A 72,089-nucleotide genomic window follows, 5' to 3' on the forward strand; every position below is an offset into this window, starting at 1 on the left:
CTGAAAGTAACATTACTTTATGATGTCAAATGCAGTTGAGACTTGTAAGGTCCACCCACTGGTCCAACGACGGCAGCCAATGGTGCGGTAGAAGGATTCTTGCACGCTGCTGTCTTTCCTTTTGTGCATTGCAACAACATTAGAATGAATACATTTTCTTATATGTTTGACCTCTTTAATTCATCTGACTCCAAAAATGAAAAAGGTTTTGAAAGATGTTTGTTATTAAATTTAGATGAATGTTTGATCATTCTATTCAACTCTTTACTTTATATTTACTCGTTCATTAGGAATCTATGTCGCTCAGGGTGTATCACGCCGGCCGGTGTTCGCGTACCCCACGATCACAAACTCTCCAGTCTGATCTTTAATCAGAGGTTATGACTAACTATTTAGTAGACAGCTTCATGCTTGTCATGTTTTAAATAGTGGTTCTATTTAGCCCCCTACAGTCACCTATGTAACAACTTAGTTAAAGCTCAAACAAAATCAGAGGTTACGGCTAGCACTACGAAGTATGCTAATACTTCAATCGTGTTTTATCTAGCCCCCTATAGTTAGTCTAACTATATAACAACTTGAATAAAGCTGAGACTATAACCAGAGGTTATGGCCAGTACTATGAAATAAGCCCGAACCATGCTAATACTCCAATAGTATTTTCTCTAGCCCCCCATATTTCATGCAACTGCATAACAACTTAATTAAAGTCAAGCAGTTAGTCAGAAATCTACAATCTCATCTGATGTGCCATGCTCCATCTAATCAGAGATTTAGTACATTCTTGGTACATTCTTGTAAACATTGATTGAGTTAAATGATTCTTGGCAATTTCTGTAGTGTTCTAGGTTCAAAGGGAAAAGAGGGTGATTAAGGGGGAGCAATGGTGGAGGAAGTGGATATGGGGAATCCACTATCAGGTGTGATATTTCTGTCTCTCTCTGCGGGGTGTGTTCTTTGCATGAGGAAGTTAGGTTTGTGAGACCGAGTTCTGGTGTTGATTCTCGTAGGAGTTCTTTGTGTTCCCAGACTGTGGCCCTCCTTCGGTTCAGACAAATGGCATCAGCCTTACAGACTATAACACATTCAATGCATTCATAAAACAAGCATGTGCCTATTATAAAAGGGCACAGTTACAAGATACTTCAAATACTTTAAGGGTGCCACCGAACCACAAACATTTTTAAAAGGTCTGTCAAAATGCCTTCCCTTACATTTTTAATAAAAAAAAAAAGAAAAGAAATTGACATTACACTAAGACATGAGTTTTTCAAACAGATTAACTCTATATTTTTTTGGATGATATTTTGGATGATATTTTGCTGAGCTTGTTATTGTGCTAGATGGACAGATGATTCCCAAAGATTTTGATATTCTTCATATTCTGGGCGACAGTTAGTTTGTAAGAGTAACAGAAATTTACCTTTCCAATATGTTTAAATTGATTTTTACCTTTATGAGACTTCATAAGATTAAATGTATGCATCATGTATGGGGCTGACACCAGTCAAATGAAATCAGTATCCACAAAATTTGTGTTTGCAATGCCGAGGTGGCACAGAATCTGCATCTTCAGTGGCATTTAAAAGCATTCAGACTGTTTAAAGGGGTCATATGATGCGATTTCATATTTTTCTGGAGTGTTACAAGCTGTAAGCGCATATATAAAATCTGTAAAGTTGCAAACGCAAAGAGGCATTCATTATAAAAGTTTAGACTCAGCCATGCCTTCTTAAAATGGCTTAAAATATTCAAATATTCATTTATTTAAATGAGGTTTAATAAGAAATAATTGTTTTTAATTATTGTCACGATTTCTAAACAAGCTAATGATTAGCTGTTATACACAAGGTTCAACGTTACGTTAAATATCTCAAGTAGAGTTGTCAAAAGGTACCAGGTTTGGTACTTTCGGTACTGAGATTTTCAAAACGTCCATTTCCTGCTCACATTTGAGCGCTGTTGAGCCGATTTTTAAACATCGCTGATTGGCCATAGTGTTCACACGCTCAACAGACATGACTGTGATTAAGCTATTGAGCTCAATCAGTTTTATGATATGAGCTATTCAGTTCTATGTATCATTTATACACTCATGTACACTCATCATTTCTTAAGTGTTTATATATACAGATATCGTAATATCCTTTTTTTTTCTTTCAGGCTGGATAAGGGCTAGTAACCTGGGTTACACCCTCCCCCCTTTGGAATATGTGCACGTCCCATTGCATCTACACATGAAGTACAGGAGCAACAACTGACTCTTCTAAAGAAGAACTAAATGCTTCGTTTAGACCCTGCAACAAGGACTGAATCACTAAGGTTAGTGGATTCCCTAACTGGGGATATTCAAACTTTTAAGGGGGGCGTCTCTCTCTCTGTGAACGTCTAGGGGCAACACTGTCTTCAATTTCAGTGCCCCTGTCTTAATTTAGGGTGTTTTCAGTGCGACTCATTTCATTTGTGATTATGTTTTCGTCTTCAATCTGTGACTCAGAATTGATTGGAGCCGTTTCAGCCATTTGAGTAGGGAATTCATTCAAGGGCTCATGGGATGGTTTTGGTTCTGATCTTTGCTTCACAAAGACATCCGGTGCAGTACAATCTGATTCAGACCCATCCAAATTTTCTTCCACAGGTTTCCATTCAGGTAAGCATTCTTTTACAGGTTCTTCTGGATTACTCTCCACAGGTTCCTGAGTCGGCAAGTTCTCTCCATCAGGATCAAGAACAGGTAAGTCAACTTCGCCTTCTCGAGGTAAGTGGCCCGTAATAATTTGAGTTTCAGAGCCCAAAGTCCTTCCAGGTACATAACAGGGAATTTGCTCATCTGCAGACTCTGAGCATTCAAGCTCTGGTTCTAGGCCTCCTGACTACTTTCTGCTTTTGTGGGTTTTCAGATTTGCGTGGTTGCAAAAACCCACAGGGCAGCAACAAATCACGGTGCAATGTGCGGAGAGGACCCCCTTTTCCCTCTGGTTGTACAGTATATACTGGCAGATCCTGAACTTTTCTGACAACCACGTGAACATCTTGTTCCCATTTGTCAGACAGCTTTTGTTTTCCTCTCAATCGCACATTCCTTACAAGAACGCGGTCACCCTCTTCCAAAGTTGAAGCAACCAACTAGCCCTTTTGGCAAGCGGATCGATGGTGGTACTCTATGGCTGCTTACACCAGATGTCAGTTTGTAACATTCAGGGCGACAGTCTGAACGTTTGGTCTCCATATGCCCTGCTACAGAGACCCTTTTTTGAGTTTAAAGGCTGGGCAGGCTTTCCGTACAAAGAGTCCCATTGACTTTGTAGCTCTCTTAATTTAAGTCGTTTCTCCTCAACTTTGGAAGGATTTGCAGGACTTGCAAAATTCACAGTTGATAGCCAGATGACCATCCTCTCCACAGCGGAAACAGTACCCGGGTTGTGGTCTGTTAGATCTTAGTTGGCCCTTCCTGGGACTTCTGTCTGTCTCTGTCTCATGCGGTCTTTGCGTGGGATAAGTCAGATGCATCTTCTGAGTGGCACTTTGAGTTTGGAGCTCTGCAATCTGACGTTGTAGCCTGCCAATTTCTGACTCATCTGCATTGCTTTTCTTCAGTCCCTGGATGACTAATGCTTTCACTGCAGCTACTTGGGTGCATAATTCTTCCATCATCTTCTTTAATGTGGTCAACTCATCCTTTTCAGAATGACTCTTTGGATTCTTCTGATCATGAGACTGCCTTAAAGCAGTAACTTGGACTTGGATTTCTGCGACCTGTTTCTTTAAGAGAGTAGTTTCGGACTTGTCATCAAAGTTGGGCACCTCACATGAACAGGCTGACAATTGGTTAGCTACTGCCCGTGACGGGTGAGCATTGGAGAACTTAGCCATCCCAAGGTGCTTCCTCATCCGTTCTTCTTTAGAGGCATGTTTGTCTTCCTGGGTTCGAATAAGCACTGCTAATTCGGCAAAAGTGGGGGGGTTGAATTTCCCTTTTTTCAAGCTGAAGGTCAGCAATAAGACAACTGTCCCAACAGTTGAGAAATGTTTCAAAAGATACCGGTGACATCCTGCTACACCACCTCGTCTGATTGCCGCACTCAGAATAACTTGTAAGGCCTACCACTCTCTACCACTCTCTTTAGCAATGGCTTTCAATTACTCAAGGTACCCCTCAGTGACAGAAGAGTCTGAGTGTAGACAGTAGCTTAGGCACGCACTTGGAAGGTAACAGCTGGGTCAGAGAGACTCCCTAAAGTTAAGGGTAACAAAGGGCACAAACTTTGTATTACTGAGTTATGATTATATTCTATAATGGTACTTCTATGAAATTCTGAATCTGGGTCATCAATTACCAGATTAGAGCTAATTGAACCATATCTCTGCAAATACATCTCCAGCACATTGTCTACTTCAGTCAGCGTGAGGCTTTCGACTATGAGCGCATTTGCTACGTTCACATTTTCCCGCTTTACGATGTCCATTGTAACAGCTAAACGGTAAAGTTTCACAAAATTGTGCCTCGTCCTACTAATTTCCCTTCTCTGTCTCTTTAACAGGTAACCTCGCTGCAAGAACTGGCTCCTGGCTGGCTCACCAATTGTAACAGGTACCACACTGCTACGTGAGCACGAACCCTCTTTACATGGACCAGATCAGAAGATCACATTCACTTGTAAACCAGTGTTGCAACGAGACAAGGGAAATAACCACCAACACCAGGTTGTAGTTACCAAAAGGTAAAAGGTTCTTCTTATCTGTATTTGATTGTATGCACCAAAACAAATAAAGTTACAACATAAACAGTTCACAAGAGGCTGTTATTTTTCTTAAAGGAAATATTGAAATAAAATCAGCTTCAACGTAACTGACTCTTGTATTTTTTCTGAAAATGGTTGGTTAAGCTCAGCTATAAGCTTTTGATTTACATTGTTTCTTTCCTTTTACTGTAGAATTAATATACTCAATTACACTCTGTATCAAGAAATAAAACTTGAATCAATCCCTTGAATTGTTTCTTTCCACAACCCTTTCAATGAAACTCAAATATACAACAAAATAAGCAACTGCAACGATAAAACTGAATACAGGTAAATTAATAAAAAAACAATACAATTTCAAGACCCTTCAATGTAAATGTCCGTGAGGTAAATGAACTTGAGGACGTGAAGTCTAACTCAGTTCAAGGTTCACTTATGAAATGCGACTCCAGACAGGAAAAGGGAAATCGATCCTGTCTTCCACCACAATGTCCAGGGAAAGTGTAAAAAACACAAAATGGTCCTACCACTTTGATGCTTTACAACAATTGACCAAGTTCGGGAAAGTGGTCTGGCTCACCAGTTTCTGCCAACATTGTGCTCCTTGCAGATGACAGAAACAACACACGTATTAAGAAGTCCAGGAACCCCCTCATCCAACTCTAAAGATGAATTCAGGTACAGGAACTTAAATAAAGCGGAAAAGAAAAGGAAAAAACCCAACCTTGCAAAACAAGGCAAAAGCACAATTAATCACAATTATTTCCTGTTTAACAAGTTTAACCTTCAATTGAACATTTTCAACCTGGTAAAACACAGTAATATACACAGTTTCAATACTCACATCTTTGTGTTTTCACATTTTCTTAACATAACGTTAATATTGAAGAATAACACCTTCAATTAATGTAAGTGAACTCAATCAGCTCATAGCCAATAACACATAGGACTGCATAGTTAGCATAAAGCCCCATGTAAGTTACCTTACAAATGTTACACTTATCACCCAAATAGCTTAAATGCTTTTAAAGCAATAAATCTTCAATGTAACCAATGAATAAACTCTTATTTCACCTCTTTACTGACTTTTTTCAACATTTTTTACAAAACATATAATCACAGCATCATTTGAATACACTCAACTCTCAAAAAAGTAAATAATATTAACTCCATAAAGCATATGAAATAAATCATGAACTCACTCACCAAGAAATGAGCGATATTAGTTAGAATTAATCCCTCATGCACCACATAAAGGCAGTTTTACATGGATTTCGTCAGATGAATTTGCCCAGCTCCTCGATTACTTTATGGGAATAATACAACTCAATAAACATTTTTCTCTTTTAAAACAGCAAATTTAAATTCAAGTATTGCGTTTAATCTGGTTCTTACTCTTCTCTCTCTATTCGTTTCCACAGCAGAATCATGAAAAGAGATGAAACGCTGCTCTATCCGCCATTGCTTCTCTTACGAGGTGAATCCATGCAGTGGTTTTTAATTAATCTGTAAAAATAACATTCCCTTTTTCAAATCAAGCCGTTCTCAGATGCCTGTTGTTGTGGTGTTACACCGACCGAGGCCGCTCCCACAATAGTTGATTGACATGGGTGTTTTACCTCAGATCAGCTCCAACAGTCTGCCCTCTCTTTGTTACGATGCCAGAGCAGGGATGTAAGTTAGACAAGAATATCTCCGATTGAGGGAGGTATTGTGTTGCTGGATGTAATAATGAACGTAGTGGTCATGTAACACCAAGCCAGCAGAGGGAGCCCTTACCCATGAACTGACTGTTGCTGCTCCCTCTGCTGCCTCATTGGTTACTTCCTGTTTGGTGGCTATAAAAGGAGGCCTAAACCAAACAGAGAGCGCAAAGTATTGTTTTGCTCTAGCGGACTCTACCAAGCGTTTCTCTAATTTCATTGCCTTGTTTTTTTGTCACGGTTTTGTTTCATGGTCATAGTTTTGTCTTTGTTTTCTGCCATAGTTTTGCCTCGTTCATTGCCATAGTTTTGTCTAGTTTTATTTCCTTGTTTATTTGTTACTTTTTGGACTGCTTTCTCTGGTTTTTGGACTTTGCCTGTTTTTGTGGATTACGCTATTGTTTTGCCCTGGATGTAACTGTTTGTTTGGATATCGACCCTGCCTGTCTTGACTACGATCTGTTTATTAAAGCTCGCAAGTGGATCTTACACGCTTCCCACGAGTCCGCGTTACAGGTCGTCATTTACTCCCAACATCTAAGCCACTGAAGATGCAGTAGATTATGTTTGTTTGTGAAGGGAATGCACCTCCCGATCTACATATATCTATGTTCGCGCTAATCATTCATGATCCAGCTTCACTTACAGCAGAAGTGAGAATAAGGTTTTTTAATGAATCTTTGCGATCGCCTTTCCTAACAATGTGCTAGTTAGCAAGTTTAGCGGCTAAATGCGCCTAAAGTAAACAGACTCATCTCTCCACAGAGAGAAGAGAGGGGCGGAGTGAGCAGAGCTCATTTGCATTTAAAGCAGCCTCGACCAGAATGAGATGATTTTTGCAGAGCTTATTTTGGCAAGGTAAAAAGGGTGTTGTTTTACATAACTATTGAGAATTTTTAACCAAAGTATATTATAGACTTTTCATTAAGACCATAAAGAATCATATCAGCTTGTGGAAAATGGGTATCCGATGACCCCTTTAAATATACTCTTTAGAAATTTGGCATTCAAACCAACTGCAGCCAATCAGCAAACAAAAAGCTTTCATATTAATTTTTCTAAACAAAACAAAACAAAAAAACGTATCATACTTTATCGTGTCTAAATGCTTGCTATTGTTTTGACGGGAAGTTTGGCAGATGCGCTACAGAAAGTCAAGCGAACACTGAAGTAAAAAGTTGTTGCTAAGGAAATTACTGTCTAGTCTAGAAGCGGGAGTATTGGTGTAAACTAGCAGCGAACGGTGCGACACGTAATCCCTTTATAATCGGTCGTTCAGTAACTGAGCACAAGCGCTACAGTAAACGGATGCCGCATTCTATTTCTGTGGGATTCCACGCATTCCATGAGCTTGCGCTACCGACAAGTTGACAAATAAATACAGAAAGTGCGCTTTGGTGCATCCAGTGTAGAGACAGCGTTAGGATGTGGCAGACCATTTTCTTTTGCAAGTTTCAGCTCATACATCTTTGGTGTAATCTTGTCTTAACCAAACACCCCCCCAAGAACAGCTCAGCGCCCCCCTTTCAAAAATATTGCTTCCAGCGCCCCCCGATTCTCTCCGACCACCCCTGTTGAGATAGACTAGTTTAGAGGTTTAGTGCAAATCCATGAATAAATGTTCCGAAGTGAAGTAAACTGGATTTCCCCTGCTCAGAGAGTAGGGATCAATGAACACTGTGTAGGGACCATGTCCATCGGAACAGAGTTCGTGCATGGAGCTCAATTCTGACAAGCTGGTTATTAGAATCAGGTGCGTTAACTAAGAGAGACATGCAAAATATGCAGAGCGGTGGGGCGTGAGGACTGGAATTGAGAACCGCTGCCTTAACCCAACGGAGCAACGGTATTCAGTGGGGGGAGCGAGAAGCGTTAGCATGTGTCTAGGCATGCACCTGTACCTATATGGTCACTATTTTACCTGAGAACGGACCATCACGCCCTTGTGACAATGCTCACGACATCGGGAACAGGCCACAAACCACAAACCACTGAGATTGCTGGTACAATCGTCTTCTGCAGTATAATGACAGTCTGCAATTTACCCCAGGCTAACGGTGGCATGGAGCGGTTTCATCAGTCCCTTAAAAATGGTCTGAGAGCACACCTGGCCCAAGCGTGTCCTTTTAAGTCAGGGCATTCGCCTCACCCTGCTGCACCACGAGTGCTTCCCCTGCTTATCTCATGCTGGGTAGGGAGCTCAATTTGCCACTTGATTAGCTTTTCCCATCTGTGCCCCTGAATCCTCCTCGAGGACCTGGTCCTGTCCTCTGAGAATTTCCCGCCAACTTGGCCCGGCATCTAACCTTTTGAACGATGGTAACGTCAGCACTCTAGCCATCTTCGTAAAGTGCCAGCACCATCTCAAGCTGCTGCACAAAGCAGCAGCACCACTGCCTTAGACCACTCCTTTTGTGGAGCAGGATGGTCAAACACCTCAGGCTGTCAGTACAGGCTCAACACATTCCCTCCTCTCTACAACCTGTTCACGCACGCTTACAGCTGGATCATCTTCACATTGGGGTGGGGGGGTGAAGTGTTGAGATCGGAAGTAAAACAATTAAGCACAGAGTTGCCAAAAATCACTCCCTGTTTCCTGGTCTTTTGTATACCACAGACACATGATGCATTCCTTTTTACATACAGTGTGTAACCCGTTGTTTGAAACACCCTTAATGGTGACCAAGTGCAATTTTATGGGCACAGTAATCAACCTTAGGTTCGGAGGGAGGATTCTTTTTTTTAAAGAATGACAGCAACACAACAATAATGAATGTAAGAATAGAAAAATACTGTACTGGTACCATAAACAAAATGAACTGTAATGTTACCACATATGTACAAAAACAATCAGGCCTGCAAATAGAAAATGAAAAGTCCCAAAACAGAAAAAAAAATTCTCCTCGTCTGTCTTTTGTTGAGTCATGTCCAAGAAAAATTAGGAAAGGAAAAAACAATTCTCTACCCGGGTAGTTTAAATGATGATCCGATCAAGTATCCAAATGTGTGTGGTATGTAGTGTATTTTCCTTATCTGCATCCAAGAAAACGATGCCCTCCAGGAAGTGCTGAATTCAGCCAGGAAGAATGCAGTGCAATATTGAAGATTGCGGATGGCTCGCCGTTCAATTTCCGTTATCGACTCGGGAACTATACATCAAGAAGGGGACTACAAAAAAAAAAAAAACAACCTGCACAATGCAGGGGATATGTTACTCACTGTCATTCACATTATCTAGATTAACGACAAACTTTTCACATGAAATTATATGACATTCAATAAAATTAATTACTTCCTTTCAACTTTGTCTGTCACCCTCTTTTCACAAAGAAAAATACTAAGTTGTCACACTAATACATTAAACATACTGTTATCATACACCACAAATGAAAAATAGAACAAATAAAGTCGCACTTTCCTAGATAAAATCAAATCAAATCAAATTACCTTTATTTATACACCGCCTTTAACAATACAGAATTGTGACAAGGCGGCTGTACAGTATTAAATAGGACAACAATGCAAAGGGCAACAGTAAACACTCAATTTTCAGGTAAATGTAGTTAATCAAATACAATAAAATAAAATACAATATTGTGTGAAGATAAAGTGAAGATAAAGTGTCCCCAACTAAGCAAGCCAGAGGCGACAGCGGCAAGGAACCAAAACTCCATCGGTGACAAATGGAGAAAAAAACCTTGGGAGAAACCAGGCTCAGTCAGGGGGCCAGTTCTCCTCTGGCCAGACACAGAGGACTCACCAGGTCCCGTGGTTCTGTGCCGACAGCCGTCTAGGTGACGAGGTCTTCACTGGGGATCTGTCTCTGGGACTCATCTAGTCGATATGGTCTCCGCTGACATTCAGGGCTTTAGAGGTTGTCTCTAGGTGCTGATCCACCGTCTGGGCTGAGTACGGACTGGATCTGGAGGACTGCAGTGACCATCTGATCTGGATACGGACTGGATCTGGTGGTTAAGGTGACCTCGGAACAAGAAAGAAACAGATTAATATTAGCGTAGATGCCATTCTTCTGACGATGCACTGAGTACATCGGGTGTTATGGGAAGTGTTCCCGGTTCCGGTTGACCTGATTAGTGCAGCCTAACAATCCTTTAACGGATTTGAATTATAGAAATGTGTTAATGTGTTATGTGTAAGCAAGGTTAAAGAGATGGGTCTTTAATCTAGATTTAAACTGACAGAGTGTGTCTGCGTCCCGAACAGTGTTGGGTAGATTGTTCCAAAGTTTGGGTGCTAAATAAAAAAAAAGATCTGCTGCCCGCAGTTGATTTTGATATTCTAGGTATTATCAAATTGCCAGAGTTTTCAGAACGCAGCGAACGTGAGGGACTATAATGCGATAAGAGCTTGCTCAGGTACTGAGGAGCTAAACCATTCAGGGCTTTATAAGTAATTAGCAAGATTTTAAAATCTATACAAATGTTTAATGGGGAGCCAGTGCAGTGTTGACAGAACCGGGCTAATATGATCATACTTTTTGGTTCTAGTAAGAACTCTAGCTGCTGCATTTTGGACCAGCTGGAGTTTGTTTATTAAGCGAGCAGAACAACCACCCAATAAAGCATTACAATAATCTAATCTTGAGGTCATGAACGCATGAATTAATGTTTCAGCATTTGACATTGAGAGCATAGGTCGTAATTTAGATATATTTTTCAGATGGAAAAATGCAGTTTTGCAAATACTAGAGATGTGGTTTTCAAAGGAAAGATTGCCATCAAATAGCACACCTAGGTTCCTAACTGATGACGAAGAATTGACAGAACAGTCATCAAGTATTAGACAGTGTTTTAGGTTATTACACGCTGAGGTTTTAGGTCCAATAATTAACATCTCTGTTTTTTCAGAATTTAGCAGTAAGAAATTACTTGTCATCCAATTTTTTTAACTCAACTATACAGTCCGTTAGTTTTTCAAATTGGTATGTTTCGCCGGGCCGCGAAGAAATATAGAGCTGAGTATCATCAGCGTAACAGTGAAAGCTAACACCATATTTCCTGATGATATCACCCAAGGGTAACATGTAAAGCGTAAAAAGTAATGGCCCTAGCACTGAGCCTTGCTGTACTCCATACTGCACTTGTGACCGATATGATATCTCTTCATTTACTGCCACGAATTGATAGCAGTCAGATAAGTACGATTTGAACCATGCCCCTAATGCCAACATAATTTTCCAGTCTGTTCAAGAGAATATTGTGGTCAACAGTATCGAACGCAGCACTAAGATCCAGTAGCACTAACAGAGAGATACAACCACGATCAGATGACAAGAGTAGATCATTTGTAACTCTAATAAGAGCAGTCTCAGTACTATGGTACAATCTAAAACCTGACTGGAAATCCTCACAGATATCATTTTTCTGTAGGAAGGAAGATAATTGTGAGGATACAACCTTTTCTAATATCTTTGACAGAAAAGGGAGATTCGAGATAGGTCTGTAATTAATTAATTAATTGGGGTCAAGTTGTGGTTTTTTAATGAGAGGCTTAATAGCAGCCAGTTTGAAGGTTTTGGGGACATATCCTAATGACAGTGATGAATTAATAATATTTAGCAGAGGATCTATGAGATCTGGAAGCAAGTCTTTTAGTAGCCTAGATGGAATAGGGTCTAGCATACAAGTTGTTGGTTTAGATGTTTTAACAAGTTTATACAATTCATCCTGACCTATAGTAGAGAATGAGTGGAATTGTTCCCCAGGAGATCTATAGTGCACTATCTGATGCGATACTGTAATTGACGGCTGCATGGTGACAATTTTGTCTCTAATAGTATCGATCTTGGAAGTAAAGTAGTTCATAAAGTCATTACTGCTATGCTGATGGGCATAGTCAGTGTCTGTTGGTTCTTTATTTTTTGTTAACTTAGCCACTGTATTGAATAAATACCTAGGGTTATGTTTGTTATCTTCTAAAAGAGTCGAAAAGTAATCAGATCTTGCCGATTTTAACGCTTTTCTATACGATAGGGTACATTCACGCCAGGCAGTACGAAAAACCTCTAATTTTGTTTTCCTCCAGCTGCGCTCCATTTTCCAGACTGCTCTCTTTAGGGCGCGAGTGTGCTCGTTATACCACGGGGTCGGACTGTTTTCCTTAATCTTCCTTAGGCGCAGAGGAGCGACCGTATCTAGAGTCCTGGAAAGGAGAGTCTATAGTTTCTGTTACATCATCAAGTTTTACTGAGCTATTGGACATGCTGAGGAATTCAGATAAGTCAGGAAGATTACTTAGAAAGCAATCTTTTGTAGTAGAAGTGATGGTTCTACCATACTTGTAATAAGGAGTTGAATTTACAGTTTTAGTTATCTGGAGTATACACAAGACTAGATAATGATCAGAGATATCATCACTTTGCTGCAGAATCTCAACGGCATTGACATCAATTCCATGTGACAGTATTAAGTCTAGAGTATGATTTCGACAATGAGTGGGACCTGACACATGTTGTCTAACTCCAATAGAATTTAAAATGTCTGTAAATGCTGCTCCCAGTGCATCGTTTTCATTATCAACATGGATGTTAAAGTCACCTACTATTAAGATGATAGCTTCCGATTTTTTTCAGAACAGAAAACCACCAGATTGGGAAAAAAATGCCCCATTAGCATGACTACAGCACATGTGGCTAACATATGAGGCAGCAATTTTAACAATCAGCTGCTCCGATTGTTTTGTTTTTCTTTCCCACAGCAAAATAATACTTATATCTTAATTTCAGTGCACATCCTTCAATATTCGTTCATCATCCATTACAATTAGTTATATTTCTTAACATTGAACATGTAAGAACAATTACAAAACAAATTTCAAATAAAAAACTCAAAACAAAACTCACCGGAGTTCCATGAAAGAAATCATGAAATAGTGCATCATCCTTTGAATTTTATCAGAATCTTTTTTCACTTGTTTAACTTTTCTTTCTAAAAAAAAAAAAAAAAGTTATCGTGCTGAGTCAGCAGATCTTCTCTCCGTTCTGTTCTTAGCAAGAATCCCTACTTCTCCCTCTGATTATCTCATATCATTTACCAGGGAGGAATTTGCTAGCCACTACAACCATTTTCTGTTCTCTATCTTTGAATGTCTGTGAGCCTAAAATTTTATAGGGGTTACAAGTAGACACAACAAATACAAAGAAAGGAAATATCAAAACGACTAAAAAAATTAACAAAATCAAAATTTGAGCTGGGGACCTCTTGTTGAGTTGACACGGAATTACTTGTGTGCAAAAGCAAACAGAAGTCATCAGTAAACATCAGTAGATCCAAGTGCACACACGTAAACGTGAAAATGTTACAAATAATCACAAATCATTAAATATGGCCTACACATAGAAACAAAACCCCTAAAAATGTATATAAAATATAAGCAAATCCAAGTAATGACTATGTATATATTCATCTTAGAAAACAATTCTTTGTAGATGTATTTGTTCGATTAATATCTTCACATTTTCAAATTGCTCAACAGTTTTCCATTTGAAAAATTGGTTAAACAATTTCTTCTTGAAATTGTGTGCCTTTTAATCATTTAGGGTCATGAATGTGAATGCAAAGTTCCAAAGATGCTAAGCTTCACATAGATGGAAGCCTATTATGGAACAGCTGTATAAAAATTGTTAAAAACAATTTAACAACCAACTAACAGGAGGGTTAATGCAGCAGTTATGCTCACAGAAAACAACTAATGTGTGCTCTAGAATAAACATAATATTATGATTATCGATTATAGTTTTTATTTTTGGTGTGACTGTGACTGGAATTGTGTTTTTAATAGTAATAATTACATCTAACTCAATTCTTACTAGTAAAGTTGCAATTAGGAGACGTTAAAAGTGAAATTATTCATCATGCCATACAGAGGACCTCATATGACACTCAGCAGGACATTCGTTGCCATTTTTGTCAACAAATGTAATTGAACCCTTTCTTGCATATTTCATTATATTTGCTTAATGTTTAACCATTACAGGAGCTGTATATAGAAACTTCAGAAAATCCTTGACCTGAGATTTTTTAGAAGAGTTTGTTTCCCGACCCCACATGTACATACATACGTATAAATAAACAGAAACACACCTTACACATTATTAAATTAAATAATTTTAATTGTGTCTTAATTTACTTAATCTGCAAAAGTTCATAGGGATGTGTTATATAGTAAAGGCAATGAAAAAAATTACTGTTACACAATGGTGTCCTTGATAAGAAATGAGAATGTTTCCTGGTCACTCAACAACTTAACACAGCATGAGATTAAACATTAATACAGGATGAAAGGTGCAAAGTAAATGAATACTGCATTTAGGGGAACTTGCAAATTTTAAAAGATGAATAAAGAGATAAAGAATCAACATAAATGAAGTGTTTGCTCATGAACACAAGTGTTTTATTAACTTCGGTTAGATTTAATGGCATCACACACACACACACAAAAACTGGAATCTAGAAATTGGCCCTGTCAATGCGATCCTGGTGCACATCCAGCAAGCTCTTTTTCTTGAGCATCAGCATGTACTCTGCAAACTCACGAACTGCTCCGTTTCCGGCAGGTCTCTGACACGTGTATTTTGCCGCAATGAGATCCGCCACAGGTGAGTCACATGGAATGCCGTTCAGCCCCACCTGAGAGAGGATCTCTCTGTCCTCAGGCTCAGAACCTGCGAGGGAAAATATCACAATATGCTCACTAGAAATTCAGATTATTTTACATGTTCGCAAATAGCTACAGGTTTATTCACAACGAGCGCTATCAAATTTAGCATGTTATTTAATCGCAGATTGTAACGTTTTTACAACCACATCAAACAGCTGTTGAATTGTGTTCATAGCGCATTCTCTTCAGTTGTGCACACTGTAGCCTGTATCATTTCATATTAAAATGCGAATGAAATGACAAACATGCATGTCAGATCTGCATCAAGGTCAGCAGCGGTAGCTCTTAAAGCAACAGCAGCCAATTTAACTAATAACCCAGCTCCTGTGTTGTCTGTTAATCAAAAAACAAAAGTAAAAAGAGGAAATCAGTAACTTTTGTAGCTTTACTGAATTTCTGTATATTTCTTATTTGCTGAAGGGCACAGGCAAATAATGGGTTTATGTGAAGACTGTTTTAAGTTCACTTAAATTAGAAGTTGTTATTTTTAAAGGTGAATAAATGTTCAAATTGATAGCACTCAATTATACTGTAATGATGATGGTCATATGACTATACAGTCATGGCCAAAAATATCAGCACCCTTGCGATTCAGACAGAAAATGCAGCACTTCTGTCAGAAATTGTTCCAATTGCAAATGTTTTGGTAATCACAGGCTTATTGTTTTTTAATTGCACTGCAACAACACAAAAAAACAGAGAAGAAAAGTCAAACTTGATAAAATTTCACACAGAACTCAGAAATGGACTGGACAAAATTATTGGCACCTTGTCAAAATTGCATGTGATGCTCCTGTAATTTGTATTTAGACACACTTGTGGCAAGTAACAGGTGTGGGCAATATAGTAATATGGTTTGCAACCAGTTAAAATGGAGAAAACTTGACTCAACCTTTGTTTAGTGTGTCACACTGAGCATGAAGAAGTATAAAGAGTTGTCTGTGGATTTGAGAGAAAAAATTGTGGAAAAACATGGACAATCTCACAGCTACAAGTCCATCTCCAGAGATCTTAATGTTCCTTTGTCCACTGTGTGCAATATCACCAAGAGGTTTACAGCCCATGGCACCTCCCTGGATGTGGACAGAAGAGCAAAATGAATGAAAAATTACAACAAAGGATTGTTCGAATGGTGGATAAAGAACCCCAATTAACTTCCAAACAAATTCAAGCTGATCTGCAGACACAGGGTACAACTCGCACTATGTCACCATCTGAATAAAAAGGAACGCTATGGTAGGACACCACTGCTGACACAAAGGCATAAAAAACAAGGCTGGAGTTTGCCAAAACTTTTGTGACAAAACCACAAACCTTCTGGGAGAACATACTGTGGACAGATGAGACAAGTAGAGCTTTTTGGTAAAGGACATCATGGCACTGTTTACAGAAAAAAAAATGAGGCTTTTAAAGAAAAGAACACAGTCCCTACAGTCAAACATGGTGGAGGTTCAAAGATGTTTTGGGCTTGCTTTGCTGCTTCTGGCACTGGATGCCTTGACTGTGTGAACGGTATCATAAAATCTGATGATTACCAAAGAATTTTGGGTTGCAACATAGTGGCCAGTGTCAGAAGGGTTGCATTTTCTGACAGAATTGCAAGGGTGCTGATATTTTTGGCCATGACTGTATGAAATGATAGGTCTTTCAGGCAAAAAGTGTAGTTTTTAAAATATATTTAAACTTCTTATTCTAAATAAAATGTACAAAAGGTTCATTTTTTCCAAGTCTTCATTTGTTTTTTTTTTTTTAAATAACACAATAATATTGTATCATGGACTTCATATCAAGATATTATTGTATCGTGAGATTTTGATATCATTACATCCCTAATGGCTATAGTCAATGGATAAATATAAAGGAAAAAAGAACAATTTCCTAGAAACATCAATGATACTGGTATTAGTGACACTCACCTTCAGTCATGAAAAAATATTTAAGAAATATTAAAAAAAATACTGTCTTTATGTTGTTTCTACATTAATTTGGAGATTTAATGTGAAATTATTGCAATATAAAAGTATATTTAACAACTTTAATGTTAGCGATTAATCAAGATTAATTAGTTCACTTTTTTTAAAATCGATTGATGGCACTTATTTTAGTAATTAATTGGTTAAAGCACACTTGTAATATCAAGCAGAGTAAAATGGATTATTTATTTATTTAATTTTACTTTTATGTATGTTAAGAGATTTTTTTGACAATTCAGGAGGTCAGATATAGAATAAATTATTTAATAATTATTATTCTAAATTATGTCAGGTGTACAGTAGAACTAAAATGGTTAATTCAGTACTTGCAATTTGTGAGTGAGAAATGTTTCTACACTACTTTCTTTTCAGTAAATTAATATTTTGATTAAATTTTTTTGTGGTGCCTATTCTTACTTGCACATTCACCTAAAAGCTCTTTTACACAACTATCTGAATTTTTAACATTTCTAAAAATTTCCCATAAAAAAAAAAAAAAAAAAAAAAAAAAAAAAATGGAACAAGCATTCTTTTTTGGATATATATTTATATTATTCATTATTTATTTGACTATTCTTTTGTTTTATTATTATTTTGAATTAATGCCTAATCCTGGGGGGGATAAATAATTGTATATGCAATAAGTGGTATACGAGTAAAAAGGGTACAAGGGCTTTTGAAGAAATGTGAAACCAAAAACGTGCTGAAATGCAGTAGACATATCAAACATAAACTGAGTATAGCTGGATTTTTTTGTGACATTCTCACCCATGAAGGCCAGTTCATCCCACTGCAGCTTCTTCTCCTTTATCAGCTGCTCCACCTCGAGCCCAATCAGCTGCTTTCCAAACCAGAGTCCACAGCCGACGCGCTCTGCGACCTTCTCCAGCAGACCCCTGGACAGTGGCTCATTCATGCTGGACATGATGATCACCTAAACACACACAAGAACAACAGTTAGCAAACATCAAATCCAAATTAAACAGACAATATATTGCTCCAGTCACAATAGGGAAGAAAAGACTTGCAACTTGTTGCATGTCAACATTTTTTTTTTTTTTTTTTTTACAGTGTATTTGTACCAGCCTACACGACTGTACCTCTATATCTTCTTTCTGCAGCATCTGTATGCCTGCTACATCTCGAGCATTGATGGATACCAGGTCCTCTCCTGAAACCGACGTGTATATGCGTCCGTTCGTCAAACAGCCAGACACTTTACACAGAAACAACTTGACCGGTGCATTCTCCTCTTGGCCAAAGTAGCCATACCTGCAGAAAATTGCAGCGTTTATATTTTCATTGATGGCTTTTGTCTGGCCACAGAGCTTGTTTAAACAGCTCACCTCAGGACTCTTTGTTCAGCGACGGGCCAGTCGATGTCAACATCGATGTCGACACTGTACTCGGGCAGCATTTCATAGTAGGCCACCTTGCCCAACTAAAATACATGGAAACCAGATCAAAATTTCTGAAGAGCTTTCATACACAGCTCATACTTAAAAAACGTTTTGATTTAGCTCAGGTAATTTTTCTCCAATAAAAGCTGATGGAACAATGTTACAAATAAAGCTTCTTTACTGGCATTGACAGTTCCAGGCAGGAACTTTAACATCATTGGAATCTTTCCATTCCATAAAAGGTTCTTTACGGTGGAAAAAAATTCTTTAGATTTTTTTAAAAATGGTTCTTTTAGAAACTTTTCACTGAAAGGTTCTTTGGGGACAAAAAAAAAAATTCTCCTGCACAATCACTGCGAATTTATGCACATTTTGACATTTGATTTTTGTTCTTTGTCCTAATTTTTAACATCAGTGATTTTTCAATACTTTTCTAAGATGGTGTCAAAATCATATCAAAATACTTCAGTTTCCAGGTCAGTACAGTTAGGATATGTAGAAAAATTCCCATCTCATTTTCTCCTCCAATGTCAAAATTCACTGCAGAAGTACCGACCCAGTGTTTGCACAGTGAAAATTACAAAAAAATAAAAAATAAAAAAAAGGTAAAACAGCGATGTAGGACGATTTTGAAGTTGGAGGAGAAAATGAGATGGGAGTTTTTCAGCCTACTCTAACTGTATTGACCCGGATTACACAGAGTATGCTTGCGCATCACAAAGCTAGACAGAACGAGCATTTAAGGTTTAAAAGTATATACTTTTCTTTTTTTTTAAGAAAATGACAGATCGTTTTGCTAGATAAGACCCTTATTCCTAGGCTGGGATCGTTTAGAGCCCTTTGAAGCTGCACTGAAACTGCATTTTGGATGTTCAAACTCACAGGCACCTTTGAAGTCCACTATATGGAGATCATTTCTGAAATGTTTTTCTCAAAAAACTGTACATTTTTGTTCTGGAAGTAACTTCTCTTAATGCAACCCCATGTAAAGCATGCTGGGAACAACATATCGTAACTATGGGTCCATAACTATGGATCTATGAGAGCGAACGATGACCGTCACCACGGTCTTATCCTGAATGATGCCATTCTTCCGCCTATCCTCGAGACCTAATAACAACACTGTCAGGTGACTGACCTTAGGGGTTGGCTGTTATATAACATCCGGATGGACCCGCCACTTCCTCCTGCCTGGAACGCCTCAGCTCGTCCCGAGTGACAAGACATGGTGACGGTCATTGTTCGGTCTCACAGATCCATAGTTATGGACATAACTTACGATCTATTTCGACCTCACTCAGACCGTCACCACGGTCTTATCCTGGATGACTGATACTAACAGGGTCACGAGGGACCAGTATCACTCCCTTTCCCTGATAACTCAACAGCAGATAAAACAGCAGACCCCAAAGAATTTGGACTTGTTACATTAATCCTTTAAAATCTTGTGAACTTGCATGGAGTGCTCCATGAGGCCGCGGCACATATGTCTGAAAGTGCTACCCCTTTAAGTGCCGCCCAAGAGGTGGCCATACTCCTGGTAGAGTGGGCAACTAGATCACAAGGAATAGGAAGATTTTGACTAGAATATGCATGTGAAATTGTATCCACTATCCAGTGAGATAGACGTTGCTTAGACACAGGTTTGCCTGCACACTTCTTGTCAAAACATACAAACAATTGTGAATGCGACTGTCGCAATGGACTGGTACACTCAATGTATGTATGCAATGCTCTAACAGGACATAAAGAAGAGCTATCCAACCCAGTACCTGAACAAGGAGGGTCTGGGCGAAAAGCATCAAGTTCAATTACCTGATTTATTGTACCAGGCTTAAGGACCTTGGGTAGGAACGACGGATTTGGCCAAAGATAGACCCCTGGCTTTTCCACCTTCCATCTCAAGCAGTCTTCACTGATTGATAGGGAGTGCAATTCGCTAACTCTCTTGGCTGAGCATACTGCCAGAAGGAAGACGGTCTTCCATGTCAGGAACTTTAGATCAACTTGATCTAATGGTTCAAAGGGTGCTTTGAATAAAGACCGCAAAACAATAGTAAGGTCCCAAGTGGGTGACCTCCTAACCTTCCCTGGGCATAAAAGGTGTGCACCCTTAAGGAACTGAGACACCAAACAGTGTTTTCCAACACTAACACCATCCACTAACGAATGAAAGTGTGAGATGGATGCAATATAGACCTTTATAATATTAGCCGATTTCCCCGAATCCAACAGCATCTGAAGGAGCCGGAGAACAAGACTAATGTCACAATTGGTAGCATCTAGCTGATGATCCTGACACCATGCAAAGAATATTCGCCACTTACTCGAATAGTTGCTCCAAGTAGATGGCATCTTAGAACTATTTATTGTCCTGAGCACAGCTTCATCTAAGTCTTCAGGGAGGGACTGAGCAGGGGCCATACCCATAATTGTAGGATTTCTGGCCTCGGGTGCCAAATTTGCCCCTCTGCCTGAGACAGGAGATTGACCCTCCTCGGTACCGGCCAAGGGTGACCCTGTACCAAACGTACAAGTGTCGGGAACCAGTGTTTCTTTGGCCATCTTGGGGCCACAAGCAAAACTTTGTGACAACCCAGTACTACCCTCCTGAGCACCAAGGGTATCAGAGGTAGAGGAGGAAAAGCATATAACAACTCTCCCGGCCATTATTGAGATGCATCTATCCCCAGGGGATCTCCCTGATTGCTCAGGGAGTACCACTGATTGCAATGAGTTGTTTCTGCTGTTGCAAACAGATCTATCTTTGCCATACCGAACTGTCCCCATATAAGTCTTACCACTTTGGGATGGAGACGGCACTCTCCTGGAAGAGGTCCAGTTCGAGACATCAGGTCTTCTGCTTTGTTCGCTACCCCTGGTATGTACACTGCTTTGAGAGACAGGAGTTTCTGAGATGACCAGAGAAGTAGCCTCTGTAGTGGACAGCACATTCCAGGGCCCAGTTTATAGCAGGAGCCCTCCCTGACCACAATACTGGACATAGGTTTGCTACATTTTGATTGGATCTTGGTGAACTAACATAAACAGACTGTCCAGCGGCATCAGATAAAGATGCCAGGACAACAGCCAGACACCTCTTAGAGCACAAGAAGACCACCTTTGGTGCAAAGCCCGGGAAGGACAGAACTTCCTACTGGTCAAAATGCAGTTTGTGCCCTTCACCCACCTTGAGACTGTTCCTAAGGGTTTGGCCTGTGACCGACCATAAAAATTCATTAGGACCTCCAGATGTAGCAGTAGTGGGTGAAACTAAGAGAGATCATGGAGATCCATCCAAATCCATTCATAACTGTTTTTTTAACCTTAAAACTGATGCACACTACAACACACACATCTTATACTTATTCAGAGAAATAAGTATTCCTTGTGACAGCAACGTGTAGTGCAACATCTTACACAAACTTAGCTGTTAATGGACAAATGAATGCATGCATGACAGTTCAATCTTTTCCTATCATGTTTGGACTTAATGTGTTCGTAACATTGCCAAATGCATTCTGGTTATGGTTTGAGAAGTGAGAAATGCACCAGTAAAACTTTAGTGACACTTTTCTAGCTTTGTGTTTGGACTATGAAAATAAATTCCACAGGAGGAAAGAAGGGTGGGCAACCACGTGTCCCCCCCCAGCCAGTCACAGCATGGAAATGGAGAAGCGCCAAATTGCAATCTCCTCCTCTTTGGAAAGGGATAAAGGTACCCTTCCAAAAGACATTCCTTGTTCTGAGTCTGCTACCTGTGAAGGAAAAGACACCAACAGAACAAACCAACGTTCTGAGTCTGAGTCCTGGAAGGGAAGAGACAGAAACAGATCACCTGCGTTCTGAGTCTGCCACCCGTCAGGGTGAGACCATAGCAGAAACACCTCCATTCTGAGTCTCCGTCCTGCAAAGGTGAGACAACAACAGATACCAAGTCCAAGTCTCCAGCTTTTGAGGCAGCAACAGATACGACCATGTTCTGAGCCTCTAGCCTGCGAGGAAAGAGATAATCTACGTTCAGAGTCTTCATCCAGCGAGACAACAATTGATGCAGCATCCTGAGTCTCCATCCTAGAGAGACAAAGCGGATTGACCAAGTTCTGAGTCTCTAGCCCAGAGAGGCAGAAGGCACACAGACTTTTGCAACAAGTTTAAGCTCCGGCGAGCAAACCTTCACTTCAGGTACTTTTGCTTGCATGTTCCAAGCTAAGGACCTTCAGCACCTACTCCAGGGCCACATCTGCGTGTTCCAGATCTTAGGACCCTTGGTGCTCCAGGAGATCAGCATCCTACAGCGCTTCATCTTCAAGGCTGTTGAAACGGATTCCTGCTCCTTTCCCCACTGTACTGCCACCAGCGCAACCAGTGGAAGAAGTCACCGCCACCGGACTGCTCACTCAACCGCAGCGAATGTAAATATCACTTCCATACCTCTTCCAGAGACCTTGGCATTGTTGTATATTATCAGTATATGATTTTCTAAGTTACATTAGGTATTATATAGCTGATTGCATTTGATAACAAATTACATGCATTTGTTTGATGCATAGTAAGGTTATTCACCTTATTTGTTTCAGAGTAGCAACAGTTATCTTTCCAGATAACGTAGCTCTGATATAGCAACTCCCAACATAATCACTTGCTTTTTATGCATCTTATGCACTTTATTCCTTTTTCATTCATGGTATTCATTTAGTAGCTGTTGATTACTCTTGTCTATCTTTTGTTAATAAAATTTATTTTATTACAACTTGTGTCTTCCTTGTGTTGATAATACAGAAGAGGTTCTACAAGTTAGAGATCCCACCAATCTTTCTTATGTGCTGTACTCATAACCACACATTAATTGACACGTGGTCCAAGAATCATAACGTCAGCTGTGACATGAGTACCCATCACTACCGTATTTCACCTCCCTAGGTTGGCGAAAGCTAAAATTCACTGCCTTAATTGGCGTCCCTAGGTTGGCGAAAGCGAAATTTATTACACCTCCTTGTCACCTGGAGACAACGTGCTGATCTGGTGCCACCCTGGTGGTTGTGATACACTGCAGACATATTGTCTGTCCTTATCAAGACATGTTTGTTTTGCAGTGATGGGAGAAAAGTCCTCAGGGAGAGGTGGACTGCCCTGAGCTCCAGCACATTGATATGTTCTAAGGTCCAGGGAGGCTCCCAGAGACCTCTGACAGATCTGCCTTCCCACACTGCTCCTCATCCTGTCAGAGAGGCATCCGTTGTTATCATCGACCCCCTCGCTGGAATGTTTCCTAAAGGAATCCTTTGTGATAGTAACTTCTTGTTCTTCATAGGGCATAACATCCGGATACACCTCTGTGTAACCCTCATCCTCACATGTCGGTCTAATCTTGGATGCAGTTTGAAGCGGTTTACCCACTGTTGTAGTGGACGGGCTCGAAGGAGGCCAAGGGGGATCACATTCGCTGCCGCTGCAATCATACTCAGCAACTGCGGGAACTGAATTAGCTTCATCCTCTTGTTTAGATGAAATGACTGAGCCAGACTGGACAGCTTTGTCACCTTCTGGGGAGATAAAGAGGCCACCATTAGTTGGGAATTCAGTGAAATCCCCACAAACACTGTGTGTTGCCGAGGACTTAGATTGCTCTTGTTCCTGTTTACTTTGAGACAGAGAGCCTGAACATGCCAAATTACCATTTCCGTGTCCTTTATAACTTGACTGCGAGTAGGTGCGCAGATTAACCAGTCATCCAGGTATGCTAAAATTTTTATTCCCACACACTGGAGAGAATGAAGGGCTGCTGACACCACCCTGGCGAAGACCCTTGGAGACAATGAAAGGCCAAATGGTAGGACCTTGAACTGGAAAACCCGATCTTGAAAGGCAAAGCGCAGAAACGGGTGATGATCTCGACAGATGGGTACGTGGAAATATGCGTCCTTCAAGTCTATGGAAGTGAACCATTCTCCTGGTTCTTGCGTTGTTGTCAGCATCTTGAAAGGCAACACCTTTATGAATCGGTTCAGTTGTCGTAAGTCCAGGATGGGCCGAAGTCCACCATCCTTTTTCGGGACCAGGAAATATTTTGAATAAAATCCAGTGGGCTGTTTGCTGGTGCTTACCTGAACAATCGCCTCTTTCTGCAATAGGGTTGCAATCTCGTTGGCTAAAATTTGTGCCTGGACTGGGTCTTTGACTAAGGTCATATGAACCCCTGAAAAAGTAGGGGGGCGCCGCCCAAACTGTATCCTGTACCCTTTCCTTACGATAGGGAATCTGATGTGCATTTCTCCCAACTGTCCAGGCGTAGTTGGGAGCATGTCCCAGCGGCTCCAAGACCTCATGCAGGGCCTCCCCGGGGTTTAGAACCCCTGGGAGTATGTTTCTTCAGGGGTCCCCCCTTAGCTGAAGGTTGGTCAGTTTGGGGAGCTTGGTAATACTGTCTGGCACCCTTATCGTGGGACTGATAACCCCTAGTTCACCTTCTGTCATACCCCCAAGGTTCTGAACGAGGAAAGTGTGAGGGCTGAAAAGGCTGAGTACCTTTATGGCCGTATCTAGTTGGTCCAACATGACCAAATGTTTGTTGGACAGATTCTCTTCTGCATCTTGCTTGGTCAGCAGTGTCTAACAGGGACTGAGAGTCAGGATGAAAAACTTTACCAGGAACCGGCATATTAGTCAATTCTTTCCTAATAGTTTCAGGCAAAGATGTCTGGGTTAACCAAATCTGCCTCTGGGCTAAGATTGCTGAACACATAGATGCACCAACATCTCTGGTGAGCTGTGAATGTGTGATCAGTGCTGCATCCACCAGATTCATAGCATCATGATCTTCTGAACTGATCACCTTTCTTAAGGCAGCCAATACTATTGCTAGAGCATTTCCTGATCTGGCTGCTCGAGTAGCTGCATTGTATGCTTGGCACATTAGACAATCTGTCTTCTGACATTCTCTACCAGGGCACCTAGGGTTATCTGTGACCCGATCAGGTCCGGGGGTAGGCCCCCTCTTGCGCTTACAAGGATGTTCTTCTTCTGAGGGCCCTGAGGCTACCTCTTTCCTACTACCAGTCAGATGTCTAGCTCTCTGCACCCTTTCCTTTAATGTTAACCCTTCTGCTGCCACACAGGGTTTCTCAATATCATCGAGTAAATGTTGCATACCCAAGCAGGATGGGCATTCTCTATGTCCATCTCGTGGGTGCATATCAGCCTGACAAAATCAACATTTTGAGCGACTCATGTCAGCAAACTAAGATGAACTGCAATGAGACACAGTACATCAATCAGTTCTTGAGAGCTTCACAATTATTCCGCATACATAGAAAATACACAAAATGTGACGAATCACTGTGCATTAACCATCTTTCAAAGTCTGCGAACAGCGCTTTCTAATTACAATGTATTATTACCAACTGAGGTTGAAGTAACAAATTATTCAACAAAAACTTCCTGGTTTTTATTGAAAGGAAACAAATAACAAAACCGCTCACATATAGTTTGTGACGAATCACAACTCATTAATTATCTTTCAAATAAATTTTGCAAACAGAACTTTTTGAAAATCAAGAATTATGTAAATAGACAATATTTGAATATCCCCCACTCTACGTGCCTACACGCAGTCAGCAGGATGGAAATTTCACGTCCGCTGTGAACAGCAGACCCGAACACAAACACCTGCAAACAGATTGTAATAAAGCAAAGGGATACTCACCAACGCACTAGCGTCGTGTCCAAAATACAGAGGAGAAATGCAACGCAATCCTCAGGGACATAAAGCGCATGCACGAAAACGTGACTGATTGGAACTGCAATTCCTCCTGGGTTTTTTTCAAACCACCAATCCGGTCTCAGATGAGGCGAGAAAGGCAAAGAGGAAGTGGCTGGTCCATCCGGATGTTATATAACAGCCAACCCCTAAGGTCAGTCACCTGACATTGTTGTTATTAGGTCTCGAGGATAGGCGGAAGAATGGCGTCATTCAGGATAAGACCGTGGTGACGGTCTGAGTGAGGTCGAAATAAATCCACTTTTCAGTTAGTTGTGTCAACAAAAATGATTCATGTTGTCCCTACACAAAATAATTAAGCTAAATTAACTTTTACAAATTTAAGTGGACTGAACATAATGGAAATAACTTAGGTAAGAACATTTTAAGAATTTAGTTGTTTTTGCTTATTTTAACTAAATCATTTTGTACAAGCACTAAACATCATGTTACACAGTAATGTAATTTGATGACAGTTACTAATGTCAATAAAATCATGTTTTTGTGCGTCAGTATGCCCTTTAATATATCACTGGGGAATGCGAGATACAATGCAGACGAGTCATACAACATTTTTTTAATGGGGTTTTTGCGTGTATTTGATAGGACAATTGAGAGCAGACAGGAAAGCATTGGGTGAAAAGCAGGGGACAGGATTGTCAAAGAACCTTGAGATGGGAATCGAACTCGGGTTGCCAGCAGCACAGTTGTGCTATGTGTCAGCACACTAACCACTGGGCTACTGGGGCCGACAAGCATTTAAATGCAATAAAAAGTTTATCATATTTCAAAACGTTGCATTTGATTTCAAATATTTTAGTCTGGCATTTCAGTAGTCAACATTTGAAGCAGATCAAAGTTGTCATACAATCAAAACAATACCCGTTCTTGTCGTAGGACAACTTTAATGAACTTTTTTGATCCACTTCAAAAGTTTAACAACTAATTTGTTAAAACAACTGTTTGCATTTTACCTTTATTTTTAACTTTGTAGAATAAGCCGAATTCTACTGTGATCCCATAAGGTTAAGAATGTAACTTTATGGATTGTTTTGATGCACTCTCATTGTTGTTATCAATACAACTCTGCAAGTTGTCACAAATAATTTCCTGACAGTTATGGTCATTGCACACTGATCTGAAATTTTCGTATGCGTTTTTTCGTATTCGTCATTCTAAAAATGTGTCACGCACAGAAACCTTGCATGCTGAGTCCGATGCGTATTAATTCATCTGTCACGAGGAAAAAAAAATCGCAAAACAATACACAATGGAATCTTCAGGCAGTGAGGATGATTTTGTTGTCCACTCTGTTCTTAAAAAAAGAAAAAGAAAGGACATATTTGGTCCATCCAATTTTTTTCCGATCAAGATTTCGCCGCGGATGACTGCCTCGGTTTGTTGCTCCGTCGTACTTTTTCTGTTTTTGTTTGTTTGTCCTGTCTTAAGCAACGTGTTTCCGATCAGCTTCTCAAGAAACGAGCTCTTGGACATAAGAAATAGCACACCAGAAAACTTTTTGCCAACGTTTGAACATTCAGACGTCTTACTGGACATTTTAGTCGGAGGGGCTGCGTTCCTATACAAGCGCTCCAAGCGACGCAAGCAAGGAAAACGCGCCGGCGCGCTCGTGAAATTCTGACAGCGCGGTTTTAGGACTCCGCTCCCTTGCAAATAAATCAGACGAACTACAACTCCTCACCCGCACAAACAAGGACTTTTTAAACTCTGCTGCGCTTTGCTTCACGGAAACCTGGCTAAACGGAACCATTCCGGACAGCGCGCTTCATCTAACGGTCTTCCAGCTGATCAGAGCGGACCGCGTCACCGAGTCATCGGGGAAAACGAGAGGCGGTGAATTATGTTTTTATATCAATGAAGGCTAGTGTACAGACGTGGCGGTTTTAAATAAGATGTGCTGCCCAAACTTGGAAGCTGTCTTTATTAACTGTAAACCTTTTTATTCACCGCGGGAGGTTTCCTCTTTTATTCTGGTGAGTGTGTACATTCCCCCTGATGCGCGTACAAGCGCGGCGCTAGTACTGTTGGCCGATCAGATCACACACACAGAGCAGCGTTACCCGGACACTTCCATTCTCGTGCTCGGTGATTTTAATAAAGCTCATCTCACCCGCGAACTGCCGAAATATAGACAGCACATCACATGCCCCACCAGAGACAGCAATATACTGGACCACTGCTACACTGTTTTAAAGGATGCATATCACTCTGTCCCCCGTGCAGCGCTGGGACTCTCTGATCACTGTTTAGTTCATCTTCTACCAGCCTACAGGCAGAAACTTAAATCTGCTAAGCCTATAGTAAAAACTGTAAAGAGATGGACTGTTGAAGCAGAGCGGGATTTACAAGCCTGCTTCGAACTTTGTGACACTGTGACATCCTACATCAGTTTCTGTGAGGACATGTGTGTACCCACCAGGACTTACTAAACATTTAACAACGACAAACCTTGGTTCAGTGCAAAACTCAAACAACTTCGCCAGGCCAAAAAGGAAGCCTACAGGAGTGGGGACAAAGTCTTGTACAAACAGGCCAAATACACACTGAATAGGAAGATAAGAGTGGCAAAGTTAAACTACTCGGGAAAGCTAAAAAAACAGCTTTCAAGAAATGACCCTAAATCAGTGTGGAATGGCCTGAAAGCCATCACCAGCTACAAGAGCCCGTCCCCCAGCACCGAGGCCAATCAACAACTGGCTGATGACCTGAATGAGTTTTACTGCAGGTTTGAAAAACAGAAGACTGGTCTGACACCCTAGACCCACCCCGACTGTCCCACAACACAGCCATCAACACCCTGCTCCTCCATCCCCCTACTGTTTCTCAACCTGCCCTTAAGATCTGTGAAGGTGATGTTTGCAAAGTCTTCAGGAAGCAGAAGATAAGGAAAGCCAAAGGCCCAGATGGTGTCTCTCCAGCCTGCCTTAAAGCCTGTGCTGTCCAGCTATCATCCATCTTCACATTGATCTTCAACAGATCTCTGGAGCTATGTATAGTCCCATCCTGCTTCAAATGTTCCACCATCATCCCTGTACCCAAGAAACCAAAAACCACAGGACTTAATGACTACAGACCTGTTGCTTTAACATCTGTGGTCATAAGGTCATTTGAGAGACTGGTGTTGGCCTACTTGAAGGACATTACTGGACCCTTGCTGGACCCCCTGCAGTTTGCTTACCGAGCAAACAGGTCTGTGGATGATGCAGTCAATATGGGATTGCACTACATCCTTCAACATCTGGACAAACCAGGGACCTATGCAAGGATCTTGTTTGTGGACTTCAGCTCTGCTTTCAACACCATCATCCCAGATATCCTTCAGAATAAACTGTCACAGCTCTCTGTACCCACCTCCATCTGTCAGTGGATCACCAGCTTCCGACAGATAGGCAGCAGCTAGTGAGGCTGGGAAAACTCACATCCGGCACCCGTACCATCAGCACTCGAGCTCCCCAGGGCTCGTTTGCAGACGACACCACTGTCATCGGTCTCATCCGGGATGGCGACGAATCTGCTTACAGACAGGAGGTTAAGCAGCTGTCTCTCTGGTGCAGTCACAACAACCTGGAGCTCAACACGCTCAAAACTGTAGAGATGACGGTGGACTTCTGGAGAAAGCCCCCTGCACTCACCCCTCTCACCATCATGAACAGCACTGTGGCTGCAGTGGACTCATTCAAGTTCCTAGGAACTAACATCTCCCAGGACCTGAAGTGGGACATTCACATTGACTCTATTGTGAAAAAAGCCCAGCAGAGGTTGTACTTTCTCCGTCAACTGAAAAAGTTCAATCTACCACAGGCACTGATGACACAGTTTTACTCCTCTGTCATTGAGTCAGTTCTGTGCTCTTCTATAACTGTCTGGTTTGGGGCAGCCAGTAAATCAGATATAAGAAGACTGCAACGGACTGTTAGGACAGCAGAAAGAATCATTGGTGTGCACCTGCCCAACCTTCAGGACTTATACACCTCCAGAGTGAAGAAACGGGCAGGAAACATCATCCAAGACCCTTCTCACCCCGGACACAACCTGTTTGCACTTCTCCCCTCAGGCAGACGCTACAGATCCCTGAGCACTAAAACATCTAGACATAAAAACAGCTTTTTCCCAAATGCCATCTCCAGTTTAAACAGATAAACATGAACATTACCTGGGTTCTACAATTCATTTCTGTATTTCTTTCTCCATTTCTAATTAATGTCTCTTTCTGTAGTATTATTATGCAAACTTCTGTAGTATTATTATGTAAATACTCATGCACATCTCTTATTTATATAGCTGTATATAGAGTAAATACTGCACAAATCTGTACATAAATCATCTGTTCCAGATTCATACATTATTATTTATTTTTAAGTTTTTATTTTATTTAAATGTTGTATGTATGTATGTACCAGGAGCACCTTAAAAAACCACAACAAATTCCTTGTGTGTTTGCACACATTTGGCGAATAAAGCTAATTCTGATTCTGATTCTGATAAGATATAGAAGGACAGAATACTTTTTAACCCCTTATTAAGGAGCTGCGGGATTATCCCAGGCTTTTCAAAGTTTACTTTAGGATGTCAGTAAACGCTGATGCTTTGCTAGCGTTACTGGAGCCACATATTATACAGAAGATATACAACGTGAGGTTGTATTTATTTTTTTTATGTGCGAAAATGTCGGACGGAAATTTCGGACTCAGTGTGCAATGACCTTTTCTGTCAACTTTTCTCATGTAACCTGGTTGGTTTACAGTAATATCAACTCGTTACACTGGAGTTAAAATACATCTTAATAGCATTAAACTATCACTCTTTACTCCGGTGTGAACCAGAGTTGTTAAATAGTGTGAATAAAACTTTTATTAGTGTTAAAACAGTAACACTTTTAAAAGTGTTATTTAACTCTAAAATGTTGGGAGTTGATTTTAACTCTAAAAGAATTCGAAAGTGAAGCATCAGAATATTTATTACATTAACTTATGTTATTACATATAACCTTCAGTGTTTCTTGGCTAGTTTAAATATTATTTTTATAACTAAGTGAATTCTAGGGACAGGTTTGTAACCATATAATGACACACCTGTTTAAGGCCATTTTCCCAAGTCTTCCTCGTACTAAAATAGAAAGAGCCGTTTTCATAGAGTTCTCCAGGCCAATCTTGTCGTCGCGGTCTGTGCGCCACATCAATGTTCAGAGGAGTTGGATTCCTACCCTCTAATTAAAATAAATGACAAAAATGAAAGACATGTAAACATTTGAATTTAGGTCCTGTAAACATTATGACTGTACTTAACATGATCTAACGACAGGATTGGGTGCCATAGAGAATCTAGATATGATAACAATTGTATTACAGCAACCTACTTTTGATTTTACAATATGCTTTGATATGATCGTGAAGGACTGTGTGTCATTAACATCAACTGAAAAGGCATCAAAATCTGCAATTGTTTGAGATTAATATGTTTTTATGATACCGTTCTTGTCCACCTCCTCCCAGCGAAACTGGTGTCTGCGAACCACGGAAAACACATAGTTGTAACCCTGTTCGGTGATCATCTGCAGGGCTTCCTTGATGTGATGCGGGTGGAGGCATGGAGATGTGGCCTGAATATGACAGACGATGTCCACCTCTGAAACACAGCCAAGATAAATGACCAGTGCAGAGATGGCAAAAGTACACACATCTTTCGCTCAAGTAGAAGTACAGATACTCATGTTTAAAAATACTCTGGTAAAAGTAGAAATACTGACTACACTTTTTTACTTAAATTAAATTAAAGAAGTATGAGCTCTGACATGTACTTAAGTAAAAGTACCCATTACTACTACCTGTTTTAGTGTCACGCTGGTAACTGGACCTCACATCATATTGACACATTAATACAAAATGACTTGCATTTAAAATTTGTTAGCTAATGAATGTATCAAGGCTAAACAACCACCATGTAGAACAGGGCTGGAAGGGACAAAATTTCAGGCCAGGAAATTTCACACTCATCCAGGCCATCCCATACACCCACAACAAATTCTGAAACCATGGACAACCCTATGTTTTTTTTTTTTTTTTATATGGCTATCATATTTAAATAAATGTTTAAAACCAAAATAAGAAAAAGGCTCTCTCTTGAACTGCACATTCACTTTCAATTTCCTTTTCAGTCTCTTCATTTTCCATGATATCTTTCTGTGTCTCACTTTGTGTGTTTGCTTTTTCACTAATTTTCTTGTACCTGTCACTTTTCCCATCAGCCATTTACTGTTATGAGCAGAACAGTCTCCAAATTGTTGCAAAACAACCACCTCATTATATTCTATTTGCAATAACAATTTTAAGTTCAGTTTAAAGTATCACATGACCAGGTGTTGTTGATTTATCTTAAAATGGCTTAAATACTATAGATTTAACAAAACTATATTTTCTAAATTGCCTAAATTGTCAAAATTAGTACAATAATGACTACATCACGACAATATCTTTACAGAAAAACCATAATACTGAACATGTAACTGCATTATCATGAGTCATATTTTTCTACCAAAATTAACCATGGTTTGTTACAGTAAAACTAACTAGCTAGCATAACCAAATTTACGGTATTTACTAGTTGTCATGGAAACACTATACAGAGAAAAAGTGCTCCAAAATTTAAAAGCCTTTTGATGATACCGCTGAATATTTATTTTACCATAGTAAAAGTACATTTCTGGCTGAAGTAAATTTTTCTTCTCAGTTTTTAGTATTCATTTAAAATGAAGCAAATCTGCTATTATTTTAATCCCCAATCTGTTATCTATCAGTTTAGATAGTTTATTAATGCTTGGCAAGTCAGCAGAAGACACAAACCAGTTTTAAATTCCAGTCGCGCTGATGGGGAACGTTATAACACTGCGTTACAATCTGCCCCGCTATATTAAACTATGCTATTCTATGACATTAGCCATGTAATTTTCACTATTTACTTGTATGGACTGTAAAAAGAAACAAGAAACAGGTCAATAAAGACTGACAATCGATGTTTAATGTTGAGAAATTAGATATTTTTTTTTTTTTAATTCTTAAAAAACGCCATTATTTTATTTGAAAAAGTTAATCATTTTATTTTATTGACAAAATATTTTAGTTTGTCGTGTATGTTTTTTTCATTCGATCAGATAACATTTGAAGCTGTCATATGGTCATGTTACACCGTGCCCCTCACATATTACAATGTACCCCACATATGGGGCATGTTGTCATTTTCACTTACTTTCTTTTGAGGTAAATAACGAAAAACGTATACACTGTAATTATGAAACAAAGCGACATATCTGTACAAGACAAGTGTAAAAATAACGTGGATAAAAATGATACTCTGAACCCCACATGGATTTACACAAACTGAGAAATTCAAAAAGTGTTGGTTTGTGCCCCGCGCTCCCCTAGTAACCAGAACCATTTTTTGTAGTAACCATGGTTATGGTTATGCTAAATTACTACTGTAACTTTACAGTAGATAAGAATGATGTCCTTTAGCAGAGAGTATTTTGAGTGATGATATTCAGTTTAGTTTCGTTTAACCGATGCATGATTAATTAGAGATTTGTTATCTAATGGTGATCCAACAAATGCTGATTAAAACTAAAGTAACAAGGCTGGTTTGAAAATGTAAGAAGTAGAAAGTACAGATATTTGTCTAAAAATGTAAGGAGTAAAGTATAAATAGTGAAGTACTGATACCAGAAAAATCTAAGTACAGTAATGAAGTATTTGTACTTCATTACTTCCCATCTCTGGGCCAGTGCAATAAAACTGTTTTTTAAAGTTGCCATTTAAAGGGGCAAACAGAATTAACATTTCAGCATACTCTTTGTTAAATAAATTTACATACACTGTCAAAAAGATTTTTCAAAGTTGTAAATAAAACAGATTATTGGAGTTTTACAACAAAATGTCTTTTGTAAACTTAATTTTTTTTTTCTGCTTCAAAATTTCATGTTTAATTCAGTGTGTTAGCTGACATTTCTTTGTAATTGTTTGTAAAATCTACTAGCAATTTCTGAGTGAAAACGGTTTCAAAGTGAACCCTACACATTTCTGTGTATGGCACTAGAATAGATTTAAAATGAAACAATTAAGATGAAATTAAAGTGCAGACTTTAAGCTTTAATTCAAGCGGTTGAACAGAAATATAACATAAAAAGCTAAGGATTTACAACCGTTTTTATACACAGGCCCCAAAATGTAATTGGACAAATAAATATAATCATAAATAAAATGTTCATTTTTAATATTTTGTTGAGAATCTTTTGCAGGCAATTACTGCCTTAAGTCTGGAACTCATGGACATCACCAGAGACTGGGTTTCCTCCTTTGTGATGCTTTGCCAGACCTTTACTGAGCTGACTTCAGTTGTTGTTTGTTTGTGTATCTTTCTGCCTTTATTTTTGTCTTCAGCAAGTGAAATGCATGCTTAATCAATTTAATACCAGAAGACTGACATGACCATTGCAGAATATTCCACTTTTTTTTTACCTTCAAAAACTCTTGGGTTGCTTTTGCTGTAAATTTTGGGTCATCATCCATTTGTACTACGAAGCGCCACCCAATCTGCACCCAATGAAGCTTTGCTCCATTTGAATGAATCTGGGCACCCAATGAAAATTCATTGGCTTTGCTCCATTTGAATGAATCTGGGCAGAGAGTATCTCGTACTGGCTGATCTTAATTTTAGCCGCCAAAGAATGCTTTACCCTAAGTGGTTTGGCTTTTTTTTTTTTTAGATGTTTTTTGCAAAGTCCTAAGTAGCATTGGTATATTTGTAGTAATAGCCAAAAATACATTGTATGGGTCAAAATTAGATTTTTCTTCTTTTATGCCAAAAATCATTAGGACATTAAGTAAAGATCATGTTAATATTTCCTACCGTAAATATATCAAAAGTTTGATTATGCACTGCTAACAACTTCATTCGGACAAATTTAAAGGTGATTTTCTCAATATTTGGATTTTTGCACCCTCAGATTCTAGATTTTCAAATATTATCCTTCCCTAACAAACCATACATCAATGGAAAGCTTATTTATTCAGCTCTCTCAGCTATCTCTAGAATCGTGAGAGAATCATGGTCTGCAATTTATTAAAAACTGCTGGGATTCTCAATTTATCCAGAATCCTGAAGCTCTTGTTTAAATGTTTTACTGCAAATAATTAATTAAAATGGAAGTTTAATTTCATAAAGTTCAAAATGCATTTTGTCTTTTTTCAGTTGAATAAAATACTACTTTCTCTGTATATATCATAATTGAGGATTTCTTAAGAAAAGTTTAAAAATCTTGTCTCGTCTCGTTCTTGTGAACCCAGTCTTGTGTCTGGTCTCGTCTCCTGTGATAATTGTCTCGTCACATCCCTAATATATATATATTTAATTTACACACACACACTCACACGTTACATAATATAATAAAATATGATGTATTATTAAGTTTAGTTTATTATTTTCCACAATTTTTTATCTTAAAATTACTTTAACATATTATATGTTTGTTTTTGTTTTGTTTTTTTGTTTTTCATTTATTAAAAAGATGTTTTTAAAATGCAAAATTTAAGTAAAATGTATTATCTACAAAAGTTTGCGCTAATAGCTGGAAACTCTGTAAATTCATAGACATAGAAATTGCTGGAAAATGATCGCATTCGTAACAAACGTGTGGTTTGTAATGTTTATCTCATAGGACACTTTGCACAACTCATTCTTGCAGTTTCTCCAAAACCTCAACTATGTTAGCAATTTGGTTCAATTCAAATCACGTTCAACTGAATCAAGGTTTGGCTCACCGGGTCTCAGTCGGATGAACTCCTGGATGGTCTCCAGTGAGCTCGACGAATCTTTAGACACTTCAGGACTGCGCCGATGAACTTTTGCGCCCCAAACTTTAGCGACCCGCTCAATTTCATCATGATCAGTAGAAATCCAGACACTGCCGAACACAACATCAGGTATTTTGTTTCTTTTCTTCTTCGTTCTTTCTTTGTCTTTTTCCAAGACAAAATTCAAATCATAACGAACAACATATTAAAGCATTAATATTAAAACAATTAGAAGAAAGAGAAAATAAAGAAGAGAAAATAAAATGTAGTTGCCTGTCAATGACTTCTGAATCCAAGGCGGCTCTAAGAACCCACGCGATGAGAGGAACCCCGGCCAGATTCTTGATGTTCTTCAGAGGGATTCCTTTACTGCCACCCCGCGCCAGAATTAGAGCCGCCCGGTGAGGGTGTCCGGAGGACGGGTAACCGACACCCGAGTTTGGCTCTGCGCACCTGTTGCTATCCATCGCCGAAGTGAGGGATGACAGAAACACTGAACGTTATACGGACCGGACACTCCTATGAAAAGTAATACCTTCAATAAAGATCATGATCTGCAGTCTACAGATGCATTTGATTTATCATTTGAGCGTTTGATTTGCCTTTTGCGATGTTGATTTCAGCATTTAATTTATCATTTGTCATTAGAGCACTGGATTATAGATTTAATTATGACAGGTTTATACTGGGTTGATCGTGAAAATTGAATATCAAATACAAATGATTTTTAATTTGATTTTTGATACAGCCATTTTGATACAGCCATGAAGCCATTTGAGAGTTTGATTTATTATTTGATAATTTGAGCATTTGATTTATCATTTGCACAGTTGTTTTGAGAGTTTGATTTATGATTTGATCTTTTTAGGCATTTGAATTTTCATTTTAATTTTGTTAGGAAAAAACTTCCATAGGATACTCCTTCAACTAACTTAGTTAAGAACACAACACTTGTAATACAATAACGACACCTTGTGGTTACTGCAGGATACTACATTCCTTCCTTCTTAAGATATGAATTGGATTGCCTTTTCTTTACTTAGAAATTTCTTTCTGTTCTATTTATAGATTAGTATTATTAATTAAAGTCACATAACTAAATATCAATGAAATCATTTAAGATATATAACACTGTCTATCAAACACATTATAAGTGTCTTATTGATTAGGATCTATATATATATATATATATATATATATATAAGAAAGAACTCTTCAACCTAGATCAATTATTTTACTCTGATTCTCGTACTAACTTGTTTTAAGCAACATAGTCTTTGAAGCGAGCTGGAGAACGTTTCTCTCTGGCAGACCTTTCTCGGGTTTGTAGGTTGGGCTTCCCCAGCAATCACTGGTTTTTCAACAGCAATCACTTCTTGCGATTGTGCCTTCTCCAGGACAGACATCTCCTTCCCTGCATGTGCATCGACCACATCAGCAGTCGATAATGCAGTAGTGATTCCGTCCTGTTCTTTCTCTGTGGGTAGTACAGTCTCAAACATCTCATCTGTACTCTGAGTTCTTATTTGGTCCACATGCCTCTTCACGGTTTTTCCCTGCCCTAGAGCGGTCTTGTATAAAAGAGGTCCTGTACAACTTTCCACTACTGCAGGTATCCATATTGGTCCACCACTGTAGTTCCTCACGTACACTGAATCTCCAACTTCAAAACTTCTGAGTTTGCAGCTCTTGTCATGACCGTCTTTTTGTTTCTGCTGTTTTTTTCAGAATTTTGGTCTTTACATCAGGAAGGAATAAGTCAAATGGAGATCTCAACTTCTGTGACATTAACATCTGAGCAGGTGACAACCCAGTCGTTGCATGGGGAGTGATTTTATAATTTAACAAGAATCTTGCTACTCTTATCTTCACTGTGTCACCTCTTATCTTCTTCATCCCCTGCTTGAAAGTTTGAACCACCCTCGAAGAAGGATGATGAAGAGCTGACATCACGTGTTGAATGCCGTTTCTTTTCATGAAAATTCCAAACTCTTCACTGGTAAAGCATGATCCATTGTCTGACACTAACATTTTAGGTAATCCATGTGTACTGAAACACCGTCTCAGTTTCTCAATGGTGATTTGGGAAGTTGCATGCATAGTAGGATAAACTTCCATCCATTTGGAATGAGAATCTACCAGAACTAGAAACATCCTTCCTAAGAAGGGCCATGCGTAGTCAACATGAAGTTGTTCCCAGGGTGAGCCTGACCACTCCCACGGGTGCAATGGAGCTTGAGCAAGTCCCTTTTTGAAACTTTGACACATCTCACATGTCTGCACCACTTTCTCCACATCCTGATCCATACCAGGCCACCACATGTATGAACGGAATGGGTCTGATATAACTGTTTCAATACAGCCGCTCGACCTTGTGATGGTATGATGATTCTTGCTCCCCAAATCACACATCCATCTTCAACACTCTCTTCGCGAGTCTCTCCTATGAGAGTACGGTAACAGTGGGGGCTCCACTTCTTCAGGCCAACCCTTTAACATGTACTCATGTACCTTGGAGAGCGTTATGTCATGGGATGTCCACCTCCGAATTTGTACTGCAATTACAGGTGAGTCATCCATTAAATCCATCATCAGCACTTGATCATTACTGTCATCCAGTTCTCCCTCACCTGGTATTGGGAGCCTACTCAGCATGTCAGCATTTTGGTGGTTCTTCCCTGGCTTGTACACAATGTTGTACTGATATGCCTGTAACATCACAGCCCACCTTTGCACTCTGGGTGATCCCATTTGAGGAACGGCCTTTGTTTCATTGAACAAATTAATCAAGGGCTTATGATCAGTGCAAATTGTGAATGCACGACCATACAAGTACTTGTGAAATCTTTGGATCAAAAGATTCCACAGCTAAGCCTTCTGCTTTTCTGCAGCCGTTAATGTTCTTGACATGACCCCAAGAGGTACTCCGTACTCTCTCCTTTTCTGCGCTGTGAGAGCACGGCACCCACCCCGTAGGGTGAGGCATCACATGCCAGAACGATTTCTAAATCTGATGAATAGTGCACTAGCACACTTGCTGATTTCAGTAGAGCTTTAGATTCCTTGAAAGCTTCTTTCTGTGGCTTTTTCCACATCCACTGAACATCTTTTCTTAGCAGCAGATGAAAGGGGGTAGTAGCGTTGCTAGACTGGGAAGGAACTTATTATAATAGTTCAGCAACCCCAGGTACACCTTAAGTTCTGTAACATTCCTTGGTTCCGGTTCCTCAATGGCTTTCACTTTAGTTCCTGTTGGATGTAAACCCTGTGCATCTACTCGGTGACCCAAATGTTCCACCTCATCTGCCAGGAGCACACATTTTCCCCACTTTAGCCGCAAACCAGCTTCTTTCAGCCTTGACAACACTTCATCTAGTGTCTTCAAGTGACTGTCTTGGTTTACTCCAGTCACCAATATATCATCCAGATAAACAACTACTCCAGGAATACCTTGCAACAATCCTTCCGTTGTTCTCTGAAAGATAGCAGGAGCAGAAGCCACTCCAAAGGGCAGACGATTATATGTGAATAACCCTTTGTGAGTATTCACAGTCAAGTATTTCTTGGAGTTCTCATCCATGATGATTTGTTGCTATGTGTGACTCATGTCTAGTTTTGTAAACTGCTTTCCTCCATCCAGTAAAGCAAAAAGATCTTACACTCTAGGTACTGGATATTGTTCCAGTGTTGACACTCTGTTGACTGCAAGTTTGTAGTCACCACATAATCTTATACTCCCATTTGGTTTCAAGATAGGAACAACAGGAGCTGCACATTCTGAATACTTAACAGGTGAGATTATCTTGTCCTGCAGCAGATGATTAATCTCTTCCTCCACCTTTGTTTTTAAAGCATATGGCACTGACCTTGGTCTATAAAACCTTGGTGAGGCATCATTCGGCACATGAAGAGTAGCAGTAGTGCCCCTTAAGGTCCCAAGCTCCTCTTTGAACACTTCCTTGTGCCTGGATAGCACCTGTTGCACTGTCATCCTCTCTGACTGTACCAGCTTTATTTCACCCCACTGCAGTTGGATGTCTTCCAGCCAGGCTCGGCCTAGTAAGCATGGTCCTGTTCCTTTAACTATGACAAGAGGCATTTCCTTTTCCTGCTGCTGGTATTTTACATGAACATCTGCCACCCCCACTATTTCTAAAGTTCTCAACTTGATTTTTGAGGGTCTTTGTTTGGGAGCTTTCGAATCTTTCCAAATGTCACTGAACATTATCTCGTTCATTAGAGTGACACTACATCCTGTATCCATTTCAAAGTTCATGAGTTTGTCATCAATATTCAGCTCAACAGTGAGGGGTTTCACTTTCTTCAATGCATCAGCTGTTACACATGCCAGTGTGAATGTTCCTTCTGATTCATCACTCTCATTACTTTCACTTACATTAAATGCTTGATGCGGACGCACTCCTTTTCCTCTTTCTCCAGTTACAATGTGTCCCCTATGTTTATTTTTGTTGCGACAGGCCCTGGCAATATGGCCTAGTTTCCCACACTCATAACATTTGTCCTTTTCTCACCTTCCTCATCTCACTTGGCTGGGGGTTGAAATGACTTCTTAGCATCGTTACCAGCTGCTGATAAGTTCTCTTACTTAATTTTACAGGGCTGAGAAGATTTCGCATCACACTGTAAGTTTGTGGTCCCACAACACTTATAAGAATAGCTCTTTGCTTACCCTCCTCGTCGATTCCATTAGCCACAAAAAATTGCTCAAGTACTTCTGAAAATTCTTCCCATGTTTGAGTTTTTGCATCAAATGCTCCTAGTGAACTAATAGTTCCTGTAGCTATGGTTATCTATCTCTTTAAATCTTCTGTTTCCCTTACATCCAGCTATCAGCACATTGCTTCTTTTTTTTATGTCCTTAATCTGTTATCATCACAGGCTTTCTGCTTCAAACTTCTCAACAAAAAGGAATAATTTAACTTAAAATTGAAGACTTAAGAATAGCTTGAGTAATAATACAATAAACTAACATGTTGTTGGCGTTCTGTTATGACGATTATAAGTTGTTGCTATGTTGTAACGGACTATTTTTCTTGACATATGAAATGACATATGAAAATGAAATTCACCTTTTATACAAAATGTAAAAATCTATCTATCTACATCTATTCATAAAAAGGCACAAATGCTGTCACTTGGGCTGTTTTCAAACGGTATTAATATGTTTCATTTGTGACCCTGGACCACAAAATCAGTCTTAAGTAACACGGGTATATTTGTAGCAATAGCCAAAACAACAACAACACTGTATGGTCCAAATTTTTTGAATGTTCTTTTATGCCAAAAATCATTCGAATTTTAAGTATAGATCACGTTCCATGAATTCCACGTTCCACGTTTTCTACCGTAAATATGTCAAACCTTATTTTTGATTAGTAATGTGCATTACTAAGAACTTCATTTGGACAACTTTAAAGGCAATTTTCTCAATATTTCGATTTTTTTTTTTTTTGCACCCTTTAGATTCCAGATTTTCAAATATATCTCGGCCAAATATTGTCCTATCCTAACAAACTATACATCAATGGAAAGCTTATTTATTAAGTCTTTAAATGTATAATCTTAATTTTGTGACGGTATCTATTAAACAAAAGAAGGACAGTGTTTGTCAGACATCATCATTTACAGTATATTACGCCCACTCACCACAAGAGAGCAGCAGTGTAACATAATTATTTTCTTTTACATGAAACATCCTGCAGTTTTTGGTTGGTTATTATAGGGTTACAGTAATAAAACTGAAAGTAGCCTAATTCATGTAGTTTTAATTATGAACACTAGCTTGTAGTGCAAACAGTTCCACTGTTCACTGCACTTAGTTGTTCTTCTGGTTATTTCTCGACAGCAGCTAATGAACCGGAAGTCTTGCACACAGACAGAAAAGGGCTTAGGTCCGCGTTGAAATATAAGGTGAATATTTCCCCTCAAAACATAACCCTAATTTAATTGTACAAGTTTTAGCTTTTCACTAAATAGAAAGGAGGCGTTTCAAAGACAGAGAAGAGCTGATGTGTTTGATCTTGAGCTCTGTGTTGTTGCAGACGGGAAAGACAATGCAAACAGTCTTGATCTTGATCTTGACCCTCTTCTCTGATGTAAACTTAAGGTAACATCAACCTTTTTTTATCCTTCCGACTCTATTAAAACAAGTGTTTGCTGTCTATTCTCTCACTCTCCAAATATTTCTGCTGCAAAACCAATCAGCTCTTCACGACGGTTCGTGATCAGATAGCGGCGAGCAATTTATTTAGAGCAAACTGTCGGCCCAACATTTCAGTGCTGCGCCCCCAGTCCCATGAAAAGCAATTTATTAGCTGCCAAGACAAGAGAATCAGTCGCTTTTAAGAAGTAAAGGAAAATGTGGATCTCCTTAGGGCTACAGATTTTAATATCCGCCGTGAGCGAGATTCAGACCTGCTGGATGTCAGGAGTGAGTCCACACTAGACCTTTCTGACACACTACATTGCAAGCTATGGGTGTAAAACACCACGTCTCTTCGTGTATTTTTTTTTTTTATTTATTTTTTATTTTTTTTTATATGGACCCAGTCCTGATTCACTTGGTTCCTTAAAGGGACATAAGACATCAACAGCAAAATAAAAAATAAAAAATAAATAAATAAAAATAGATATGGATACATTTTTGTATCTTTTTGTATTATTATGCAAGTGCAATCATCAGTGCGTTCTAAATAAATTAATAAAATAAATAAATAATGTTTTTAACAAACAATAAGCATTTGTATCTAGAAAGAGTAAATACAATTTTAAACATATTTTCTGAAAAAAATTTAAACATAACACTGGACACCTTTTTGTATCTACAATAATAGTGCAATTTTTAATCAATTAAATTAAGTTCAGTTAAATTGCATTACATTACGAGTTTTAAAATTCTACAATAATAGTAATAATGCAATTTTGAATAAATGAAAGAAAAAAATTTTAATCATACAAAAATTTAATTTGAAAGAAGGTACTACATAATGCAATTTTCAATGCTTACAAATAAAATAATAATAAAATAAAACAATAATAATGAAATACAGAATAAAAAATGCATAAAGGTTTAATGTAAAAAAAAACAACAACAACAACCTAATATCTATGAGATATTAAATATGTTTTTAACAGTAAGTGAATTTGGGAGCTGCATTAAAATAAGTTGATGTACCAATTTAGACATGTAACCTTGTAACCTTCTTGTATCTACAATAGTGCAATTTTACATAAATAAAAAAAGGAAATATATATTTTAAATAAAATTTTCATTTGAAAGCTGAACAAAAATAATTCCGCAGAAAGCGCAACACAGTTGACTCAAATAAATAAATGTTTTTTTTTAAATAATTAAATGAAAAAGTTTCATTTAAATGAAAACAACAACTGATGGATCAAACTTAGACATCTACAATAATATTTGCAGCAATTTAAAATAATAAAATAAAATTAATGTATATTTTAAATAAAAATGTAATTTGAAATTCTAAATTAAAAACAAACAAACAAACGAAGCAACACTTCGTCAGAAGGTACAACACAACAGTTGTAATTTTCAATGAATACCAATAAAATAAAATAAAAATTAAAATCTGAGCTAAATCTCCAAAATATTATGTTCTGTTAAGTGATTTTATGATTATTATTTTTCTAGCCGCTGATGAATATGAGTGAAGACATTTTGTACGAGTGCCATCTGAGTTAAACCAAATTTAGCTGAACAAATATCGCTGTGGTGAATTTTTCGCTCTCTGCGGTGGCGAGAGTTTTGGTGGTGGGCGAGAAACTGTGAGAAATTTGTATTGTGAGACACCAGTTGCTAAGGCACTCGGGAAGAGTCGACATCCATCTGTGTAGATGTGTATTTATATCACACATGAATAATTTGCTGAAATAGAAGGAAACAGAGATTCTGAAGCAGTGGACTGTCACATTAGCATATGTGTGTCAAAATATAAAGAATTAAATCAACTCATTCTGCCAGACGCTTTTATAATGAATCCCATAAGAGAAAAGTATCAGTTTAATTATATGTAACAATTACATAAATCCATAAACAAAAATACACAGAAGCAGTGGTACAGTCCTTATAGTCGCAAAGAAAAAAAGTATTTATCAGCTTTTCAGTCTCAAATGAACGCTTAATGTGTTGATAGAAATCCTTTGCATCTATCAGTCAAACCGTGACCTTTGACCCTGTAGTGTAATTTCATCAGGATAATAGCTAACACATTTCTATTAGTCTAGGCTATGCCTGTGCTAAATGCAGTAGTACGCAGTGCAGTGTCACCCCCCACCCCATACATACTTTGTCCATTTATAGACATAAATATATAATATATATGAAAATGAATAATTATAATTAGTAAACAATTATATAATGCTAAATAAGTATAAGAATAACAATATAATAATAAATATATATATTTTAATTAAATATAATAACATTGAAACCCCAAGTTCAAGTAAAAATCAACATAACAGAAGCATTTTTTAAAATGATACTTTGTTAAAAACAACATATCAGAATAATTTCTGAAGGATCATGTGACAATAAAGACTGAAGTAATGATGCTGAAAATTCAGCTTTGCATCACAGAAATAAATTATATTTTAAGACATATTCAAATAGAACATTTATTTTATTAAATGCAGGCTTGGTGAGCAGATTTACTACATGAAAGAAAGAAAACAAAAACTGATTTAACCAAATTTAGATATCTACAATAATTACAGCAATTTAAAATAAAATAAAATAAATATTTTAACAAATAAAGATTTAATTTCAAATCTAAAAACAAACAAACAAACAAAAAACACTTCTGCAGAAGGTACAACACAATGCAATTTTCAATGCATATAAACAAAATAATTAATTAATAAATAATAAAATTACAGAAATAAATTACAGAAATAAATAAATAAATAAATATTATATAAATGAAATAAAACAAAACAAAATAAAAATATTAAATGTGTTTTAACTGGTGAAAAATTAAATTTGAAAGCTGCATTTTAAAAGAAAACTGATGGACCAAATTCAGACATCTACAATGATAGTTACCACAATTTGAAATATAAAATAAAATAAAACAAAATAAAATAAACATTTTTACAAATAAAGATTTAATCTGAAATTGAATTAAAAACAAACAAACAAAAATGGACTTCTGCAGAACGTAATAAAGAAGAAATAAAAATATTAAATGTGTTTTTAAAAATAAAAAAAAATAAATTTAAAAAGGGGTTTAAAAAGAAAACAGCCGATGAAAAATTAAATATGAAAGCTGCATTTAAAAAGAAAACAACAACTGATGGACTAAATTTAGATATCTACAATGATAGTAATAATAGATTTGTAATAAAATAAAATAAGTAAACAAATAAAATAAAACAAATAAATAAATAAAAGATATTTTAACAAACAAAGATTTAATTTGAAATCTGAATTAAAAAAAAAAAAAAAAACTTGTGCAGAGAGAACAACACAACTGATGCAATTTTTTAGTGCATACCAACAAAATAATAATAAATCAATGAAATTACAGAAATAAATTATTCGAACAGAAAACAGTTATTTGAAACTGTAATAATATTTTACAATATTACTATTTTTACTGTATTTTTGATCAAATAAATGCAGGCTTGGTGAGCAGAAGAGACTTTTTACAAAAGCAAGAAATTATATATACACACAATATTTCTTTGACAATATACACACACACACACACACAATTACATATAAACAGTATTAAACATTATATATAAAAATATTAATTAAAATACTAGATAATAAAATTAATAAATGCATATTAATAATAAATGAATGATTCTAATTATAAATGATTAATAACAAACAAAAAATAATAAATGCATCACCATAATAAAGCATATTTTAAATGATATTGTTTTATCATCAAGCACTATCATGTCTGCTCTTAGCAAAATCATCACCAACACACCAATACCTTTATTAAATTAAAATGATTATATTTATGATTTTTTTTAGCGGATCTTAGCATAAAACAAGCAATTTAGCCATTAACCATTAAGTAAATACATTTAAAAAGGCATCATCTTAAATAATTGAAAACGCAACATTTCAATAAAATGTCGGGTCGTGTGTATATTGACCAATTACATTGTCTCTCCACTGTGTGGAGAGGTGAAACCAAAAACACATACAGGAGAATCACTGAGATTGATCTGGAGTCCTGAGTGGCTCCCAGACCGGCCTTGTGTTTAATTGGACTGGCTTTCCAGTTTGCTTTGGGGCTGAACTGGCAAACGAATCCTGCTGATGAGTCCCAGTAAACAATAACACAAACTGACATTTGCCAGCCAGGATCCGGTTGCCAAGATTTTCAGTGTCAGAAACAGACAAAGGTAGGCTGTTTTTTAAACTTAAATGTCACAGTAATCATGCTGAAGACGCTCTAGTCCTCTCGTCACAACAGATGCAGAACAAACGAAATGAACTTTAGGAGCTCTCAGGAGAAACTGCTTGTGAATGAACACCGGCCGGCTAATAACACTAATAAAAGCACTAAATAAAATTCACACACGAGATCTCAGCCGATTCACATCCACACATTTTGAAAACTTATAGTTTGTAGTAATATTTAGTTTTAGTTTTTATTTTTACAGTTTTTTTCTTTAGTTTTTATTAAGTTGGCTTGAGAAAACTGATCTGCTATATAAGCCGCTGCTTCTTCTTCTGAGCCAAAATTTAGTCAGTATCTTCTCCTACAGCTTTAAAGCTACAACCAACAAACTTGGGTCAGACCTTTACACTGATCTGAAGTTAGTTGCTATATCTTTCCTAACTGATCCAGCTTACGGTTTTTCGAAAACCAGACTATCAAAACCACCAAAAATCCCATAGACTTTCACTGAGAGGGTGAAAACTTTTATACAAAGAGACCTAAGGTGCAACTAAGCTGTTTATTGCTATGCAAAGCTTAACAACTCCCTACTTAATAAACAGCTAAAACCAGCCTAAGCTGAATGGCTGCTTTGGCTGGCCTCCAAAGCTGGTTTTAAAGTGGTTTAAAGTGGTTTTGGCCACTTTTTAGCTGATCAGGTTGGTCTTAGCTGGCCAGGCTTGGAGACCTCCTAAAAGACCAGCCAAGGTTAAACCAGCTATTTTCAGCTTAAACCAGCTAAGACAACCAGCCTAGGATGGTTTTAGCTGGTTTTTACTGAATCAACTGGTTTTAGCTGGTTTAAACATGCTAATCATGCTAGCAACATGCTAGTAACTTGCTAACAATGTTAACAACATGCTAATAACTTCCTAATTAATGCTCTCGACTGCTACTAACTTGCTAACCATGTTAGAAACATGATAGCAACATGCTAATCATGCTAACAACATGTTAGTAATATGCTAATCATGTCAACAGCATGCTAGCAACATGCTAGTAATTTGCAAATCATGCTAACAACATGCTACCAACATGCTAGTAACTTGCTAATAGTGCTAACAACATTCTAGTAACTTGTTAACAGCATGCTAATAAAATGCTAATAATGCTAACAACATGCTAGTAACTTGCTGATCATGCTAGCAACATTCTAGTCATCCTAACAACATGCTAGTAACATGCTGATCATGTTAGAAACATGCTAGCAACATGCTAGTAACTTGCTAATCATGCTAACAACATTCTAGTAACTTGTTAATGCTAACAGCATGTTAGCAGCATGCTAATCATGTTCACAACATGCTAGTAAAATGTTAATAATGTTAGCAACATGCTAACAACATGCTTATCATGGTAGCAACATGCTACCAACATGCTAGTAACTTGTTAATCATGCTAACATGTTAGCAACACGTTAATAATGCTAACAACATGCTAGTAACAAGCTAATCATGTTAACAACATGCTAACTCCATGCTAATCATGCTACCAACATTCTAGTAATTTTGCTAATCATGCTAACAACATGCTAGTAACTTGCTAATCATGCTAGCAACATTCTAGTAACTTGCTAATGCTAACAGCATGTTAACAACATGCTAATCATACTAACAACATGCTAGTAACTTGCTAATCATGCTAGCAACATTCTAGTAACTTGCTAATGTTAACAGCATGTTAGCAACATACTAATCATGTTCACAACATGCTAATCATGCTACCAACATTCTAGTAATTTTACTAGTAACATTATAGCAACATGCTAGTAACTTGCTAATCATGTTAACAACATTCTAGTCATGCTAGCAACATAACGAAGACAAGACGAGTGTTTGACATTAAAAAGTATAAACATAATTTACAACCGCATTTGGGATCGTTTGAAGCCACATTTAAACTGCAAGTTCAAACTCGGGGCACCATATCAGTCCATTATATGGAGAAAAATGCTGAAATGTTTTCCTCAAAAAAACAATTTCTTTACGACTGAAGAAAGAAAGACATGAACATCTTGGATGACAATATGTGAATCTTTGCTTTGGAAGTGGACTTCTCCTTTAACGTCTTGTGAAGCAAAAAGCTGCGTGTAAGAAACAAATTCATTGTTAATGTGTTTTAACTTCAAACCATCATTTCTCCCCAAAATATAAATCCATATAATCCATAACAACACTTCCTCCAGTGAAAAAGTCCATCTCCTGTTTTCGTTTCTCATCAAAATCCACCCACATATTAATTTAGAACGGTTTTGGACTGTTTTTGCCTGTAAACAGTGCTTGATCTGTGCATATTTCTCTCCTGATTCAGACAAGATGACGTTTTCACAGAAGAAAGCAACATTATGGATTATGGACTCATATTTTAGCCAGATTCAAGTGTTTGAAGTTAAAAACACCTTAATGATGGATTTGTTTTTGACTTCACAAGACATTAAATGATGGACTAAAGTGGTGTGGATTATTGTGGTGTTTTTAATCAGCTGTTTGGACTCTCATTCTGACGGCACCCATTCACATCTATTGGTGAACAAGTGATGTAATGCTACATTTCTCCAAATCTGTTCAGATGAAGAAACAAACTCATCTACATCTTGGATGGCCTGAGGGTGAATTTTCAGCATTTTTTAATTTTTGGGTGAACTATTACTTTAAAATTAGAATTTTTGCTTTAGCAACTAACTTAAAAAAAAAATCTAAAAAGTTTTAGTTAAATATAATAACACTGGCTCAGAAACCGAAATCTGCCACAAATGTCCTCCCATGGCCTTTTTTCTGTGAATCCCAAATGCTTGGGATGGAGGAAAACCCAGCATCCATGACTCAGGCGACAGAAAAGGATTTCCAGCTATTAAGGGCAGATGTGCTGTTCTAGCAGGCGTGGGTTTTCACGGAGGCTGGGAAAATGAAAACTGCAGATTAATACTTTAATTTTAAACTCTAAAATCTATTCGCAAGTGTCTGGCGAGTCTAAACTCAGGAGCAGGAGCTCCTGCAGCTCTGGTGTTTATTCTAGCAGAACGGCACGGCAGCGCTCAGATCTGGCCTTTTAATCCCATTACGCAGACAGACAGCGAGAAGAGACACAATCCAGAGACGTCCATTTCCTGTTCCTCTGAGCGCCTGTGATTGGATTCTGATGGCTGGAGGCTGCGCTTTGTTGTTTATGCAGATTTTCTCCGCTCTGTCATCTCATTGTTGATAAAGTCCAGGACTGATATTGCTCCGCTTCTCTACCGTACAGCCATCCGTATATCCATCTACTGAAACAATAAAATTTAAGTACAGTGTTTGACAGCGGCGTCTGCTGGAATCAAATCCATAAATGGTTCGGGTCTGCAGCGGTTTGATGTATTATTAGGCTGTGTGCTAACAAAGCAATGCTAATGTTACTGATTAAATGAATAATGCAATCTATTTCATTTTTAGTTTAATAAAATCCAATACAGAAGCTCAAAGGTGCAATTAAAAAGTTGCTTTTTTGGCTTCATTTTCTTTAGATTTTCAAATAGCAAAAGTTGAAAAGTTGTTTAATCAATGTTATATAAATATATAAAGAGTTTATTTGCAAAAATGTTTTTTTTCCCCATTTTGCATTCCAGTTAATGTCATCAAATTGGGTTATTTTGATATTAAAAGTAAAAATACAAATTAAAATACATGATAACATAATAAAAAAAAACATGATTTTTTTGGGGTGACAATTAAATCTGTTTTTGCAAATAAACACTTTTTCTGAAGTTATGAAGTTATGATCACAGTATTTTTTTATGCTGATATTCATTTTCTTCAGAGAGAAACTTGTAACAAAAACTAAAAAGTTGCACACTAACATTCCAAAGTTAGTGGTCACAGTTTTTAAATAATCAAAATTATAACATTTTAAATAATATAAATAAATAAATAAATAACGAAATAAAGAAATTATGAAATAAAGAAATACATTTTATAGTGGCCTTGATAGTACTTGATAAAGATGCAAATAAACAAAATATTATTTAAAAGATACGTTATTACGGTGACACATTTAGTGTCAAATTATTACAAATCGTAATATGAATATAATTTAATTTATTATTAATTTTGTATTTTATAGTACATGTAGTATTTTAACAATGTTTTGTGTATAATTTGTATATAATAAAATGTGTAATATTTTAGTTTTTAACGTTTTTTAATTTATTTCTGCTCACCAAGTCCTATTTAATAAGAATAGTAAAAAAAAGTATATATATATATATATATTTTTTATTTTGTATAAATATAAAATATTATAATATAACTTATAATTTATATTGTTATATAATATTACATAACAATATAAACATAATATAAAAATCATAATATATATTAGAAATATAACATTTGCGAAGTTTTATTAAAATTTTAAATAATCTGTTAATATAATATTATATAATAATATAAACAAATTATATAAAAAGTGAAATATTACAGTAATATATATATATATATATATATATATATATAATTTATATTATTATAGAATATTATATTAAATAACAAATAATAATATAAACAAATAATATAACAACCATAATACATATTATAAATAATATAACATTTGTGAAGTTTTATTACTATTGAAAATAACGGTTTCCTACTGTAATATATTTTAAAATAGAATTTATTCCTGTGATAAAAGCTGATTTTTTAGCATCATTACTCCAGAAATATTATATGCTGATTTGCTTCTTAAAAAACATTTTTCATTATTATCAACGTTGAAAACAATTATGCCGATATAGAAAACTTTTGTAACATTATAAATGTCTTTACTGTCACGTCTGGTCAATTTAATGCATCCTTGCTGAATAAAAGCATTAATTTCTTTACAAAAAATAAAAAATAAATAAATGTAATAATCAGTCGATTAACCAATCTGACCCCAAACCTTTGAACAGTAGTGTATCTGAATAAGTTCAAGATCTATAAGTCTTTAATGAAAAATACGAAACATTTATTTGTATAGAACGTTAAAAGTAAAAATCTCGTTACCACATAATATCTAATTACTCGATTTGCCAAAGCACACATCGTACTCCATGTACAAGAGGCGCGGCAAGCCAAGCAAGCCAAGCAAACTGCAAATTGCCGTCTGCTGCTAGTTATCAACCAAGATAAAGTTGTTGTTATTAGCGAAGCTACGTGACGGTCTGACACTCGAGTGATCTGGCAGCGTGAGCACCGACCTGCTGGTGCACCTCTTAAGATAATGAGCTGTGGGAATTCACATGCTTCTGATTATCCAGAGCAGCTGCTTGATCAAAGACGTCGCACAGCTCACTCCAGCCAATCACAGAGCGGCACACCTGCCCTCGGCCAATCACAGCTCTCCACAGAACAGGTACTACCATACAAAGATCCCCCTGAGACACTCTGGTCCTAATTAAAACCAGAACCAATTTTACTGTATTTTTAATGAACACAGATAGCTTATACTTTTTTTGCACTATGTAAATTTGAACATTATCATATAAATATAGCTTTAAGTAAATCTAATCACGTTTACGACAGTCTGAGCTGTGATATCAAATTCTTCCCGACATCTGACCCGTCCCTGGGGTTCAGATAAGAAAATACTCACTAAAGTCAAGCCGTATCTTCAGACTCATTTATAAATAGAGAAAGGAGAGATTAGACAGTAGCCACCAACCACATTAAAACTCCTGATAGCTGCAGCGCTTGACCACTTCGCCATGAAGATTAAACCACCGGGTGATTTCTTTTGATCTTTTCAAACCCTGCTGGAATAAAACAGCCCAATGTGGTCACCACTAATGTAACTACAACAACAAATTACTTTTTCTAATTAGTGCTGTTATTGTTACCTAAAACTGTTAACATTTTTTTTTCTGTAATTGCAATAAAGGTGAAATAAAATCAAACAGTAAATAAATAATTGAATACATATTAATTAAATATTATTCTTATTGGATGAAAACTAAAATATTGAACACATTATAAATTATTTATTATTAAATAAAGTTTCTAAAATAAAATATAAATATAACATAAACATAAAATTAAATTTTAATAAAAAAATATAATAAAATACATAATAAAATAAATGTATTTTATAAAATAACATATAATAAAATATAATAAAATACATTATATATTTATAAATGATATATAAGAAACATAAAATTTAAAATGAAAAAAAAATCTAAATGCAAAGTGAAAATATATATAAAAAAAAAGCTAATTAAAATGCTATAATGGTATTAATGGTAATTAAATAATGCTAAATTATAACAATATATATTAGTATTTTAGTTTTATTTTATACTACAAATATATTTTTTAAGAATGTGATATTTTACATTATTTAATCTCTGTGTGTGTGTGTGTGTGTGTGTGTGTGTGTATGTACTTGTTTTTGCTACATTGTGGGGACCAAATGTCCCCACAAGGATAGTAAAACCTGAAATTTTTGACATTGTGGGGACCGGCTTGTGGTCCCCATGGGTACAAAAGCTTATAAATCATACAGAATGAGATTTTTTGAGAAAGTAAAAATGCAGAAAGTTTTCTGTAAGGGTTAGGTTTAGGGGTAGGGTTAGGGTAAGGGGATAGAAAATACAGTGTGGACAGTATACAAACCATTGCACCTATGGAGAGTCCCCACAAAGATAATAAACCAGACATGTGTGTGTGTGTTTTCATTTTATGGCCAATAACTGATAAAGATAAAGGGCAGATATTAATGTAGAGTTATTCTATAGTATTTTGTCAAAACAAAACAAAAATAAAATAAAATATAAAATAAAATAAAAGTTAAAGTACTAGAATCGCTAAAACTAAAATGAATAATCAAATAAAAATAAAAATGTAAACTGAAAAAATAAAAATAAATAATATATATTTTTAAATTATATATCTATAATTTTATGGCTGATAGCCAATATAGATAAAGTGCAGATATTAATGTTACATTATTCTATAGTATTTTGTCAAAACAAAACAAAATGAAACAAAACTATAAAACGATATATATATATATATATATATCGTTATATATATATATATATATATATATATATATATATATATATATATATATATATATATCGTATACATTGATGTTTGCTAAATATTACATTTAACATGATTTTTATATTGCTGGCGTTTTTAAAGATTAATTCTAAGTGAGCGTAGATGACAGCAAAAGCAATCTAAATAAAATTTTAAAAATGGGGAAATTAGTTTAAAACATTTATAATGGCCAATAACCAATAGGAAGATATAAAGAAATGTGCTCAAATGTCCACTCTTATCTGGGAAGTCTGATTCATTTTAGTTTTTTTTTCTGATTCATGTACACTGTTGATTTGAGTGAATCAGATAAAATGATTCATTGATTCATTTAATGCTATCCAAGATTTTAGGCCTCTGTAGTGATATAATTACGATAATTGCACAAAATATAATATGCAGTCATTTTTATATAAAAATCAATGTATTCAAATGTTATTTAGCCAAATTTGGATCCATACGGTATCTCCTCACAAGTTTATATTTAAAAAAAATAATGCATAATGAAGTCACTGAATGTGTCATTTGTGTATGTTTGGACGCAGTGCTGCAGGTTCATACAACAGTTTTTTCTCATCTCACTAACACACAGGAGTCCTGTTTGATGAGCCCTAATTACTCACATTAATTATCTCATCAGGGTTACTTCAGCTCTCGTTAAAGCTGAGAGTGAACAAACTGCAGGAAGTGAAATGAAAATTAAGAGAACAGGGTGAAAACACCTCAGCAAACATTAGTCCCCAATTAAATGTGTGAGTTTTCCAAAACTTCCTAACAAATAAACATTATCAGCATCTGCTAAAACCAGAAATGATGTTTTGTAATGGTCAAATTAAAACAGACACCAGAGTCTAAGATATACAATACATTCAGTCAATCTCATGGTCTATATATATACATATATACATATATATATTTATATATATATATACATTGTTATTTATATATAGTAGTTGCTGTAAAATAGCTAAAACTGAAAATGAACTGTATATATAGTAATAGTAACCCTAATAGTAATAGCTATTTAAAAACTAAAAATGAATGCAAACCATATAGACATTTGGGGGGGGCAAATACAAAATTACTAAAACCTTAAAAATAAAATGAAAACAAAAATTCAAATTTCAAAATATTAACAAAATTCTAGTGAAACGATCAGTCATTTTTTGGAAAATAATTTTTTTTTGTACTTTTTAAGCACAAAAGCTTGTGTAGCACAGGCTCTGGGATGCACATTCATGATGTTACGTACTATTGAATCACTATTGAAAGGTCACGCAATCTACAGACCCAGTGTTTACAAAGCGAACAAGCAAAGACTAAGGAAGTACAAGTAAGTTTGTAAACACTGTTTACAAACAAAAAGGTACAACGATGTCCTCCTCTCAAGTTGTAGGAGAAAATAAGCTAATTAGTTTTTCGCTATTACTCAGTACACAGACGATAAACTTACACATGATTTGTAGTAGTGATGGGAAGTTTGGTTCATTTTACCGACTCAGACCTTTGAGTCTCGTTCAGCAAAATGAATGAATCTTTTTGAGTCATTTCGTTCATTTTAGCAAAATATAATTAAAATGTTACGTGTTACTTCCCTAACACATCTACTGCTTACACGTTGATCACACTACAAACAAGACAAAACTATAATGCTATAAGAAACAGAAAAGGTTAATTCATTGTTTACCTGGGTCTTTAGTCTATGATTAGTTCACCTCACCTCTTATCTGACAAGTTTTCGGGTTTGAGTCGTTCGTTCATCACGTGACAGACCCATTAGATGAACGAACGACTCGAAAAACTCGAAGACTCGAAACAGGTGAACTAATTCCAGTACAGAACCTAAAAGTATGTTGCGCATGCGCAACTGAATGAATCACTCTCCGAGACGACACGTTCTTCCCGAGTCACATTAAAGATTTGTTCAAAATGAAAGAATCGTTCAAGAACGACCCATCACTAATTTGTAGCATCGCGGACGCGCATCCCAGAGCCTGTGCTACATGAGCTTTTGTGCTTAAAAAGTATATACATTTTTATTTTTCGAAAAAAAATGACCAATCGTTTCACTAGATAAGACCCTTTGTCCTTTAGAGCCCTTTGAAGCTGCATTTAAACTACATTTTGGAAGTTCAAAATCGGGGCACCAATGAAGTCCATTATATGGAGAAAAATCTTGAAATGTTTTCCTCAAAAACCATAATTTCTTTATGACTGAAGACAGAAAGACATGAACATCTTGGATGAAAAGGGGGAGAGTAAATTATTTGTAAATTGTTGTTCTGGAAGTGGACTTCTCCTTTAAAGTTTTTTCCCTGTCTTTTTATTTTTTGCTAAATAAATGGCTTCTTGCAGAGTAACTAACTACTTTTTCAAAAGGGTATCTTGACCTTAGTCAAACCAATTTAAAACCACTTTATGAGTAACTTGTAGCTCGACAGGCCAGTTTTAAAGTAGTTTCCCTACACTGCTCACAGCATTGTTCAAGCACCAGAATCTGAGCCAGAGAATCAGACATGATTTCAAATGAACAATATCAAAGAGCACTTCTTATTTTCTCTCAGGAGAGATCTAAAGCTAAACCGATAAAAGGCCATTGTGCCATGGAGCTCAACCAGCAGGTTTACGCAGCTCATTCAACAGAAGATCAAGTCTAAAGCCTTTAGATGGGTAACAAAGCTGTGCACCACTGCCTCCAAACACTACAATTCAATTCAGTTGAAGATTTCAACAGAAAAAAAGCACTTGATTTTAGAAACCTGGTTTGGATTGCAAAGTAAAAATATTGGCAATATCGTTGATTAATATCATATTTTCCCACTTGAGTAGCTTTGCACTGCCTTCAAGTCACGTCAGAATGATTGTAATTACTAAACGAGCATGTAAACACTAATTCATCTCAATTTCTAATGAGAAACGAATGAGATTTTCTTTGGCCGTCAATTGAAGAATCACGTCAGAAGCTAACTGGTATCGGTCCTGAAGTAATTTACAGTAAGTTCCTTTTGTTTATAGTACAAATTAGTTTATTCGCAAGTTGTACAGTACGAAAACGCCACATTTTCCATTGTTTTTTTTGTGGCAGCATCAAATGCTAAAATACACAAAGCATTAATCACAGACATAACGTACATCGTTTACTCTTCATTTGGTCGCAGTTGCTCTAAAAAGCTTCCTGGCTTTGTTAGGAAATGAACGGTTTTGTACAACGCACCATTTTATTCTAATGAAAATGACTTGAAAGCACATCATAATTATAGTTTCCAAACACGCAAGTAGGAACTTCGGAGGAGTGCGTTGATTGTGTCTGCAGAAAGCAGAAAGTTATTACAATTTGATCAAAGATAATGAAACCAATCTTTTTTCCTTTTACAAAAAAACATGCACTGATGAATCATGCTCAATAAGACCAGGAATATTTCAATCTCTGCTCGCTTTTAGATACCTCCTACATTTCAATAAATATTCAAATTATTAGTACCACCACAATTTTGGGACCAGAAAAAGTCAAAAAAGCCATGTCTATGCTGTAAAAATTATGATCTTATTCAGTGTTTTTGTCTTGTTTTTAAGAACATAAAAAATACTTATGATATTAAGCCTTGTTTTTAAAGAAAATACATCAAAATAAACAAGCTTATGCTTAAATCAAAAAAAAAAAAAAAAAAAAAAAATCATCCAGCTTGGGAAGAAAAACAAATTTAATTCAAAGGGAAAACAAGATTATTTTTCTGACCCTGTTGGCAGATGTTTTTTTTTTTTTTTTTTTTTCTTGTTTTAAGCAAGAAAATTAATTTTGTTACTTAAAAAAAGCCTTAATATTTTTGTTATCTTGCATCTTGTCCCTTTGTTGTTTAGATATTTGTACTGTTTAATTATCATGTGATAATTGTATACTGTATAATTATCACATACATACATACATACAAGTAGTGTATATGCTTTTATATGTATGTGTCTAACTGCATAATTATTACTATATGAAAGGTTATATGAAAATGATATGATTTAATGCAGTTTGTTCTGATTAATTTTTAATTGTTATATACATACATATACATATTATTTTAGAATTTAATATAAATTAAAACTATTACAGCTGTGACAAAATTTTATTTTATTTTATTCTTTTATTTTATTTTTTTCCCCAGTGTAAAACACCACAGAATAAGATTAAATACACCAAAATGAGTTTAAATAATGTAAAATGTCACATTCTTAAAATATATATTTGTACTGGAAAATAAGACAATTTTTATTTTATTTTATTTTATTTTATTTTATTTTATTTTATTTTATTTTATTTTATTTTATTTTATTTTATTTTTTTTTTTCCCAGTGTAAAACACCACAGACTGAGATTAAATACACCAAAATGAGTTTAATTAATGTAAAATGTCACGTTCATAAAATATTTGTATTGGAAAATATGAAACATTTTTTATTTTAATTTATTTGTTTGATTTGATTAGATTTTCTCCCAGTGTAAAATGCCACGGACTGAGATTGAATGCACCAAAATGAGTTTAAATAATGACCACTTTTAAAAAATGGATTTTGGTAAAATTTTTAATGAAGTGTAAATCCATTAATGGGATCTCTGATGGCGTGTTACCCTGGGGAACCTTTCAGAAAGTGCACCAGGACAATCAGTATCCCTACTGCAGTTTCTGTAGAGCTCAATGTATGTTTTACAGACTCAAACAGAAGAAAACTCACCTGTGACCAAAGGAGGAGAAGAGAATCGCTCCCACGGTTTTCACATCCTTAGTGCTGAACGGAGGTCAGCGGATTTGGAGAACCAGGCTGATGCTGGATTGACAGCATGACTCTGGAGGAAACATGGTAACAGGAAATGGTAAATGTAGTGAGGTGGAAAGCACATAAACACACGCGCACACACCCAGATCTCCCACAGCCTGTGGGATCACCAGACAAAGCTGTCTGACTAACCTAAACTGATGTGTTCCTCTCTTCGGGGCATCTTGTCAGTCTGGCCCACATGTTCACTCGTTCACTGGATGAGTTTCAGGAGAAAGTGCATCATCTTCAAACTCCTGTAAGCACACAGGAACTGAATTCACCTCTGTTAGTCAAACAGCAGCTCCAAACGTACTTAGACAGCTCTTTAAAGTATCTTTGGAGCACACAAATGCTCCAAAAGGCAGCAACATTATGTTACCTTGTAAGATGTCTTACTTGTTTATTACAGAGAAGACAATCCCAGAATTCTCTGCGAAATGCTCACTAAAAATAATTCATATTATATATATATATATATATATATATATATAAAGTTGTATTAATATAATAAGAATATATATATACAAGTTTTATATATGAAGAGATCAGATGGATTTAGAGGCTTTTGCATCTGAACTCAAGTAAGTTTTATTATAACTTTAAATTAGAAATAAAAAAATAAAACTAATTACATTATTTATATACAGTATACAGAAACAACAACATTTAAAATATTATATATAATATTACAAATAAAAAATAATAATTAATAAACAAATTATGTGTACCTATATATATATATATATATATACATACATACATACATATATATAAACAGATATATAAAACAAATAAAAGGATTACATTTCAAATAATGAATAAGTTTTATTACAACTTTAAATTTTAAAAATAAAAAAGTAAACTAATTACATTAATTATATACAGTATACACAAACAACAAATACACAAACAACAAAATGTAAAATATTACATATAATATTACAAATAAAAAAATTATAATTATTAAACCAATAATTTATATATATATATATATATATATATATATATATATATATATACACACACACACAAATTGACAAATAATTAAAAATATATAGATAGATTTTGTTTTAATATATAGATTAAAACAAATAAAAAGATTACATTTCAAATAATAAATCTACAAATAAGTAATATATATATATATATATGTGTACATAAAACGTATACTCACATATACATGTATATGATTACAAATTTTACAGTTATATATATTACTTTTCAGATAAATTGAGTTTTATTCAGCATATAACTTAAAATAATGAAAAACTAATTACAATAATCAGTTACATCTAAATAACATCATAGCATCACACACATTACTAAGTCAGATGTCCACGCTAATATATCATTTACAACTTGCTATATTAGAGCAGCAATGTTTTTATCTTAGCAACACGCTAACATTAAGTTACTGAAAACATTTGTTGAGTCTTCAGCGATTTCTCATGAGAAACGCTATTAGTGTGGCAGCTATGAAGGGCATTCAGATCAGTCACTGTGAGGCTTCATGATAACTTCTGTAGACAGTATAAAGCAAGGCACGTGGTTTTGGAGCAGAGCTCATAAACAAAGCCAGCATTACTGTAGAAATATTGTAGGCTAATTCACTGTGGTAAAGCCATAATGAATACAAGCACACTAAAGCGCTAGTTGCACATTGTGCACTTTGTTTTTGTTGGGAATCATGACTTTCTGCTGTGCCAACACAGACTGCGACTCTCGAACTGAACAAATCACGAGGGAGCCACGAGACCCCGGCGTCTGTACGCCAGTTCAGTGTTTGACGTGTGATTCACTCCACGCTGGAAAATGTTTCACAGACAGCAGGGAATAGGCCTTGTCTTTCACATGGCTAACTGAGTAAAACTTGAACACAAGCCATTCGCTCAAGAGTAAGAAAAGACGAGCGAGAACAAAAGTCCATGTTTGAGTGAATATTTGAGACCTAATAATACTAGTGGTGTTTGCTAACACAATCAGCACTGTTTCACATCCACAGCTTATATTGAGAACTTGTAAGTAACCACCCATAATACTTCAGCAACATGTTAAAAACTGCTCAAGGTCTGGCTGGTTAGCTTTGGACTTTAGTCCCTGCTGATAGATACTGTAATTAGACCAAAATCTGAGTAAAAAGCATGTTTCTCTGTGATGCTCATTCAAAAGTAGCCTTGAATTTTAATAAAACTTTTTGCAAACAACATATAAAAGCAACATTTAAAAAAGCTCATTTAGGCACATATTTTTGGAAGTCAAACTGTTTGAACATAAAATGTTTAATAATGATGACGACGATAACAGTAACACTAATATCATTTTCATCATCATTATTACGCAGTACAACAACAACAACAACAATAATAATAATAATAATAATAATAATAATAATGTTTAATATATGAAATCACTTTCGTACAAATATTATATATACAGCAACAATAGTAATAGTAGTAATAATAAGTTCATATATAAAATCCCTTTCTTATGGGTACTATTTTTATTATACAATAATATAATAATTATTATTATTATTATACAATATAATAATAATAGTTTAATATGTAAAATCACTCTTACAAATGATTACTATTAAAATATTAACGACAACAACATTATAAACAGCAACAATAACAATAATAAAAGTTCTTATAAAAAATCCCTATTTTAAGGGTATTATTATTATTAATATTATTATTATTCAATACTAATAATAACAACAACAACAACAATAATAATAATAATAATTATTATTATTATTATTATTATTATTATTATTATTATTATTATATTAATACAATACTAATACTATAATAGTAATATTAATAACATTATTATCATTATTATAATAATTTAATACAATACTAATAATATAATAAATAGTAATATTAATTACATTACATTTATTATTATTAATTATACAATATAATAATAATGTTATTAATTATGTAATATTATTTATTATATAAATAACTTACAAATTATTACTATCAATAATATTAATGACAATTATAGTAATAATAATAAGCTAATTTCTAAAATAAATGTCTTAGGCATATAATAATAACAATAACAATAATATTACTACTACTACTATTTCTACTTCTATTATTATTATACAATACAATACTAATAATATAATTAATAACAATAAAATAAATAAAATTGTTATTATACAATATAACAACATAAATAATTACATTTTAAAATTTAAAATTACTATCTTATCAGTGTTATTATTAATAGTAATTAATATTACTAGTAATAATAACAATAACAACCTACTACTACTGCTAATAATAATAAGCAATATATAAAATGCCCATTCATATTATGTATATGAAATGTTAAAATTAAAAAAAATAATAATAATAATTAATGTAAATTTAATGAAATGTTGAAAATGTTACAAATTTTGTGACTGTTAAAAGCTTGACTAAACAATTACTAAAAACACCAAAAATAATAGCACAAAAATGCATTGTACAGCAGATGCCAAATTTTATCATAACATTTTTTTTGTGGGAGCTTAATAGTAAAATAGACATTGAAAGAAAGAGAGAGAGAGAGAGAGAGAGAGAGAGAGAGAGAGAGAGAGAGAGAGAGAGAGAGAGAAACAGATGGAGTGAAGTTTAATAAATCTGCACTTGATGTCTACAAGAAACATCTTGGTCTTTATCTAGAATCTGCCCTCGGATCGCTTGAAATCCTGAAATCCGTCTCATTAATGAACATGTGGGTGGAAATCCTCAGATCTGCTCCTTACTCTGCAGCAATTACTCCAGGGTGGAAGATTCCAGAGATAAAACAGACACCTTAAAACATAAAACAACAAGCTGCCGTCTCGCTAATAGCTTTCATCATGATATAGGCCCATTAGACTCCGCTTTTAGCCAAATGATCAATAGTCTCAACTCGACCTTCTAAGCGCATAACAAGCCAATCAGATTTTGAAATCCATCACCACGGTGATAGAATCACCGGCGCAACAACGAGCCACTCTCGTTAGCAATGACTGATGACTATCAGAACAGGAAGTAACCTGAAGAAAAATCAAACGTAATTAAGTCTGTCCGTCCGATCGATGCGGCCAATTTAGTTCTCCTACTCGGAAATGATCCGCTGTAGCCAAGCGCACCTCTAGGAAAACCTCACACTTACAGAAAACAGAAATCACTTAATCACTAAATAAATTTAGACTTTACAAAATAGAAAATTCTCCATTCTGATTTTGAATTTTAGAAAGTACCCCCTTTTTTTTTTAAAAAAAAGGAAACTGCTGTGTAAATTCTTGTTTTATTAAAAATGTTTCCAAAGCCTCCTGCTCTTTTTAGCTTATGACATATCCTTGTAAAAAAGGCAATAAAATTATTCCAGGGAGCTAATTAAGAGAAAAAGGATAAGTTTCCCGACCCTCAGGCGATGATGGGGATCCTGACACACGCACCGGTTCTCACATCAGGACTCGTGTGTGTGTGTGTGTGTGTGAGGCATTAGACTAGACTTGGAGCGTGTTATGTAGTCTTATCCAGTCCTTGGCTAGTTTTATTTACAGCCACATGGAAGTAAAATATTTTTTGTAAGTGCTGAAGCCATGTAAACACACATACACATACATATATACATACATATACACATGTACAGTACACTACTGTTCGAATGTTTGGAGACAGTTTTATTTTAATGGAAAGAAGTCTCTTCTGCTCACCAAGGCTGCATTTATTTGTTTAAAGATACAGTAAAAACTGTAATATTGTGAAATATTTTTACAATTTTAAATAGCTGTTTTCTATTTGATTATATTTTACAATGTAATTTATTCCTGTGATCAAAGCTGAATTTTGAGCATCATTATACTCCAGTCAGAAATATAGGCTGATATGCTAATATGTTACTGATAATATGTTATGATATTCTAATATACTGATTTGCTGCTTAAGAAACATTTATTACACTTATTATTATGTTATAATAATGTTGGAAATAATTTTCTTTTGTGGATCTTGATTTTATTTTTTTTCTAGGAATTATTTTCTTACATCTTGTTTTATTTTTTTATGTTATTTTTTTTATTTTAAACTTTTTTTTTTTTTAAATATGATACATGTTTTTACTGTCACATTTGATCGATTTAATGCATCCTTGCTGAATTAAAGTGCTCATTAAAAAAAAAAAACTGTATAAAATAATATAATCTAATAATGTCAGATTTATAAATAATTAAGCTTTAATGAATCAACGGAAATCAAAATAAAAATTCATTTCAATTTATAATTATTTAATTTATATGGTAAAATTAATTTTATTTATTTGTCTTTTTATGTGTGTGTGTGTATATATGTTTATTTCATTATTTATATTTATAATTTTTATTACTTGTTTATTATGTTATTACTTGTTTTTATTTGTAATATATAATTTTCATTATTTGTTCATTGTTTATTTTTTATTATGTTTATCATTTTTATTATGTTTAACTATTATTATGTTGATTGTTTATTATTTATTATTTTATTCGTTTTCTTATTTGTTACATATAATTTTTAGTATTTGTTTATTGTTTATTTTTGTTTGTTTATCATTTTTATTACGTTTAGTTTATTATTGTTTATTGTTTTATTATTTGTTATATACATTTTTCAGTATTTGTTTAGTTTATTTTTGTTTATTACATTTAGAATTTTTATTATTCGTTTAATTTTATTATGTAGATTATGTTTATTATAACATTTTTACTACTTGTTTTTTTATTATTTACTAGTTTATTAGTATGTTATATTACTTTTTCAATATTTGTTTTTTATTTATAATTTGTTTATTATTTGTTTTCTTTGTTTTTATTTAATTGTTATGTTTTGTTTATGTTTATTATTTTGTATATGTTACATATAATATTTTCATAATTTGTTTATTATTTATCATTTTTATTATTTATTTATCATTTTATTGTTTATTTGTAATATAATTATCATGGTTTGTTTATTGTTTATCATTTTTATTGTTTATTTGTATGTTTATATGTATCATTTTTTTTCATTTTGTTTTTCTTTATTTTTTTTTATTTGTAATGTTTATTTTTTTTATTATGTTTATTTTTGTGTTTATTGTTTATAATTTCTATTATTTACGTTTATTATTTATTATTATTATTATTATTACAGATTTAATTTTCATTATATATTTATTTATTATTTGTTTGAATTTCTGACCATTTCTGATGTATACATACAAACACATTTACACACACACTTACTGCAATCTGGTGGTGTAATTCCAGCATTCCAGCATATGGCATGCCAAATTATTGAAATTAACCATTCTGCAGAATTAGTTCCGGACACAACTCTACAGAATGCTGTCTCCCTACAAACTCGGGTTTGCTCAGGCTGTGTGGCCTCCTATTTAGGACGCTTAAAGCCTCATCCATACGGACCCAAACTACATGTGAAACGGCAAGCAAAACATTGCCAAAGCAACGTCTTCTGTCCCGTCAATGCAGATCCAGCGCTCATGTGTGCGAAGGTCAGGTTACTCCTTTAACCGGCAAAAGTGGAGGCTGACCCTGGCAGCTATGAGCCTATTCATAACGCGCGAGCCATCGCATGAATAGATGTGTGGGAGATAATTCATATCTCACGCAAAGGTCACTCTCTGCCTGCAAAATGCCTTTCAATTTCCAAGCAAATGTCAGCGAGCTGAGCAGAGTCTAAAAAGTTGGGCTTTTCTTTGAAACCGCTGCGTAATAGCTTGTGTCCTTTTCATTCACTTTTCAAAAGGATACTCAGACGACTCCATTTATTCTCTGAATGAGGGGTTACCGCATCATCTTACAACTACAGCTATTTTGGGTCATGATTGTACTGTATGTAAAAACTTCTGTCGGTGACTTTCCTGTTGTCTAAATGTTCATGGCGATTACATAATATTAGTGCTGAAGACAGAGGTTCCCCTGATGGTCCTCACAGTAATTCTGCTTGTATAAAAGCCAAAGCGTGAAATGTGCTTTCTTTGCTATCGTTGCTAATTCCTCTGCCACACGATTAGGTGCTAAAACAGGCATAATTCCTCTCATAATGAGTGCCGTTCCATTGAAAACGGTGCGCGAATGTCAAAGATGGCACATAATCTCCTATTAGCAGTCAGAGTTCTGGATGCAGCCTCTGACGAGACTCTGGCTGCTCACTTATTTAAATAAATTACCCATGCAGTATTGAAGAAATGCACTTGTTATGGTACATTTGTACAATGGTACATTTTTAACCTCAGGCAATCAGATCTTTAAATCTGATGGAGAAAAGTGAAGAGTATCATGCAAAAGATCTTTTGTGTCATGCAGAAGATTTTTGTTTAACTGATACCACAGCTATGGTTTTATGAAAGAAAAGTGTTAATACATATATATTATATTTTTTATAATATATGTTTTTTTTAATACAATCTTTTATTAAAAAAAAAAAAAAGCTAACTGTGAAGCTAATAATAAATATTCAAAAGGAGAAATGGATGTTATAGAATTTATATTTATATTACATTTATGCATTGATGCATTTATTTATTTTTTTTAAAACACAGTCCTTTATAAAAATGGTATTATATTTTATTAAATAATTATAAATTTATATATAGTTTAACATATATAATAATATTATTTTATATTTGTTTTTGTAATTTTACACATTTGTCATGTGTATATTTGATTGTTATGGACAGTCATGTTAGCTCAGGTCCATTAAGTAAAATGAACAGATATAGGTTGATTTCAATAAGGTATCTGGAAATGTTAACATTAAGATTAATAAATTGCTTTAAATGCATGAAATCAAATGCATGCATGCATGCATGCATAAATAAACTTTAATTCATGAATAACTAAATAAATGAATTAATATCATAAAGAAAAACAAATGCACAGAAAAATAAATTGATGCTTAAAAAATAAATCCATAAAAGTAAAAGCATTAAATTAATTTAATTAAATTAATGCATGAATAAATGCATAGTGCATAAATAAATTAATATGCATTAATAAATAAAATAAATGAACAAATGCATAAACTAAAAAAAACAATAAATAAATACACTTAAAAACAAACTGATGCAAATAAAAAAATACAGAAATGAAATGATGAATTCATAATGTGGATTCAAATGATGGATTCATAAATACAGTTCATAAATAAATGAATAAATAATATCATAAAGAAAAACAAATGCATATAAAAATAAACGGATGCTTATAAAATAAATAAATGCTTAAAACGAAAAGATGCATGTCATAAATAAAAGCATTAGCAATGCATCAATAAATTAATATGCACTAATAAATGAAATAAATGTATAAACAACACAAATAAATGAATAAATAAATGCACATAAAAACAAACAGATGCATATAAAAAACAAATAACTAAAAATTGCACAAATTAAATGCATGAATTCATACATAAAATTCATGAATAACTAAATAAATTAAATAATATAAAGAAAAACACATTCATATAAAAATAAACTGATGCTTATAAATAAATAAATGCATAAAATTAAAGATGCATGTCAAATAGATAAATCCATAAAAATAAAAAGATGCATATCAAATAAATACATAAATGCATAATGCATAAACAACAACAACAAAAAAAAAACAAAGAAAAATGCACATAAAAACAAACAGATGCACATAAAAATGAAACAACTAAAAATGCACAAATGCAATGCATGAATTCATATATAAAATAAAATTAAGAAATAACTAAAATAATATCAAAGAAAAACAATGCATATAAATATACACTGATGTTTATAAAATAAATAAATGCATAAAAACAGAAAAAGCTTATCAAATAAATAAATAAATGCATAAATAGATTAATATGCATTAATAAATAAAATGAGCAAATGCAAAAACAAACAAATGAATAAATAAATGCACATAAAAATAAAAAAAATGCTTATAAAAACAAATAACTAAAAAATTAAATTAAAATGAATAAATTAACAAATTAAATGAATAAATTCATAACTATAAATAAATATAAATATAAGCTAAAACTGATGCTTACAAAATAAATAAATGCATAAAAATAAAAATAAAAAGATGCACAAATAAATGCATAAAGCATAAATTAATATCCATTAATAAATAAAATAAATAAACGAACGCATAAAAAACAAACAAATGAATGAATGTCACTAAAAGGCTACAAAAAAAAAAAAAAACTTATCTCCATATTTACGCAGGCTATTTTCTCTGCAGGATTAAAAGAGTGTTTTTATTGATTTTTTTTCCAATCTGAGAAACCATCATTTCAGCCAAACAGTCATTGAAGCCAATTAGATTAATGGTTTAATGCAAGACGAAAAAGAGTAAACACCTAAAAATAAGTGCATGTTTCCACTGGGTGAAAAACATAATGTTCTCTAAATAAAAGAATAATGCTGAAACATTCATTTAAATCAACTAATATAACAATAAACAGCTACAACCTGCATTTTGCATTTTTACTAAAACATTTTAATTAATGGACAATTGTGTTGATGTTTTTGAGCAATGATGGAAAAGAATATATTTAAATGAATAAACGATTTGTGATTAATGCAAAACATAATCATTGAACACGGGAGCAGCTCAAATGACTAGTTTTACACTACAATAATTGCAGTAATTATGATATTTTGGCTATAACCATAATGCATTTTTGTAAAGGTCATGACCAGCTAAGATCTGCAGAAGAATGTGTTCTCTATGTGGGTCGTATTTGTGATGTTGATTAAAGAAAAAATACTGGGAGTTTGGATCTTTAAACTCATTTACTGACTCTACAGAGCTCAACTTTATGAGGTGTCATGAATGTGAACCTGAGGAGGTCAGGACCCGGTCTGTGACCACGCAGCCGGACCGCGGCTCTATAGTGAAATGAAAACGTTCACCTGGGAAAGCCATTATTAAGCTGTCATACAGCACAGCGACAGGAGCCGGCTTGGCATTTAGTGATCGGAGGTCTTGCTGAGCCCATATTACCTGTAAAACAGAGAGAGACAGAGTTTGTGAGAGAAACAATATGAAAGATTTGGCACCAAATGTATTTGGAACATTTACAACGCTCTCTGGCACATTTTTAATCACATTTATTCTGCAGAAAACATTCTTATCTTCTACTATTCCTTTCTCTCCTGTCCTTTCTACAAGCTATCAGGCTTGAAACATCATTATGCCTTTTTACGAGGAGTCACATTCCTTACTCGTTGCCCTTTAAATCCATTTCCTCTGAGAGCAGGTTCTGGAAGAGCCCACAGTTGAGAGGAATGTTAAACAGGTCGCTCTTTGTCCATCTACACAACAGCCTGAAGGAAGATACAGAACATAAACAAGTACTTCAACAGTCTGAGACGTACATTGTGCATTGCTTTGTTTTAACAAAGTGACCGGCCAGGCCAACTGGCTGACTGTTGTTTCACAACTTTGTGGCTACTTGAATATTAAATAGGCTAATTAATATTAATTAGCTTGCTGTAAATACCTTATCCATGTCAACCCACTACTGAGATAAAAGATATAATATTTTAACACTACTATTTTAACCATTCACAATATTTTATATAAAAATATTTTATTTTTTTATATATATATATATATATATAAAATTTTACATATATATAATTTAATAATTATATTTATTAAAATATATATCAAATATATAAATACTACTACTTATGTTTTTATAATTATACTTATATATAGAACTTTATATATATTTATAAATAATTATAATTTTATCTATAAATAATTATATACTTAGAATTATTAAAAACTATATATATATATATATATATATATATATATATATATATATATATATATTTGTAGCACTTTTAAGATTAAACATAAACCATCTGAAATTACCTACACTGCATAAAAAATCTATTCGAAATGATACTAAAATTATTTTAACCATCAATAATAAATTATTAAACCATCAATTGAACATAAAAGCACAAAAACTGCCAATCTGGGACAAATATCTATAATGGAAAACACTGTGCTGTGGTCGCACCACATGATATTTCAAATTCAGTCAAAATTTCCAAGCACAGAATTGGCCACCTAAACAAAACAAGCTAGCTTCCCACAAAAGGTCACTATGAAATTTGCAATAAAAATAACTTGTGGAAATAACTTAATATTCTTTTTTTTTTTTTTTTTTTTTTTTTTTTTTTTTTGAGGTCATACTACATGATATCCAAATGCGGTAACTACATACCAGCTATTAAAAAGTTTTGTTTTTTTTCCTAAATTTTAAAAATTACAAATCTGCTTGATGCTTATATGGGTCAATGGCAAATTGCTATATGATGCAAAGTCCTATCTATCTCTGATGGATTTCAACATAAAAGTCTCAAAATGGTAGTTTCTTGATGGTTGCACCACATGATATTTCATAAAATTGAAATAATCAGACAAAGTTTGTTTGTGCATTGTGATGGGAATATAAGTACAAATGCTTTGCGATTTTATATAAGATTACAAAACACTTTGGAAATCATACCAAATAGTGAAGAAAATCCATCAGAATAAATTTAGGGTAATTTCAAAGACATTTCTGAAATATCTATCTATCTATCTATCTATCTACATACATATATATGAAGAGCTCAGATGCAAAAGCCTCTAAATCCATCTAACTTATTTCTTTAAAATGAGCATTTCTTTCTGGCTACTTTGTATTGGTTTCTATGATTGGGCTGAGGCTGGAATTGAGCGAGTTTGAAGTAAAAGTATTTGATGGACGTATAATATGTGTCAGGAGCATTCACTCACTATCATTATCTCATTTTTGACCCAGATGGATTTGGGCTGGTTTTGCATCTGAACTCTTCACATATATATATACACATATATATATATATATATATATATGGTTTTCTGTATCAGGACATAATAAAAAATTATCTGGTCCTTGGCAGGTCTTAAAATTTGGAAAATAAATCCTCAGATGAGCATCATCACATGACATATCACACAGTGTCATTATTTATTTAAGAAAAATACAGCCAAGAGGGAAAGGCCATGTGTGACAAACCTAGGACACCCTATGAGTCAATTGCTTGTAGATCCACTTTTAGCAGCAATAACTTGAAGCATTCATTTTCTGTGTGACTTTATCAGTCTCTCAAATCGTTCTGGAGGAATTTGGACCACTCTTCTTTTCAACGTTGCTCCAGTTTATTGAGGTTTGTGGGCATTTGCTTATGCACAGCTCTCACCACAGCATTTGAGTCAGGATCTGCTCTGGACTTGGACTGGGCTATTGAAACACCTTGATTCTTTTCTTTTCAGCCATTCTGTTGTAGATTTGCTGGTGTGCTTGGGATCATTGTCCTGTTGCATGACCCAGTTTTGGCCAACTCAATGACTGTGAGGTGCCCAGGTCTTGTGGCTACAACACAAGCCCAAAATTATCAACCCTCCTCCAGCATGCTTGTATTTTGGTATGAGGTGTTTGTGCTGATATGCTCCTTAGGTTTTCACCAAACTTGGTGCCACTTCGGTCTCGTCTGTTCAAAGGACATATTCTAGAAGACTTGTGTTTTGTTCAGATGCAACTTCGCAGACCTAACCTGTGCTGCAATGTTGTTGTTTTTTTAGATAGAAGAGGCTTTCTTCTGCCAAGCCTTCCAAACATGACATTTTTGTCCCAAATAATGACATGGTGCAATTTGTCATGTGTTGTTGTTCATCTAAGGTTTTATTTTCGAAATTTTAAGACCAGCCAAGGACCATTTTTTTTTAATGATGTCCTGATATGGAAAACCATGGAATTCAATAGGGTGTCATAACTTTTTCACATGACTGTATATAAATAAAGCGATCTTGTTCTTAATTCATTGTTTTATTATTACTGGAAAACCAAAACTACAACTAACCAAACTTAAAAAAATAAATAAATAAAAAATATCAAGAGACACCAGATCTTTCAAGGGACAGCTGTGCCAGATGAACACAAACCCCTGATGTATTTGTGGTTTTTGGCAAATACCTAAAGAAAAACAGTCCCCCATCATTATTGATATATTTAACTATAAATTATATAACTTTTTTTCATCTTAAAATAAATAAATATCAAGAGGCATGAGATCTTACATGGGACATGCACACCCGATGAACACAAACGCCTGATGTTTCTGAGGTTTTGGCAAATCTGTGAGGAAAACCAGTCTCCATCTGTCACTGTGCTTTCAGGCGCTCTCATCTCGTTGCTGTCGGCCCATGGCAGACGTCTTGAGAGTATTTTGTCATGAACACCCAGAGACGTCACCGAAGAAAGTTTAGCACATCTTCAATCTCCCGTGAAATCCCACGTCAATTACAAACGAGTTGTGTTCAGCTGCAAAAACTAAAGACGTTTTATCACTGTTCTTACAAATGCTTACTTTAAGATGCCAAAGTATAACCAGTAAATGTATTTGAAACTAGATATGAAGACTTGGTGTATATATGAGGGATATGGGTTCAAATCCAGCCAGCAAAAAAAAACAAGCAATAGTCCACAATTGCTTATAGATTTAACTTCATGTCACTACTAAACGAATGTGCAGCCAAAACGAATCGACTGTACTGTGCTTAAAGGAGAAGTCGACTTCCAGAACAACAATAATTTACTCACCCCCTT

At 35.4% G+C, this 72,089-nt stretch overlaps 1 protein-coding gene and 1 pseudogene across 1 annotated transcript; both read right to left on the minus strand.

The window, feature by feature from the left end:
• Positions 1-14,585: 14,585 nt before the first annotated feature.
• Positions 14,586-36,632, minus strand: cmasb (cytidine monophosphate N-acetylneuraminic acid synthetase b). Its single transcript, XM_051099140.1, has 8 exons — positions 36,393-36,632; positions 36,087-36,229; positions 31,747-31,902; positions 31,350-31,483; positions 18,444-18,538; positions 18,198-18,369; positions 17,866-18,031; positions 14,586-15,128 (listed from the first exon to the last, which is right to left on the minus strand). Exons 1-8 carry the CDS (start codon positions 36,584-36,586, stop codon positions 14,914-14,916), a joined length of 1,275 nt encoding a protein of 424 aa, XP_050955097.1. The 5' UTR covers positions 36,587-36,632; the 3' UTR covers positions 14,586-14,913.
• Positions 36,633-37,348: 716 nt separating this feature from the next.
• On the minus strand, positions 37,349-40,218 carry LOC127156498 (uncharacterized protein K02A2.6-like; annotated as a pseudogene).
• Positions 40,219-72,089: the final 31,871 nt, after the last annotated feature.

The sequence above is a fragment of the Labeo rohita genome, chromosome 25, assembly GCF_022985175.1.
Source record: "Labeo rohita strain BAU-BD-2019 chromosome 25, IGBB_LRoh.1.0, whole genome shotgun sequence".
Lineage (NCBI taxonomy): Eukaryota > Metazoa > Chordata > Actinopteri > Cypriniformes > Cyprinidae > Labeo > Labeo rohita.

Coding starts and splice junctions, on each gene's coding strand:
- cmasb (XM_051099140.1), bottom strand. CDS start 36,586: ATGGATAGCAACAGGTGCGCAGAGCCAAACTCGGGTGTCGGTTACCCG. Junction 36,230..36,392: donor GATTCAGAAGTCATTGACAG/GCAACTACATTT, acceptor TGTGTTCGGCAG/TGTCTGGATTTCTACTGATC. Junction 18,370..18,443: donor GCTGAACAAAGAGTCCTGAG/GTGAGCTGTTTA, acceptor AATTTTCTGCAG/GTATGGCTACTTTGGCCAAG.